Source organism: Rhipicephalus microplus, chromosome 2, assembly GCF_043290135.1.
Source record: "Rhipicephalus microplus isolate Deutch F79 chromosome 2, USDA_Rmic, whole genome shotgun sequence".
Classification (NCBI taxonomy): Eukaryota; Metazoa; Arthropoda; class Arachnida; order Ixodida; family Ixodidae; genus Rhipicephalus; species Rhipicephalus microplus.
Genome location: NC_134701.1, coordinates 33,434,785 through 33,506,873, shown reverse-complemented (window position 1 = coordinate 33,506,873; position 72,089 = coordinate 33,434,785). Strand labels below are relative to the sequence as shown.

At 46.3% G+C, this 72,089-nt stretch overlaps 1 long non-coding RNA gene across 1 annotated transcript; it reads left to right on the top strand.

Annotated features, from left to right (window-relative positions):
• The first annotated feature begins 24,577 nt into the window (after positions 1 to 24,577).
• Positions 24,578 to 34,871, top strand: LOC119169148 (uncharacterized). Its single transcript, XR_005109538.2, has 2 exons — positions 24,578 to 25,025; positions 26,544 to 34,871. It is a non-coding gene; the product is annotated as an uncharacterized LOC119169148 (long non-coding RNA).
• Positions 34,872 to 72,089: the final 37,218 nt, after the last annotated feature.

Here is a 72,089-nt window from a genome sequence, read left to right as displayed (position 1 = left end):
AGTTGGCGAAAAATAGTGAAGCAAAACTTGCGGAAAACAAAGTGCACCATGGAATGGCCAGAAACAATTATTATTTTGTCCTCGGTGGCATTAGCGGGAGAGCATCGCTACACCTTTTTCCAGAGGAATTTCTTTTTGCATTGTCTGTGTCTGGCACTTCCGCGTATGGTGCCGTAAACTCTGAATGCGTAGTCGAAGCTGGAACAAATTAATCCACAGTCGCGGATGTTTAGAAGGCTTGCACGCACCACGAAACTTGCCGAGGTTGTTATAACAAACTTTTTGCTGACCACATGATCAGCACATAATTCCATATGGTTGCCCAATGAGCTAGCTAAGCACCTGTAGCAAAGGCAGGGCGCGTTCTTGTTAAACGTTGTTAATATAAACGCTGGTTGTGCATAAGTGCAGTGACAGCTTTCCGTGGGAATTGTTCATAACCCACGTTTTCGAGCGTAGAAGCACCTCAGCGTACCTAATCAACTACCACAGCAAGTTCATAAGCAACGATCAGGTACGAAAATGTGCAGCTGTTTTCCATGTACTGAATAGTCCGTGTACAGTGCGTTGACCACCACCATTCCTTAAGCCACCTCCTATATAGACTCCCAGTCTGAACATGTGTGGGACCTTAAACAATAAGAAGCAGTGCCTCCCCCCCCGCACAAACACACATACGAAATTCCAGGGTGCACGGGCTGATACACACGCATACTTATTCACAGGCGTACACACATACTGTATACACACATGCGGCCACACACACACGCGACCGTAAACGCACGCATGCATGGGCGTACACATGTGCACAGGCAAGCTTAACACAAGCACGCACTCGCACATACACGCGCACGCACACATGCACGGGTGTACACACAATCGCGCTTACACGCACACACACCCATACTCGGGCGAACATTATTTGTGTGTATATAATCCATAGCAAACATGCAGCTTAAAACCAATGCTAAGGAAAGCTTTCGTAACATGAATTGCAGTTAATTGCCATTATAGATGAAATGCGATTTGCTTCTGCTGACATTCTGCTGTATTCGGAGAGCACCTTCACACATTATAAGTCAAATAGGCCGTCATTTAACGCAAGGTCCACATATTTGTGCAGTAGCTGCGCTGCTCGGCCGCCAATCCGAAGGTCGCGGGTTCGATGCCGGCCGTGGCAGTCGAATTAAGGCGGAGGCGAAAAGGTAGAAGCCTTTGTACTGTGAAAATCTCTGCAGCCTTCCACTACGACAATCCTCATAATCATATCAAGGTTTTTGAGACGTAAAATCCCAAATATTATAATTATGTGTTCTTCTTATGCTGCATATTCCATCTGATGAATCGGCACCTACACCCTTCTCAGGCACAAAAGACCCTTAGAGGCTATTTTAGGGTGCTATTCAGGCAAGCACCCAAACAAAGGGGTGCTTTTTTTCAATCGACCATTTATGGGTGTTAAAGGGTGTTGCAAAGGGTGCTTTCTCGTAAAAGCACCGTTTTTACACCCTTTTGTGTGCAAAAGTTTTTACTGTGTGTGTAAAATACATTATATATTCAGAAGCATCATTATATAAAGCCTAAATGGAAAAAAATGGAAAAAAAGAGTACAAATCACAGTGGTGATAAGGACAATAAAAAACATATATATAAACTCAGCAGAAGAAAAGGCACGTTAACAAAATGCAGTAGGCTCCAGGTAACAAGTGTAGGCGCGAATAACACACAAAATATTCAAGTAATTCACATAAACAACACCACCGCATAACTACATTAATCGATTGGAACTTTTAGGAACACTTTTACCGCTTTCAGAAAGGTTGATGATTCTGTTAGAGTGGCTACATCAGCTGGCAAGGAATTCCAGTTGGTTATTGACAGGGCTAAGGGCGAGTTTTGAAATGTGTTTGTTCTCGGGAAGATGGGATTATTTTTGTTAGGGTGATCAACACGGGCTGAAATGTGTGATGTCGGGAGGATATGCTTGCGCGCAAACTGGGAGTTGCTGTGGAAGAGCGAGTAAAAATTAGATAGCCTTGCAAGTTTATGGCGCGTGGCAAGGGAGGGCAGGTTAAGCGATTTCAGTATGAAACTTACGTTTTCATGCGGTGAGTATGACGACGTTATGAAGCGCGCAGCTTTTTTTTGAACTGATTCAACCAAGTAAGTTAAATTTTCAGTGTGGGGGTGCCATATTATTGAAGCATACTCCAGCGATGGTCTTATCAGGGAAACGTATGCATGCAGTCTGGTTTCTTTGTTGGCAAGGTATAATCGCCTTTTGAGGATACCAAGTTTTTTTATTGCTTTAGTAGTGATATGTTCAATGTGAGTGGTCCAGTTTAGATTGGCTGTGAAAAATACCCCAAGATATTTAAAGGATTGTACTGAATCAATTCGAATGTCATTTATGGTGTATGACTTATGCAAAGAGATTAGAGCAGAACTAAATTCTAAGTGCTTAGTTTTCCCTATATTAATTTTCATCTGCCACGTGTCGCATCACTCGGCCAGCCTATTGAGGTCAGATTGTAAAATGGTATTATCGGTAGGGCAAGTAATTTCTTTGTAAATAACGCAGTCGTCTGCAAATAACCGAATTCGCGAACTTATTTTACATGCTATGTCAATACTGTAAATTAAGAACAAGAGAGGACCAAGAACCGAGCCTTGGGGAACACCGGATAAAACGCTAGTAGGGTTCGAGATGTAGCTATTTAGCTTTACAGATTGGGAGCGGTTAGTAAGAAATTCCAGTATCCATTGTGTTGTATTGTTTTCAAGCTTCAGATTGCGAATTTTTAGTTCTAACCGTTTGTAGGGGACCCTATCAAATGCCTTTGAGAAATAAATAAATATGGCATCGACATGACGGGAAGAGTTAAGCGCAGAATAAAGGTCAGTAATTAATTTGAAAAGTTGCAATTGACATGAGAAAGTTTGACAAAAACCGTGTTGGTTGTTTAGGAGCAAGTTATTTGAATTAAGATAAGCCATTATATTTGTGAATAGGATATGTTCGAGAAGTTTGCAACATATGGACGTCAAAGAGATTGGTCTGTAGTTATTAGGCTGAGTATTATCACCTGATTTGAATATTGGGATTATGTAAGCAGATTTCCAGTCCTCTGGTAAGCAACCGGTATCTAAAGATTGTTGAAAAATTAACGCGAGCAAAGATGCTGAGAAGTGGCTGGTTAGTTTTAAAAGCTTAGCGCCAATATCATCAGGGCAGGGGCTAATTTTAAGAGCTAAACGATCTATTGCGCGAGCTACACCGTGTGCAGTAATTGTGATGGGAGAAAATTGATTAGAGATAGTTAGCTGTGGCAAATTTAGGTTGTTATCGAGCGGTCTCTCGATTGCGTGAACTTCAGAAAAAAAAGGTTAAGTTTTTCAGCACAGCCTGCTAAGCTCAGGGTGTTGCCATCCTCTCCACAGAGTGCTGGCACCCGCTCTTTTTTTGGGGGGAATTTACAGTGCTCCAGAACTTCTTAGGGTCAGTTTTGAACATGTTAGGTAGCGTGTCATTGTAGTACTTATTTTTTGCTTCAGAAATTGCGGTTACTGTTTGTTTGGAAACGTTTTTGTATTTCTGCCAGTCCTCCGACGCGTTCGTTCACGACGCTTTAGTGTACGCTCTCTTTTTTCTATTAAGCCATCTTTTAATGTCACGATTGATTGATATGTGGGGTTTAACGTCCCAAAACCACCATATGATCATGAGAGACGCAGTAGTGGAGGGCTCCGGAAATTTAGACCACCTGGGGTTCTTTAACGTGCACCCAAATCTGAGCACACGGGCCTACAACATTTTTAATGTCACGGGTGAACCAATTATCATCCGCTCTTTCAGTTATTGTAATCACCGGCACACAAAGACGTTCTATTTTTTTTTAATTTGTCACGAAATAAGCACCAGTTTTGTTCAGTAGACTGATTGGGAAACTTAGATATAAATTCATCCGAAAAAGGTTCTAGCATTATCTTAAGCTTATCAGTGTCTGCGCGTGCGTAATTAAGTATATTTTTTCGGACGTTTGTTTTCTTGGCATGCGGAAGAGGCAGAGAGCAGTGAACACTTATTTCTATGATCACTTGATCACTATGATCACTTATTTCTTCTAAGATCTTAACATTAGTGCTGTCGGGATGATTGGTTATTATAAGGTCTAAAATATTGCTTTCACGTGTTAGTTCCTGCACAATCTGTTGTAGATTGTGATAATGAAGAAGGCGCAGAAAGTTAAGCTGTTCATGGCGATTAGGATGAGCAGGAACAGATAAAGTGGCCCAGTTGATTGAAGGATAGTTAAAGCCGCCACCAAGTACTAGAAAACAATTAGAAAACTTGAGCTTGCGCGTCGGGTCCATGATGAGGGAAGTCTTTTCCGCTTTATAGAGGATTTTAACAAGTGCCACCCGTCAATAAAATTCCCGCAACAAAATTTCCAAAACTAGCATTACCTTTTTGGACGTCACTGTCACGGTCAAAAATGACCGCTTGTCAACAAACCTTTACCAAAAGCCTACAGACCGTCAAATGTACCTACATTTCAACAGCAGCCACCCAAAGCATTGCAAAACGGGTATTACATATTCTCAGGCCTACCGGCACCGAAGAATATGCACCAATATGCGGGAATTTGACAGACACGCGGAACACCTAAAGCAATCCTTATTGAAACAAAATTATCCGGAAGACATTATTGACGATGCCATACTACGTGCTCGCAACGTGAGCAGGAATGATATATTTAAGGGACCAAACAGAGTATCTAAAACGACTTCCCAAACGAACCTTGTACTAACTTACTCCTCATCAGCGCCACGAATCAACAACATGCTTTCCCGCCATTTCAACATAATCAGGCAAAGCAAACGACTAACTTCTATCTTCACGAAGCCACCTCACGTGGTGTACCGCAGGGATAAAAATCTGAAGGACATTCTTGTCAGAGCAAAAAACAAACACCCCCAAATTTCAATCAGGGTGCAATCCCTGCGGAAAAGCTCCATGCAAGGTATACCCACAGATGGTCACAACACGTAAATCCAAAGCGAACTTCTCGGATTTAAAATTCTGCATATCTGAAAGCCTTAATTGTGACTCCCGTAACGTAATATACATGCTACATTGCAACATCTGCGGACAAGAATATATCGGCCAAACAGACACGCCACTACGGCTGCGGTTCAATAATCACCGGTACCACGCCACTTCACTGCCGAAGCTACCTTTATCCAGACATCTTCGCCTGACGAACGACAGTTTTGAAGGTATCAGCGTAACTCTTTTGCAGTCTGGTTTCTCAAACAGGCGCGAGCGCGAACAGCGTGAGGCACATTTTATTTTCTAATTTCGTACATTAGTAGCCGGCATCAACGAGAACCCCGGAAGACTCTCCTGCCTCCGAGAAGTAAGCCAGGAGGAAATTTGTGACAAAGATTGATAGCTGGAGATCATGCTTGTTTTTTCTGACTGACTCGTACTTGTACACTGTCCTTTTTTTATTTTTTTTTATTTTTTTCTTTTTTTTTTGACATGCACACACAAAGTGTTTATGTTCGCCTACCACTTAAACACCATTGAAAGGAAACGGACGAAGATGAAAGGTAAGGAGCCGACCGACCCATTAAGGGGAACCCTTTCCTTACGCACGCCGTCACGGAACCCTTTCCTTACGCACCCCTCCCGCCACCGCGGCGACAATTTTGGGTGGCCCGACACACGTCGAGAACTGACCAGCACGGGTTTAAACCGCATGTGGACGTACACGGACATTTGTTTTTTGTTCTCGGTGTTAACAGTGGTTCTTCTCTTTTACTTTCTTTCTTTTTCTTTTTTATTCTCTTTTTTCTTTCTTTCTTTTTTAGTTCTCTCTCACTCTCGCAAACATCTTTCAAGGCGAGAGGGACACGGCAGCAACGAAGTTTGGAAGTTCATGTTAGTATAACTCATCCCCTGATGAAGGAAGGACCCCTCCCGAAGCTGTTGGGAAATAAATATATTTATCCTTGTTGACAACGCTGCCATTGTACCATATCTCATACCTTCACGAAGACTATCTGGCCCATTGAATTATTACTCCCATTATATATATATGTATATTTATTTATTTATACGCACTATCACTTCAAAATAAACACAGCAAACACAGCCCGTCCGCGCTACACTACAGAGAACGAACTGCCCGATATATATATATATATATATGTATATATATATATATATATATATGTATATATATATATATATACATATATTATAGTACCTTGGCCTTCCATGTATTGCCAGTGGGGGACTATTGCTCGGCTTGAAAAAACAATAAAAATTGACAACGTAACCTGAAAATTTGCGTGGACTGATTCGCGCCAACTAAGCGCACTGATAATTTAATATAGATCAATCTATTCTTCAACAACCCTCCAGTCAGAGAATACAAATTATCAGCTAGCATTCGAACATGTCAGCCGCACCAGCGTTCGCAATGCTGGCGCACGACTCTGCAAATACAAACATAGCAGTGGCGCTTATGCAGGAGAGCTGGCGAAACAGCAGCCAGGTGCCCTGCCGATGCCACCATGTAGGCTTGCCGACGGCGTCGCTAGGTTTACCAGGGGTACGGCTAAACGAACACCAGCCATCGCAACATGCGGCTCGTGTGGAATTTTCGTCGCCATTGTTTTATTGTCACAAATGAACAATAGCCCCACCATGGTGGTCTAGTGGCTAAGGTACTTGGCTGCTGACACGCAGGTGGCGGGATCGAATCCCGGCTGCGGCGGCTGCATTTTTGATGGAGGCGGAAATGTTGTAGGCCCATATGCTCAGTTTTGGGTGAATGTTAGAGAACCCCAAGTGGGCAAAAGCCCTGGAAGGTTCACCAGGGAAAGGGGCGTGCTGATGCAGAGTTGCGTCATCTGTCGCGGACGTCCCTCGAAACATCTCGCTCTTTCCCTAGCCTAGGCAGCGCATCGCGCCGACGGAAACGATGAGAATTTTCCGGAATCTAGCGCGAAGGGCATTTAACCGAGCAGCTGAGGTGGGAGATCAGGAGAAGAAGGAATTTCACGCCAGAGTGCGTAGGGTGTTCCGCCTTGTCGGCGAAGCCTTTTGTCCTCAGTGAGAAAGGAGAAGAAGAGGATTTCCACCTTAGGGGTGAAGACTCATGCTACAGGCAAGAGTGTGTGTCTACCGCCAGCGAGCGAAGACGCGTGGAAACAGCTGCGCGTGGAAAGCCGACGTGTTACCGGTGAAGAAGTTTGGTGCTTGGCGAGCGGCCAATTGAAGACGCGAAGTTTCCTGGAAGCGAAACTTCAGGGGCAGCAGAGCGACAACAGCGCTGGACTTCGAGTGAGTGATTCTCGGAAGAGTATCATTCAGACTTTTGTTTCAAGGACTTTTGCACTGAATAAGGTTTCGAACTCTTTAGTCTTCAAGTGTCTTGGTTGTTCGATGCATGCGACTGCATTGTTGTGCGTATTGTTGTTTGTGTCCGTTGTTTCGAGTGTGGCTGATTGTACTGGCTAGTACGTTGTTTGATTGGTGACATATCGTATTCATCAAATGTCGAGTGTGCATTTTTTTGTATTGATTTGATCTGCCATAATTGAGAATATAATTTTGTTCTGTTTATCAACTCTCGGCTCTGAGTAGTTCTTTGGGCCACAGCAGGCGTCCGCTGGCGCGCCAAATAGGACCACTTCTAAATTGTCCACGCTTTCGTGGTGCGTTTCGGGGGCCAATACTTCGGCCCTTGAAATAAGCCCGGTGATCGCCTCCCTAATTAACGGGACCTGTGACAATTAATCTAGCGTCCGTAACAGAACCTTTTTGGCACACAGTGCGTCCAACGTAGTGAAAAAGAGCCTCGAGTTGTTCATAGTGCTATCGGAACGATTTTGTGTGTTGCTCAGTGCTCTCGTTAACGAGTGCAGGAGAGTGTTCCAATAGACTGATTTAAGCAGATACTTTTTACACGCGGCAAGGTTTTATTTGCGAGACACCATGGATCTCGAAAAGTTAGTAGCTCTTGGTGAGAAGATGAGTCTTTCTGACGCCGAACTGCGGAAGTGGGTGAGCCAGAAGGAGAAAGAGGCGGTGGAGAGAGAGAGTTTGGCAGTTGAGAGGGCCAAGGAAGAAAAAGCAGCTGAGTTGGAACGAGAGAGGTTGGCAGCTGAGAGGGCTTATGAAGAAAAAGCAGCTGAGTTGGAGAGAGAAAGGCTGGCCGCATGAAAGGGCGAAAAAAGAAAGAGAGGCAAAGGAGCAACAACTGAAAGAAGAAAAAGAGCAGCAATTGAAGTTGGAGCTGGAGAGAGAAAGGCTGACAGCTGAGAGGGTGAAAGAAGAAAAAGAAGCGGAGATGGCTGAAAGGGAACAGCGGTGGCAGCACGAGATGGAACTTGAGCGGCTCCGTTTGCAACAGCGAAGTGAAACTCCCGTCCAAGCAAGAGTTGAAAGCAGCGAACGGGAAGATCACGGCTTCCGCATTAACCCAAGCAAATTACTCGTAGAGTTCGACGAAAAGAAGGACGACCTTGACGCGTACCTTCACAGATTTGAGACGATTGCAAGGAGCCAGAATTGGTCGGAACATCAATGGGCAACTGCTTTGAGAACCTGCTTGAGTGGCGAAGCGCTCAGTGGGTATGGTAGGCTGACGCCGACCGATGCAGCCAAATATGCAAAGGTGAAAGCTGCTTTGCTGAAGCGATTTAGATTTTCTGTGGAAGGGCTCCGGGAGAGATTTCGGACAGGAAAGCCAGCTGATGGTGAAACGGCTACGCAGTACGCCGCCCGACTTAGCCATTATTTCGACCGATGGATTGAACTTTCAGGGACCGCGCGGGAGTACGATGAGCTTAGAGAGCTCCTTATTAGAGAGCGATTTCTCACCAGTTGCCACCCAAGCCTGTCGCTGTACTTGAAAGAGAGGAGAGCTAAGTCACTTGAAGACATGCTTGATTTAGCTGATCATTTAAATGAAGTGCAAGGTGGCACTGATTTGGCCAAGGTCAAGAAGGAGTGTCCTGAAGATTGGAAGAAATCAGCTCCCGAAGAAAAGAAGCGTGCATCGGAGAGCGCTCTGCGATGTTTTCTGTGTAACCGAGTGATTCATCGCGGTAACAGCCGTCGAACTAACTTTATGAGCCCTACTGTTGTGAAATGTTTCAAGCGTGGTCAGACCGGGCACAAGGCAGACGCATGTCGTAACGGAGTGAGCCAAACTCACCAAGTAGCCTGTGTGCAGGTGGCACCAAAAGCCGATGATGACAACGTCACCGATGGATTCGTAAAGTTGAAAATTTATTTTATTTATTCATTTATTTATTTTCAAATACTGCAGCCCAATATAGGGCTATTGCAGGAGTGGGGTACATTTACATGAACAAAATACACTGATTACAAGGTTGGCATAAAAAAAAAGATTTGTGATTTATATGAAATTGGGACAGAACTTCCAGTGGTCAATGTTGTGATGTCTCCACACTCAAAACCATTAGTTAAGGGAATGCCTGTGATGGCTGGAAAAGTGGCGGGAAGGCGTGTCGACGTTTTGAAAGACACTGGGTGCTCCACTGTAATCGTACGAAGAGACCTACTCCGTGACAGCAAACTCACAGGCAAGACCAGCCTGATTTGCACTGTCGACCATTCGGTCATGAGAATGCCCGAGGCCAAGGTCAAGATTGAGATGCCCTTCTACAGTGGAACTGTTTCTGCCTTCTGCATGGATGATCCATTGTATGACGTAATCGTGGTGAACGTCGAGGGCGCCCGTTCGCCGGACCAACCCGAACCGCTGGAAGAGGACCCAGAGATCGATCCACCATCGATTGCGAACCCTCACAACCAACCAGCCACGGCCGACGAAGACGTCGTCGCAGTTGCGACACTAGCACAGACCAAAGCCCAGTCGAAGCCATTCCAGCTCCTCCCTGCACCCACTTACGAGGAGGACCCAAGCTTCAGTTATGCCAAGGAACATATCCAGGACGAGTCGTTAAAACCCTGCCTTGCGCAGATCGACAAGGATCTCAAATGCCGTAATAGTGAATGCCCGATCATGTTCAAGCAGAAACATGGACTGCTCTACAGTTACTATACGAGAGGAGTGGTCGACGGATATGACAGCTCTTGGTGCCGAAGAACCACCGAGAGGCTGTTATGAAGCTAGCCCACGATGGTATAATGACTGGGCACTTGGGAGCCGAGAAAACCAAAGACAGAATTCAGGAAGAATTCTTCTGGCCAGGGGTCACAGCCGACGCTGTAGGTTTGTGGCGTCTTGCGATATCTGTCAGAGAACTGGGCCAAAAGGAAGGGTGCCACACGTGTCACTCGACCAGTCCTCTGTCATAGACATATTCTTTAAAAGGGTAGCTATTTATATAGTGGTTCCTATGCGACCTCCATCTGGTCAAGGAAACCGCTATATCTTGACTCTCGTCGATTGCGCCACGCGCTACCCGGAGGCCATTGCACTACCTGGTATAAAGACCGAACGAGTCGCAGAAGCCCTCGTTGAGATGTTCTCCCGTTTTGGTGTACCGAGAGAAATGCTAAGTGATTGGGGCTCGAATTTTACGTCGGAGTTAATGAAGGAAGTGGCACGACTTCTATAGGTGCGCCAACTCCAACCACCCCTTACCACCTGATGGCCAACGGGATGGTGAAAAAATTTAATGGCACTTTGAAGACTATGCTTAAACGAATGTGCATGGAGAAACCAAAAAAAAACTGGGACAGACTCCTCTGTCCATTGCTGTTCGCATACAGAGAGGTTCCCCAGGCAAATCTCGGATTTTCACCGTTCGAGCTACTGTACGGCCGACATGTCCGGGGACCCCTGGCGATAAAGGAAGTCTGGACGAACCAAGAGCTGGACGATGAGCTGAAGACAACCTACCAGTACGTATTGGATCTCTGAAATTGTCTAGAAGAGATGTGCCGCCTAGCTCACGAAGAACTCCGAAGGGCAGGAGCACGCTACGCTAAACACTACGATCGAAAATCAAGGGATAGAACATTCCAACCAGGGGATAAGGTTCTCATCTTGCTCCCAACTGACAAAAATAAACTTGCTGCATTGAAAAGGGCCCTTCGAAGTGCAGGCGACAATTGGGGACTTCGATTATTCCATAAAGACGCCGAGCGGGCCGAAAATTTTTCATGCTAATTTACTGAAGAAGTATTCGGAGCGTGAAAGGAACCAAGATGCGCCAAATCAATGCCAAGTCATCGTAGGGGTTATTGACAATAAAGATGAACAGGAATCTTCGGTGCCGGAGTTCGTGCAGACAGTAGGGATCACCGACGTCAAGATCTGCCCAAGTTTGAGGGACCAACAAAACGAGATGTTGGAGAAAACTTGGTAGCGCACTCTACAATATTTTCTAATGTCCCGGGCAAGACAGATTGGGTGGAGTGCCACCTCGAGTCAACGACGGAGTCCCCAGTTAACGTCAAACAGTACCCGTTACCTTTTGCTGCGACTAAAGACATCGAGGCCAAGGTACAGCAAATGAAAACACTGGGCATAATTGAAGTCTCGAAATCGCCCTATAATTCGCTAGTGATGCTTGTGGACAAACCGAACAAAACCAAGTGGTTTGTAGTCAATTTCTGGCGCCTGAATAACGTCATAATAGCAGATGCAGAGCCCATGCCTAGAGCAGATGCCGTTTTAGCCAGTGCCACAAACAAATAATACTTCTCTAAGTTAGATTTTGTTAAAGGCTACTGGCAAATTACAGTCTCCCAGCAGTCAAAACCTAAGACTGCGTTTTCGACAAAATCCAGTCTCTACCATTTTTTCTACATGCCCTTCGGGATCAAAACGGCAACCGCCGTGTTCACCCGGCTGATGCGACTAGTCACTGACGGAAACCCGGGCATGGAACATTACTACGACGACGTACTCATAACAAGCACGACCTGTGAGGAACACCTATACACTCTCAGACAACTCTTCGCTCGAATTCAGGCTGCCGGGTTGACCGTAGACCGAGCAAGTGTGAGTTGGGAATGAATGAGATTGATTTCCTTGGTCATCACATTGGACAAAATATGCTTGCTCCACTGGGCAAAACTCTCGACAAAATCCAAGCTGCACCAGCCCCAAAGACGAAGCGACAAGTACGCGCTTTTCTCGGGTTGATCAGCGCTACTACCGGGAGTTTATTCAAAATTATGCCGAGATCAGCGCCCCTCTTAGAACTGAACAAGAAGGGCGAAAGTAACTTAGTAAACTAGACGACGACACACGAGAAAGCATTTGCGAGACTCAGGGAATGCATCTCGAACCCTCCGGTGCTCCGCCTCCTAGAGTTAACCAAGGAATTCATCCTCCGCCCCGACGCTTCCAACACCAGCCTCAGGTCTGTGCTCTTGCAGTCACACGAAGGAACCCTCCATCCTATAGCATACGCCAGTCGCAAACTACTTCCCCGGGAGGCATCCTACATCACTATCGAAAGAGAATGTCTAGCCCTAGAGTGGGGGATACAGAAGCTTAATATGTATCTCTACGGAGTGCCTTTCTTGGTTCAAACTGACCACCAGCCACTCAAATTCATGAAACAGGCTAAACTGCTCAACAGCAGAGTGCTGAGGTGGAGCTTGCTTCTGCAAGAGTATCAATTCCGAGTCGAGCACATCAAGGGAAGTGAGAACGTTGGTGCCGACTACCTTAGCCGAGTTTGAATCTTTTGGAAGGGTCTGACAGCGTTGAACGCAATAGGGTGTGTTGTTATTGTGTTATCCTGTGTCACAAGTGTCGAACTGTTTGTTGCTGTGACGTGATGTATAGGATTGCACAATTGTTGTAAAGACATACTCTTGTACATTTTTATTGTTTGAAATGCGTGATGGAGTGTTGTAATCATGTACCTGTGGTTATATTTCATGTGTTGTGAGCTTGAACTGCAACGTGCAATTGTATTTAGTGTTCTATTGTGATTGTGACGTGCCATGAGGGATGGACTATATTACAGTCTTTAAGTGTGTGGTGACTGTTCGCACTCGTTTGTGTGGTTTTGAATATTATTTGATAATATTCTTAAATTGAAGGGCAGTGTCAGAAACGAGAGCCCTGAAAAAGCGCGCGCCACCAAATTCTAGCGACAGCAACGAAAACCAAGCACAGAGAGGCGCCTCAAAGACAACTATAAAGAAGAAAATAATTATCCAAAGGCTCCCAGGGTGCGCCGTCCCTCCCCTCTCGGAAGCGTAGTCTCGCCGACTAAACTCCTCGCATCGGCGGCCGAGCAAGCCCTGGAAGGTTCTCCAGGGAAAGGGGCGTGGTGATGCCGAGTTGTGTCATCTGTCGCGGACGGCCCTCGAAACGTCTCGCTCTTTCCTCAGCCTCGGCAGTGCATAGCGCTGACGAAAACGATGAGAATTTTCTGGAATCTAGCGCGAAGGGTATTTAACCGAGCTGCAGAGATGGGAGATCAGGAGAAGAAGGAATTTCACGCCAAAGTGCGTAGGGTGTTCCGCCTTGTCGGCGAAGCCTTTTGTCCTCAGTGACAAAGGAAGAGAAGAAGAGGATTTCCACCTGAGGGGTGAAGACTCGTGGAACAGGCAAGAGTGTGTGTCTACCGCCAGCGAGCGAAGACGCATGGAAACAGCTGCGCGTGAGAAGCCGACGTGTTACCGGCGAAAAAGTTTGGTGCTTGGAGAGCGGCCAATTGAAGACGCGAGGTTTCCTGGAAGCGAAACTTCAGGGGCAGCAGAGCGACAATAGCGCTGGACTTCGAATGAGTGATTTTCGGAAGAGTATCTTTCAGACTTTTGTTCAAAGGACTTTGGACTGAATAAGTTTTCAAACTCTTTATACTTTAAGTATCTTGGTTGTTCGATGCATGCGTCCGCATTGTAGTGCGTATTGTTGTTCGTGTCTGTTTCGAGTGCGGCTGATTGTACTGGACGGTACGTTGTTTGATTGGTGACATATCGAATTCATCAATTGTCGAGTGTGCATATATTTGTATCGATTTATTCTGCCATAATTGTGAATATAATTTTGTTCTGTTTATCAACTCTCGGCTCTGACTTGTTCTTTGGGCCACAGCCGGCGTCCGCTGGCGCGCCACATAGGACCACTTCTAAATTGTCCACGCTTTCGTGGTGCGGTTCGGGAGGCCGATACTTCAGCCCTTGGAATTAGCCCGGTGATCGCCTCTCTAATTAATGGGACCTGAGACAGTCTGCATTAAGCGAACACTCGCAAACTGGCGCAATTTTTTTGTAGACTTCTATAAGGTCTTCGACCATGTGTCTCGCTCTAAACTCATCACTAAGGTCATAAAAAACTATGCAACAGTTTGATACATGAATATATTAGTGATTACCTTTCACATTGCTACCGATTCGTGCACTATAATGGGCATAATTCAAGGTCCTTTGACAAGGTCGTTCGAGCCCCGCCGCGGTGGTCTAGTGGCTAAGGCACTCGGCTGCTGACCCGCAGGTCGTGGGTTCGATTCCCGGCTGCGGCGGCTGCATTTCCGATGGAGGCGGAAATGTTGTAGGCCTGTGTACTCAGATTTGGGTGCACGTTAAAGAACCCCAGGTGGTCAAAATTTCCGGAGTCCTCCACTACGGCGTCTCTCATAATCAAATGGTGGTTTTGGGACGTTAAACCCCACAAATCAATCAACAAGGTCGTTCGAGGCGTGCCGCAGGGATCTGTTCCTCCTATTCGTAGTTGACATTGTTAAAATCAAAGACATTGCCGATCAGGTCGCCCTTAACAATTCTTTAAACAACGTAGCCCAGTGATGCCGAGACTTGCAGATGGTCATCAATTCTGAAAAAAGAAAGGTCGTGATAAACATAACCAAAAAGAAAATCGGACTATTATTTCCAGACTTCCTCGACGGTGTTGCCCTTCGCCCAGTAACTCAGTACAAATATTTTGGGCGTTTTATATCATCTGACCCTAGATGGACGGCGCCTGTACAAGAGGTGACAGAGAAGGCAATGAACAAGTTGTTTTTTCTGAAGCGGTCGTTACGTCACCATACCACCAATGCGAAACGCTTATCATACATTACTTTTAGAAGACCGATGTTGATATACGCGAATATAGTGTGGTTTCCTTCGACAAATTGTGACATAGATATGCTTGAGTACGTGCAGAGCACAAAGCGATAGAATTTATCTTTAACCACTTTAGGCGAACAGATTCCACCTCCAAACTTCTGTACAGATCAGAGCTGCTTACGCTCCGCGATGGAGCAAATATACACCAAATAAAATTTTTTACAAATTGTTGAATGGCCACTTTAACTAATGCCCCAGCCTTTGCCGTTAAAATGAAAAAGGAATGCTGCGCGAAAAACAACCCAAATGTTAATATAATGCTTTTGTATTAACAACGTTGTAGCGTTGTGGGTATATTGAGTGGGATGACCAAGATCATGCCACTGATGAAAGCAGGACTTCCATTCAGGAAACTTGAAAAAGGGATTTATTTACACTTAGAGAAAACGTTTACTGGTCCCCGTTGATCCGGCGCCCGCCATTTTGGCTTCTTCGGGCTTCTCTCGTCTCTCGTCCCCCTCCACCTTTTTTACCCCCGTTGTTTCCGCCTTTCTACCTCTCTCTCGGTACCTCGATCCATTTCACGAAAGGCAGGCGAGCTCGCAGTAAGAGAGGGGATCAAGGGGTGTGAATCGTCAACACGGAGCCCGACTCCCCCTCAGCTTGAAGGGCACGATTGCTCTGTTCTGTCAAGTCGACTCTTCCGCTTCCCGAAACAGCCACCGCATTCCGTGGGCTTAGTTATGGTGCCAACGCGCCCATATCGCGACACCATAGTCAGCTTCTAGTAACAGTCGCCGCATTCGCGGAACCGAGTTGTGGCGACAGCACGCTCGTCTCGAACACGTCACTGGCAGCGGGACGCAACAATGCCTTCCGTTTTATATGTTTCCGTGCGTAATAGGAGAATAGAATGCGCTGCATTCAAACACTGTAGCGCAGCCAACACTTCAAATATTTCTAGAAAGTATTGAAAATCTCGTGATGGCGTCTCCGAATTCTGCCTTAACTACTTGAATACGGGTAAAAGCTTCCAGGTTCCGTTTTATTGTCGTGAGTCTTAATTTGTAGGCCTTGTGTTATATATATGTTTATATGTCAAGTACATTAAATTCCCATGATACTTGAAGTAAAGATGTTACTACTGATGCGTTTGATTTTTCGATAATTTGCTCTTGTATTACCTTGCTTGTACAACGCTTGTATTTTCTACTTCTGTAAAAACATTCATGAAGAGTTGACAGTATTTTATAAACAAAAAATAAAAAATACCACGTACAAAAGAAGGAGAATGGACACATAAGAGTCCTTCTTGTCTTGCACAAGGGGGAATGTCTTTTTTAAAGAGAGCGCTGTGGGATAGTTTTTGGACTGTGGAGTATGACAGCCCACTCGTGTTGTGACCTCTCTTTGTGCACATGTCTGGAATGTTAAAAGGTGTTCTAGATGACACAGTCGCAAGATGGTAGATTAGGGCAGCGAGAAGTAACACACATGAATGGACCCAAGCAAAAGCTGTATGAGCAACCCGTTGACCTCTTCTCTTTTTGCCATTTTCCAACTGCCCATTGCTCACTCTAAATCAAAAGGGTGTGTGGTTTGTCCTTTCGGGTACTAATGGGGCTGCCACAACCACCGATTTCTTCAAGAACTAACGGCACCGGGTCTAACAGTTAGTCCTTACAGAGGAGCTTAAGGGAATAACGCATAGTCTTCACATTTACACCTTAGTGAGTAACGGTTACTCGAGCAATTCAGCTTAAAGAACTAACATTTAGTCGTCCCAGTTGCACCTTAAAGGGCAACTGTTAATCCCCACATTTACACTTTACCCAGCAAGCATTAGTCCTTAGAGTTGCACATCGCCGGATGAACGGTTGATCCACTCAAATACTCCAATCGGATGAACGTTTTATCCTCAGTTCAAACACTGTTTTTTTAGTTATTTTTCCGCCAGGCCTAATAGCCTTTTCGCCTGTTTCTCTGAGCACTGGGCAACAAATAGCCCAGAAAAAACACGCGAAAAAGTAGTTAGCCACCTATGTGCAACTGCTTCCGCAGTCATGGCAACAACGAAAGACAAAAGTGAGACATAGAGATCTTTTATACACATGATGTTTCTGCATTCTTTTAAGTGAATTTATGGTGAAGTGTACAAGTCCAGTCTCGTTGTCACATCTTGTTTACTCCTTGTGGAGCTCCTCCGACCGAAGTGATAGATGACAGGCATTGCAGGCACCAGCGCACGCATCCTTCTGGCTGTTGTGTTCCCACAGCTGTACGTACAGTAAGATTGTAAAAATAGTTAGACACACGTGGGAGAAGATGAAGATGCACGCATATGACAAGTACGTGCAATGTAGTATGAAAACATGCGTGTAAAACTTGACACACAAATAACTTTGCCTTCACATCTCATACAGTCCTTCTGAAGCTGCTCTGACGAAAGAGATGGTTGACAGGTGACACAGCCTTCAGCACGGTGTGTGCCTATGGCTGCACAATAAGTATGTAAAGTAGTGAGTCACACGTGACAGGATGAATACGAATGCATATGAGAAATACGTGCAAGGTGAAATAAAAACTTACGTGAGATATGACATGCTAATAATTTCACCGTGATGTAACACATGCTCAAAGACTCATTTCGATCCGCGTAGTCCCACAGCATAGGAGCGGTGGCCGCAGCCACAACTACCCGAAACACTGTGCCGCTAACAAGTCAGCGAGTCTTAAGCGAGCGATGTCGTTCAGCTCGAGCAAGCGAACACGAGACCAAACACGGCACTGCACGCGGAGTGTCAACCGCAAGTGAACTTCGAACAGGAGAGTGAGCGTACGCTTGGCCGCCGCAACGAACAGCGCCGAGCTGGTTTGGAGCTAGCGGCAAAGAAATCGACGGTAATGCGGCCCTTTTCCACAAACTTGAGCGAGTGCAGCGCGCAAACGCGAGTCCGACACCGCGGCCAACGGACGGTTCTGAGCGCTTGCGACCGACTGACGGGAAAGCCAACTGTAATGACGACCAGTTTTCAGTGAGTTCCAACGCTAGCGAAAGCCCTGCCAGCCCGTGCTGGTGCATTTACAGTGCGCGACATACTACAACCAAGCTCTTTACGAGAACTTGCAACGTGTTTTCGATGACTCCCAACACAGCGAAGAGATCTCAGCCCGATATCGTCAGCCCGCAGCTCATCGCGGCGGCAAAGACAGGCGAGTACTCGATGAGCGAGTGTACGGGAGGCCGACGGCAATGGCGGCCAATTTCCAGGCGGTCGCAAAGCACAGGCGAACTGCAGACGCCGAAGTTGACCTTCGTGATGCATTTTGTGCGTGCGATATACGCCTTTTCACAGGAAGGAAAAAAACACCGCCATGATGGGCTGTGCGTGGGAGTACAAAGGCTAAGGGCGCAGCATTTCCAGTGTATTTTCGAGGGGACGCGCCAATTTGCACATTCCAACGAGGGCTATGGCGGCGCCCAGAGAGGCGTTTATGAAAAGGTGAATAGGCATTGTGCAGTCGAGTTTTCCCGTGTGACTGCAGCGCCAGAACAAAGTGCCTAGCGGAGAAAAAACGCAATATTAGGTTGGGATCAGTCAAAATGGAATACCATTCCCGCGTCTCCCTGCCCACGTGAGTGAGCGGATTGCAAAAGGTATACACGGGGACGCGTGCGCATGTCCGTTTTCTGCGTGCCCCTAACGGCCAACGTTAGCAGACTTAGGATGGGCTAGTGCCAGCAACGCAGCTCCCTCTGATCAGCGCACGGTGCCTATACATTACGACTGAGCCCGTTGCCGGCAAGCGCGATCCGTATCGCACACGCGACAAGTAGAGTAGAATAAAGAAAGATGAACACCTTGCGAAAGAATCAAGCGCTGATTTCTGCCCTGAGTGTGACTGAAGTAATGTATCCGATAGGCCTGCTGTCTTCTCGGCTTCCATGTTGGCCTTCCCAGCTGTTACTGTCTTGTGTTAGTCGTGAATATCTTGAAGCCAGAGATAGGCAGTGTGGCGTGGTGACGTGTAGAGACCAGCTCCAGACCTCATGGGTGCGGGGAAACATAAAAATAGCAGCGCACGCGCACCCAAGCGTACACACAAGAACCATGTAGTAATTCCCAGATCGTTGAATCTAGACGGCCGTGGTCGAGCACTCCAAGAGCGAAGCAACGCGAACCGTCGCCAGCAAAATACAGGGAAAGGCTGAGCCTGGAGAAAAGGAGAATGGCTAGTGACCTTGACAATGGTTTGCGCACTGCTCGCAATTCCCGAGCGGTTCATTCTTTTGCAGCGTGTTTGGAGACTAAGTGGTTTGCACGCGGCACGCTTTTCTCTGTGGTTGCTCCTCAAAGGTCTATCCGTTCATCGCGCGCGCTCATTGGGCTCCGTTACTCCTTTTCGGGTGATTTCGCCTTAGAGTTCTGTCGAGTACATTTATCTCCCCCGGGAGAAAAGAAGCTCCAGTGACTTATCGGTAGCATAACAGAGGCGGATCATAGTAACGCTCTCAACGTTCGACGTGCTCAATTTCACGCTGCCGGTGGCGCTTTTCCGAAAGTGATTTTATGGGTTCAACTATATAATTCACTGGAGACGTTTGCTTTACCACACGATATGGGCCATGATATTTCAAAACAAGTTTTGGTGACAATCCGGGGTTTGTGGCACGATGCCAAAGTTATACTAGCGAGCCGGGGTCATAAGATGCATGGGCGACGGCAGGATCCTGGTGGTGGTTCTGACGTTGCTGACGTCAACATGCGGGAGAGCTTGCATCACGCTTTTGCAGGAGCAGCTTCAGGCAGGCGTGTATGTTCCGTGGCGTCAGCGCTATATGAAAGCATAGCGTTCATTGTGGACGATGGCTCATGTCTATCAAGTAGAAAAAAGGGGGAAAAGCCTGTGGTGGCCTGCGTGGCAGTAATATAGGCACATGTGACAAGTTTGAGCACATGCTCCCAATTGGTGTGGTGTGACACGACATACATGGCCAACAGGTCGCAAATAGTTCGATTGAAGCGCTCCGTCATTCCATTAGTCTGTGGGTGATATGCAGTTGTGGTACAGTGAATTACATAACATTCTTCGTCGAGAGATTGAAGGACGTCAGAGAAAAACACTCAGGCTCATTCACTTAGTAATTCCCTTTTGGCGCCATGGCGCAGGATGATGTGGCACAGGATAAATGAGGAAACGTCCCGTGCAGTAGCACTAGGTAAAGGTGAAGTTTCTGCATAACGTGTCAGATGGTTGATGGCCGCGATCACTCATCAATTGCGTTGGGGTGCTCGTTAAATAAGCATAAAGATCGATTCCTACACGATCAAATACATGGGTTGGGCAAGGCAGAGATTGTAATGAGGCAGTTGAACGGTGAGGAAGTTCCTTGCGACGTTGACACGCGAGACAGGAGCGTAAATAGTGACAGACGAAGTGGCACATACCGCGCCACTAATAGCGAAGGCATAGGTTTTTCAAAGTATTAGGTACACCTGCATGCGTGCACTGTATAGTATAGGCCATCGTGAAACGCTGCACAAATGTCCGAGCGGAGATGCCGAGGAACGACGAGCAATCATTTTGGCCGTAAGGTAATTCCGGTGGTATAAAAGTCCATCCTGGACGGAGAAGTGTTGTGCTTGGCGACGCAATGCCCAGCTGGCAGGAGGCGTTAATGGCGTTTGCAGAATGTTGAACATAGAAACAATCCATGGGTTCTTCTTCTGCTCCAGAACTATGTTGGTAGCAGATAGAAAGAACTCGGCTGGCGGAGTATTAGGTGAATTCGCCTGACCTTGTGGGGAGCGAGACAATGCATCTGCGTCAGAGTGTTTTCTGCCGGAATAGAGAGCACGCGAATGTTGTATTCTTGGAGCCGAAGCACTCATCAAGTGAGACTACTTGAAGGCTCTGAAGAAAGCCAGTATAGGGAATGGCGGTCCGTTATTACGTAGAATGGGCGGCCATAGAGGTATGGTCAGAATTTAGTTATGACCCAACCATTATCAAACATTACTTATTTGTGACAGAATAGTTTATTTCAGCCTTCGTAAGAGCGCGATGGTGAAAGCGACAACGTACTGATCGAAGACGGGCATTTGTTCAGCAAAGAAGGCACCATGGCCCACACCACTGGCGTCCATGTGTATTTCTGTCGGTGCACTTGGGTCGAAATACCGCAGGATCGGAGGAGAGGTGAGAAGAAAAAGCAGTGTTGTGAACGCGGTATCGCAATCTGGTGACCAGGTCGAAAGAATGTGGTCAGCACGAAGAAGGTGTGCCAAAGGGACTAGGATGGTGGTGAAGTGGCGTATGAAGCGTCGAAAGTATGACCATAACCCGACAAAGCGGTGGGGTTGTTTCAGGGTTTAAGTTTGTGGGAAATCAGCGAGAGCATGTAGTTTGAATCGATCAGGGAGTGCTCCGTCTTTTGTCATGGCATGGCTATACGATGACCAGCTGCCGAGCAGTAAAGTGACATTTCTTCACATTGCACTCGAGGCCGGCGTTTGCGATTCTTGTTTGGGCGCGTTCAAGTCAAAGTAGGTGAGAAAGTCTGTTGAAAAAATCACGATATCATCAGGTAACAAAGACCGGTTAGCCACTTCAGCCCCTGCAGGATGTAATCCATCATTCTTTCAAGTCTGGCAGCTGCATTGCATAGGCCGAAGGTACTGACGGTAAACTCATATAGGCCATCTGTGGTGACGAAGGTAGTCTTGGGGGGGTCTGCTTCAACAATAGGGACCTGCCAGTAGCCGGATTTTAAATCAAGAGACGATAAAAATTCTCCGCCTTGGAGGCAATCTGGTGCGTCGTCAAAACGAGTAAGCGGGTAAACATCTTTGCGGGTTATATTGTTCAGACAACTGTAGTGCACGCAAAAGCAAATGATGGCATCTTTCTTTTTTTTTTACGAACACTATACTGGAGAGGGTCAGGGACTGCCGAGGGACGAAAACAAATTCTGCGCCTTCGAGGCAGTCAGGCGCGTCCTCTATACAAGGAAGCGGGTAAACATCCTTACGGCTCTCTTTTCTACAAACGCTGCAGGAGAGGCTCAGGGATTGTACGAAGGTTGTATAACTCCTCGTTTGAGCATGTCTTCTTCGTGCTCGTCGATTACTCGGTGCTCGATTGCAGACGCTCAATGGCTGTTGACGCAATGGCGCGTGGTCTCCGGTGTAGATGTGGTGAACAACAGTGGAAGTGCGGCTTTAGTGACCTTGCGAAGGTGGAATAACGTACGAAAGCGGTCGAGGAGCGCGACTAGCTGAGTATGCCGGTTGGGTGTGAGGTTGGGGTCAATGCATCTAGAAAGGGGTAGGTCAAATGACGGCTGCGCAGTAAGAACATCAACGTCCACAGCGTCAACCTGTAGGGGAGTGGAGTCATCAGGCCCATGATAGACAAAACTTGGATCAAGGTCATCAGCATGACCAAGGCACCAAGGCATAGCGCGGGTTGACAGGGCATGGGGACATGTTGGAAACAAGAAGTGCGCTGACATCCTGTAGGGTAGTGAGGAAGGCAAAAGGAATTAGCAAGTGGTGACGGTGAGTAGCAAGCTTAGACGGCTTGAAAAGAACGGTATGTTCGGAAAACGCAGCGGAAGCGATAGAATCAGAAGTGAATGAAAAAGGTGGAATGGTAATGACCGTGGCCACCAACGCTCGACTAGAAGCGGCCGAGAAATTATCTGAAATGCTGCCTAATGGAGACAGCGAAAATTCTTCGCGGGTTCAATCGATAATGGCACGATGGGGTGACAGGAAGTCCCATCCCAATATTAGGGCATGAGAACATCGAGACAGAATTATGAACTCAGTGTGGTAAAGAATGCCGTCTATAAAAACACGAAGAAGTCGTTTTCTCAAGAGATCAATCGGCTCGGCGCTGGCGGTGCATTGCGGGACTGTTGAAAATGGCGTGGCGCATTTGCGGAGCTTAAAACGAAGCTGGTGTAAGATATCACTGATACCGCTTCCGCTGCTCCTGTATCGACAAGCGCGTGAGCAGCATTATCTTCCACACAAACTACAATTACATCCGCAAGTAATAAATTAGGTCTTGAACATTCGTAGAGAGCACAGTTCTTGCTTCTGGAAGTGCGTTGTCAGGTTTCCTCAAGGGGAGCTTCACGTCGGCGGATGAGCGGCGACGGGGAACGCCGACGAGGGGACGAAGAGCGCCGTGTGCTGAAAGTTTGGGAAGCAGCAGGCCCGGCGTCAAAGTGCTGAGAGCCAGTATCAGAGCGGCAGACATAGTCTGGACCAGAGGTTTGTCGGCACACAGAGTCGGAAGACTACCATGAACGTCGGCGGCAAAACCGTGCTACGTCACAAGCGCAGCCGCATGAGAAACAGACGGGCCGAATGTCAGGGTTGCGCCACAGGTTGAAAACAGGGGCCGCAGGCGGAGCGACATATTGGCGTACCTGAGAGGAGGCTGCGATGGCGGGCACTAGGCTCTTGGTGTGTAGTTTGCAGCCGAGGGTACAAGTGAAGGAGGGAAGGTGGTCGTAGGTGCGTGCGTATGGCACTGTCGGAGAGGTTGATCTTGGCCTAGCACCTGCGGTAGCTTGAGTGAGAGGAGCTGTCAGGGGAGCCGGTTGATAAGCAAGAGGTACACTGTAAACACAAACTAGCCAATTTGGGCATTTCAAGGGCGTGATATTACTTTAAGTCATACTTCTGCACCCATAGGGTGTAACAGAATAGCGTAATATGATTCTGCGACCTCAATTTTACTTCCTTAGGAAATAACGTGAATAAAGGGCGGATAAAGAAGGTAAATTCACAATCTGACGTCATTCGTCACGAACGAGACCACCAAAAAACTCCCATTCCACCTCCTCTCGCATGTTTTATTTAAGTTTTTTCCGGAGCTCTCTGCAATTTGTCTTCAGTGCTGGCCGGCATGCATTCTGCTGTGCAAGGGAAAAAAGTGCGTTGTCACATGAAAGTACGAAGTTGTCAGAATGGTTAACGAATTCACAACGCGCTACTCAATTATTCATTTCTTCATACCGTCGTATGATATCCGTTGTACGGAATGCTGCAGAGGGCACACTTCAGACAGTTGTGTCCGGGCTCAACCACCCCTCCTACCACAGAATAACTTCTCCTATGTTGTTTTACCATCAAATCAATGTAATGCTAAAGGAAGAGCCTCCAGACCTTCGATGCGGCTGATCGGCACCGCATACACACTCAGTTTACCCTTTTGGATAACATATCGGGCAGGCGCGGCGTGCATCAACGCACGAAATAAAACCTTGTGTTGAGGAGACCCGCAGAAAGCAAAAAAAAAACAAAAAGAGGGAACTGTTCTCAAGCAACCGCTATGAAGTGAGAAAACATGCCCTTCGACCGATCTCTGCTTCGTCTTCTCAACAGCGACGGTACTACTGTAGCGACGGCAGCGCGCGAGAGAGGAAGCGACGCACGTAGAGAAAAAAAAAGAAAAAAGAACACGCAAAAAAAAGAAGCGTTTGAGTTGCGAAATGTCAGCGGAGATTAGGAGACAGCCCAGGCGACGTGTGTGAGTGATAGCGAAGCGAAGCCGTCATGTGATAACTTTCGCCCTCTGAGCGACACATTTGAGTTGCACGGCTATGAGTCGCGGTGTTGTGCGCGTGTTTCGTGCGGCGGCGTTACTTTGTTCTCGTCGCTGGACGTGAAGTTTGGTTTGACAACATTGCAACACGCCGCAATGCGAGTGCGATGGTGTAGCAATGACCCTGTGACTCAAGCGAGCATGCCAGCATGCCGCTGTGTACAACGAAGCAGCTTATAAGTGCGCCTTGTTCGCGGCACAATCACGAACACAAATGGTAGGTGTGAACAACGAAGCAGGTCATGAGCGCGCCTTGTTCGCGGCACAATCAGGAACACAAATGGTAGGTGTGTACAACGAAGCAGCTTATGAGTGTGCCTTATTCGCAGCACAATCAGGAACACAAATGGTAGGTAATCTTATGTTTTCTATGTTCATGAATCCTTATTGTCGCTTGAGCAGCAGTAGGGGGCGTTTTGCACTTTGCGTTGCGTGAAAAGAGCAATAAAAGCAAAAAACAAAGTCAGTAAGCTCACATAACGATGGTTGGTGCGTATTTTGAAACTCGTGTGAATATCTAGGAAGCTTAGCGCAGCCAACCAATTCAAGCGTGTGCACCTTAAATGAGGCAAGTTAGTGGGACATAATTTCTTTGGTTACGATAAAGCATGAATCAAACAGTGCTTTCAGGGAGTATATACTCAAGCAAAACAAACAAACAAACAACTGCTGTTATCGTGTTGCCATGTGATGAAGTGTGCATTATGGCCATATTTGTTTTCTATTTATTCTCTCCTTATGCCCAGAATATGATCTAGTAAGAAGAATTTGCAATAACAATTTTGCATTGTTCACATGGATTGCATCGTAGAGAAAAAAAATATACATTGCATATCAAGGTACGGTAGCATCATAAGACTGCATTGATTTAGCTTGAAAGATAAATTATATTGAACAGACATAATCATGACCATATGATGTCACAGACATGTGGTTAGTGACACTCTGTTTTTGAGGAAGCACGTGCATTTCATGGTACTGTCACTTCGTTAGCCACATATTAGCACTTGAACTTGTCACGAATAATGTGAATGTTCATAGCATTTAGGAGATGTGTCACTTGTACATGGCTAATTTAATTGCATTGACAACAGTCAGTTGAATCTGTTAAACTTTGTTATTTAGTCACCTTGATCTTTCTTCTTGGTTATTTTGTTTACATCTGTTGCATAGTTATTGTGATCAATACATGGTAATCTGACTATTGAGACAATTGCTGGCAAGGTAGAAACTGTTGCTATAGTGTCAGACTCATATTTTGTCATCATTACAAGTGTGCTGTTCATTTGTTCCATGAATCAATAACGAGTCACCCAATCAGAGACCTAAACAGAATAGCAGTGGTTGTTCGACAACCTAGTGCTCCACGTGTTTCACTGCAAAAGGGTGTAATTGTTGCTGTTTAAGGTCGAAAAACCATCATATGATCATCAGTGACACTGTAGTGGGGCGGTACAAAAATTTTGACTACCTGAACCTCTATAATGTGCGCATAAATCTAAGGACAAGGGCCTGAAGCATATTTTCTTCATCGAGAATGGGTTTAATAACAACATGAATCTTACTCACATTTGCATCCCTTTATACTACAATGGTAACCACACTGAGATCAAAAACTGTTGGAGTAATAGCGCACAGGACAAGACTTCACTTGTGATGTTTTGAATTTCTTTATCATTATGTAATTTTCACCCTCCGTACTTTTAAGTGAAAAGTTTACAAGGAACTACTTAAGAGCGTCTCAATTTTGCAGTTGTTTCATGTTTTGTTAGGTAGTCTGCAATGGTACTGTCAAGTGTGAGTCAATGGTAAAACATTGATTTTTATGCATACACGAAGCCTAATGGGCTTTTTGTAACCTTTTCAGGAAGACATTCATGGGAAAGCAGCAGGAGTTGCTCAACCATCTGTTTGTGTACAAGACAGTGTATTGTGAGAATACTCCCCTGTGCCTCACTGTACACCAACTTGAACATTTTGTACATCTTACATTTTTTGATAATACTCTCACTGTGCTTTGTGATAAACACAGAGTGCTATGCATGGCACTGCATAGAACCTGTCCAATAGCGTGCCCATTTAAAAATTTCGCTTTGTTAGAAACGACACTACATGCAACCGGCTTTATACAGCAAGTTTATTCCTAGGATGGACAGTTGGGTGAGTTGATGAGTAGTAAGAGTTGAAGAAAGAGTGTAAAAGAGGCCCAAATTATAGTTAAATGAGAAAGTAATGCAGAGGACAATGCGCTACGAGAAAGGAAAGTGTGATGCCAACCACAAAAAGATACACAAACATAGTACGAAAAAAGTACAACCTAAAAGTATCATGCAATCGTAGGATGAGTACAAACCTGGCTAAAGTAAGCATACATGCAATAAGCTTCAGCTTATAGTACTGTTCTCTTCATTTCTGTTTGTATGTTGGTTTGTTGTCACACTTTTTTTTACTATGAACTGAAGTCCTAACTGCTTTATACTCTGTGTATATTTGTGGTCAAATTAGTTTCAACCTCACGCGTACCAAGCTCCAGAACAAAATATGCTAACCACCATCTGCTATATAAAGAAATTTTAAATCTTAGCCTTGTGATAGCCTAATTTCAAGTTCAATGCAGCCCAGGTACTTGGAATAATTTTAATGTGGTAAATATGCATAGGCCCATAAGTGAGGAATTAAACACGAACTTTTTAGCTTGCAGATGATGTTGGTTAGCATAGAAATATTGTAAAGATATCTGGACTAATTATGTGCAAATAAAGCATCGGTGTATTACAGCTGTGTGATAATGCCAACAAGTTCCCAAGCACAGGCAATTCCAGAAAATTACGTTATTTTCCACATATGTGTGAGTAAACGTGTGAAGCCATATACGAATGCCATGTTGTTATTTTGTTGGCATGACTGAGCATAGTTGGCACTCACGACTTGCTAGAATTCAACACTAAGAGACACACTGACGCACAATTAAGACACACACGAGCGCGAACTAACAACTGTTTTTTCGATGAAAATATGACCAACATATGTAGGGTGAAAGGGAAAGAAAAAAAGAAAGAGCGTAAGCCTGGGCCCTCCCCATCAAAAGAAAGCAACAATCTGTGCGACATGAAATCTGGCCTTGTTAACTATCTAAAATATCCATGTAAAAAGTATAGTCATCGTAGGACAAATGAATAGATGGTGCACTAACACATTTGTTTTCTCCAAGCGTGCGCATCATGAAAGCTTCAATGATTTCTCTTTCCTTTGTGTCTTTGTATTTTGACAAAATATTGGTGTTTTCGAAACTTGACTTACAATGGCACCGGGGTCACCGATGTGCTTTCAGTAGTAATCATGCTCGCCTAAACGTAAATCAAGACACCTACCAGTTTTCTCAACGTACCAGTTTTCGCATGGCAAAGAAATACCATATACACCATTTTTTTTTCACATGGTACAAACTTGCTGACATGTTTGACAGAACATGTGTGGTTGTTCTTCAGGTTGTTGCCGTTTACTTGGTGACAAAGTGAAATTGACTTGTGAGGTGCTGTGAAGTCACGGGTATGCCATGCCTACTTGCAATTTTTTTCAGTCCGTGCGAAATGCTGTGTACGTAGGGCATAACAATAGGCCTCTCTTTTGACTTCTTTTTTAATGCTACGTTCGTTTCTTACGTGTTGCCGACGGTTTTTAAGAGCCTCTCGGCCAAAGCATGAAGGCATCAGGGTAATCGCTGTTCCAGGGTTCATCAACTTGCTTCATCAAATTTCGTGCCACCATGTGGTCACACAATTTTTGGCAGCTATTAAATATGGATGCATACGCGACGTTTAAGTGTGTCTTTTAGTATTCAATTTGAGGGCGCCCTGAGTGTCAACCATGCACAAACTAGCCCCTACTCTCGCCCTTATGGATCAACACTTTTATAAATTTTGGTAAGTGGATGTACAACAAGCTCAACAGGTCTCAATTGAACTTTTCTGTAAAAAACTGGACTTTTGATCATATCACACAAGTTTTTATGCCATAGGTCAAGCTAATGCAATAAAAAACTTCATATCTACCTGGATGGTTGCATATTTCATAAAAGTACCGCTAGTCTTATTGTACTAATTTGCTAACCAGCATGTGTAGACTGACACCAATTTTCTTGTACATCCCATTTCTTTAGATTATGCTTATATTCTTTAAATTGTGCACTGTGAAGTGCACATGTCAGTGTGTGTATGATGAGATTTTTCGCTCTAGTTTCGTCGTGCTATACTACGGTGAATAATAAATGGTGCTTGGGCTGCGCCATGTATGTTTCTATTGTTTTGTTTTTGGTATAGGTATTGTATACAAATATGTAAATATACATGTGCTTACACTGACACGACAACTGATGCTGTTATGGTTCGAATAAAATATTTCAAACACTGTATCGTTTGAGGTGTGCAATAGGAATTGATGAAATGGCTGGTGGCTCAACATTATGGCTTGTGCTTTTATTACCAAGCAAGCAGAGCCAATGTTTTACTCTTCAGAATTATTGTGGAAAATAAATAGGTGACAGGCAAGCAGGCAGAACGTTTTCGCTCTGTTTATGCATACATTGGAGGTTCTTCTTCAATCGCAACATAACTGAAGTGGCATGTTCCATGAGTGAAGTTTAACGTAATATGTATCTAACGACACAGTGGTACAATAAGTAGCATTTTCTCGTTTTTTGTCTATTTGCTACCCTCATCGGGGTTTCTGTAATATGGCTACGAAATTCTGAATGGCGAAGAAGCTAATCTGTCTTCTTCTGTGCGTTTGGTATACTACCAATTGAAAAACAATTGTTTAATGAAAAGCAGCTCTTTCGCTGAGAAAGACTGTAACGCTGCGTTTGTTTTTATTTCGTGCTACTACATCTGTGCGACAGGAGTGCCAAGTACACGTGGTTGTTCACAAGGGTGAAGTTCTTGTGAAATAACTTCATTTTTTATCGGGAGACTTGTCAACTGCTAATTTGTGGTAGTTGTGCAGATATTGGGGCATGCCTTAGGCGTTGCTTTTAATTCATTTGTCTAATATTCAAAAATAAAGGTTTATTGGTAAAATTCTGCGTGGTTAACTAGTACTAAATCAACTGAATATTGAGTTTGGGTTAGAGAAGCATTTTGTGGCGAGATGAAATACTAGTTGCGAATAAGTGCTAATTGCGGATATAGATTATCGTTCAGCTGCTCATAAGGCGGTGCTGCCGCTGCGTTTGACTTCCGACAGCACGCGTGCAGTAAAGGCATAGGTTTAGGCGTGTTACAGAGTCCTTGTAACTTTGGCACCTGCATGTGCGTCCACACAAGGGGGGGGAGGGGGCACCATCCCACGCAATCGCCTAGAGAGGGAGTCTGAAGTCCGCTTCGTACATTGACTTAGTAGAGAGAAGAGATGCTGCGAAAAACCATCGCCCCTCCCCTCTCTCGCTGCATAAAAATCCTGTGCACGCTTATGAGCATCTCCTTGTCTAACTTTCATTTTTTATATGCTATGAGAAACGGCGGCGTTGGTGAAAGTGCTGGTGGCAGACGAGAACGACAAACGATGGCACGCTCACTCTCAGCGGCTGCTCATAGTCAGTCGCGTCAGAATCTTGAAATGATAGAGATGTTGCTCAGTGTTTCATTCTCGTCGTTGAAGATTCTGTGCAGTGGCAGTACCAGACATCTATCTACATTGCGAATCTAGGCGGTCTCGAACAACTTAGAACACGCCGCTGCCATGGGACGCATGCAGGTAGAGGCACAAATACCAAAAATAGCTGTACAGCATATGCCCATGGAAGGCACATTTGTTCAGCCATCTGTAGATAACTTTTGTCCGGGAGAATTCACAAATTTCGGGCGAGTGAAGCACTGTCGGTGTATGGAGAAGTGCCCAAGTGAGCACACGTTTACCATTTTTCTAGCGGCACGAAACGACAATCTGAATAGTTCGAAGCCGAAGGCGTTTAGCATGGCCGGCATGGCACCCTTCAGTTTAGGCAGTGGACTTGCACAAGCACTGACCACATTCCGCTGCTACAAGAACGAAAGTTTGAAATATCGCAGACGTGTTGGTAGCCGATTTGTACATAGAAATCTCCGTGATAAACCAGACAAGGTAGTGGTGGTGCTGTGGTATAAACGTTATCGTGTTTGCTTTCAGTGCGTGTGGTCACGAGTTTGATTCCTGTGTCGTGCGTACTTGTATGCAAATGTCATGTTTGTGCTTGAATGCTTAGATGTACGTTTTCTGGTGTGTCCCTGCGATGAATATTAGCAATAAATGTCTCCAAAACTGTAATTTCGTGCCTGTCATAGTTTTTTCTTGGTCGCGTGTAATGGGTGTTTTTAGGGCTCTTAAAAGAAGCAGAAAACTTCCGCTGCGCTCCATTCAAGCTCCCAAATTGAATTCGAAAGGACTGAAGTTACCTCCTAAATTGTCTCTTTCGACCCCATTTACTTCGTAATTAAACCTTGTTAGGCCTTCTGCCAACACAATTTGGCCGTGTATATCAAACATGGAGCTATTTTGTCGGTGATACACAGCAAGCGAAGCTTTATCAATTCATTCTAAATCAAATACGAGCAATATCTGTCTATGAATGAGTTTAATTGATTGATATGTGGGGTTTAACGTCCCAAACCACCATATGAATATGACAGACATCGTAGTGGAGGGCTCCGGAAATTTTGACCACGTGGGGTTCTTTAACCTGCACCCAAATATGAGCACACGGGTCAACAATATTTCCGCCTCTATCGGAAATGCAGCCGCCTTAGCTGGGATGCGAACCCGCAACCTGCGGGTCAGCAGCCGAGTACCTTAGCCACTAGACCACCGTGGTGGGGCAATGAATGAGTTTAAGAAAGCAGGCTGACCGCTAAACACATTCGAAGTGAAAGGCTTTCTCATAAATAGGCGTCACCATCTTGTTCTACGTATCCCCTTAGCTCGGTGGTGTCCAAGCGAGGAAAACAAAACTCTCCTGATACCCTGCAAAAACACCGCAGACAAGGGGGTTAGTGAGTGAAAATCTTATTTTGAAAAGCGTTTCACTTATTACCCTTGGAGTTCACGCTGGAACACGAGCCAAAAACACCCCAAAAGGCTAAAACGTGTTTACAGGGTACGTCATCTGCCACTTGCTTCTGTATTACCTGCCGGATGTCATGAGTCAAGAGCGACTCAGACGCTTGGGTGACTGGCAGAAGGAACAGCTGACCTGTGACTTCTTCTTGTACAAATTGCTTGACTTGGTGGAGGAGTGAATAGGGGGGGGGGGGCAGCCTTGAAACCGTTAGCGCCGAGAACATACCATTTGATATGAGATCTCGGTGCATATAAAAGTGTAGCTTACACAGTTCCTCTTAGGTTTGGCAAAGAGTTTCTACATAGTTCACCTTTTGAGGGTTCTTCACTAAGAGGATTTGGAAGACGCTTTCCTCTATGCCCTTCATACTGATCTTTATCTTCTCCTCTTCGATCATGTTAGAATTGATGCGACCAAAAAGGTCCACTACATCTTCAATGTAGCTGGTGACGTTTTCATTTCTCTGTTGAGCACGGGTGCGAAGCTGACGCTCTGCCCGAAGCTTGCGAACGGCAGAGCGTGCGAATACATCTTTAAGTCTAGTCTTGAGTGCCGCCCAGGTAGAAAACATCGATTCATGATTGTGGAACCATGTATTGGCGACTCCAGAGAGATAGAAGCTGACGTAGCAGAGCTTATCTAGCGAAGCGTACCTGAACAGTAGACCACAAGCTTTGCATGGACAGTGTTTTTCGGCCCAGAGTTTTCAGGCATGGTAGGTGCGGAGGGAAGTGTCATGGCTTCGGAGTTCGAGGACTGGAAATACCCAGCAGCTACACTAAATGTCAAGAGGCATTCTAGCTCACAGAGTCGTCCGATGGTAAAGTACGGCAGTGAGAAGTAACGCACAGGAAGGCACGTGAACAGAAGCTTTATCAGCAACTCGTTGGCCTCTTCTTTTTAAGCCACAACCCCACTGCCCTTTTCTGTCCAGTACAGGAAATACAAGTGCTTGGGCTATGTCCGCAAATTATCTATATGAAATTCTGGCACCACATTTTTCTTGTGTTTATTGTTCCTTGTTTTAGTTACACCATATTTATTTCGTTGAGATATTTATCTGTCACCCCGCTGCAGTGGTCTACTGGCTAAGGTACTCGGCTGCTGACCCGCAAGTTGCGGGGTCCAATCTCGGCTGCGGTGGCTGCAACTTCGATAGAGGCGAAACTGCTGTAGGCCCGTGTGGTTAGGTTTCGGCGCACGTCAACCGCTGGCGGTTGCAATTTACGGAGCCTTGCACTACGGCGTTTCTCATAATCTTATCGTGGTTTTGGGACGTTGAACGCAACATATCAATCAAAATATTTACCTGTCACATTTGCTGATTCTCACAGAAGAAAGCGCTGCGGGTATTCCGCTTACGCCACCCTGCGCGGGATCTCATGAAGCCAAGCCCCAGAGCTCAACATCACCTCAAGGGAGACGTCGCAGTGGTCAAAAACGTACACCGATGGAGTTCGTGCTCTAGTTTATTCAAAACAGCTTTCATCTGGACTTCTAATCTTCACCCAGCCTTGTTATACTTTGGTTCATTGCTCCAGCGATGAATGCATTGTCGTCAAGGATTGCCCAATGAACACTTCTCATTACTTAAATGTAATTTTAGCCCATATTGGGCTGTTGGCTTTGTTGCAGTAGTTATTAGTATTTTTCATACGCCGTCACAACTCGCATAGAGCATACCTTTTGAGGCTCAATAAGTGCACTTCGGATTCACCAGTTTTTGATATTTGCAATATGGTGCGCATAATTCTTGGTCAGTGACCACGTTTCACTTCAGCATAAAAATAACAATAATGGAACTTTCAGTGTGTAAGTTCATTTCAGAAAATAAATATCTGATACGTGTACAGTAAGGCAAGTTGGTGAGAAACATTTCAACTTCTTTGGCACAAATTCACGTCGGCGCGAAGACTACGTGTGCTTCTTGGCGAACATTTCTAGCATGCGTCAAGCGGTTTCCTTAAAACTTGCTAAGGTTAAAGCTTGGGCGAGTTGGTTCAAATACATGATTAAAAACACAGCGCAAACAACGGCAGGAAGAAAGGAAGAGACAGGACAGAGCGCTGACTTACAACTGATCTTTATTAGGCATTTCCAGCCACTTGTTTTGACGCATGAATTACCAGTGGGGCAGGTCATTAGGTTTCTTGATCTAAAGCTTAAATTTGAAACAGATCACATTTGCTGGGAGTATGAGCCACGAGCCAGTAAACCATTGCTACCTTTTGATTCCTGCCATTCTAAATTGGTAAAGAGGTCTATTGCCACTACGTACTTTACTAATGCCCTAAAGAAGTCTTGTCGCCACTTAATTTCAGAGAGCTTCAGTAAACAACTTGAACGCCTTAAGGCAGCAGCTTATCCATCACATCTGTTAATTTCTGTCGCAGAATCTATTTTAAAAAAGCTAAAGCATACCCAGGGCCGGCTATCGTTATCGGAGTGCAACAGAAATAAAAAGTGTACCGTTGTGCCGTATATGCATGGGATCGCACACAATTTGAAAAAGATAGGGAAGCATGCCAACGTCAGAGTGCTGTTCTCTGCGCCGATAAAGCTGTTGTCCATATGTGCGCAAGTGAATAAACCCGCAAGAGTGCCGCAGCTCTGCGCAGTAAATCATAAATTTAGCTACATACTTTGCGCGGAAAATGTAGTTTATTCGATCCCGCTGTCCTGTGGAAGGATATACGTGGGCCAAACAGGAAGGTGCGTAAACACAAGATTGAAGGAGCACGAGTACAACGTGAAAAATACTATTAGCGGCCACCTTGGCATCCATTGTAGGGATTGTGGGTGCACACCGCAGTTTCGCGACACTAAAATCCTAGCCAGGCACAAAGAAAGAAAAACTAGGGAGATAATGGAAGCGGCTGAAATTGCACGTCTGAAAGATCAATGTGTAAGTAGGGCATCTGTAACCCTCTCTCAAAAAGAGATGGACTTCTTATCTGTAGGATGAACACGTGTGCGGTGAGACAGTAGCGATATGGTGATGGTGACGCTTGTGCGAATTTTTTGATATTGTGGTGGACACGTGTTATTTGCCTGCCATGATATATATTTGTTCGCATTTCCTAATAAAGATCAGTTGTAAGTCAGCGCTCTGTCCTGTCTCTTCCTTTCTTCCTGCCGTTGTTTGCGCTGTGTTTTTAATCAGGTTTCCTTAAAACTGAATTATGTATTCAATGAAAAGCAATAATAGATTGGGAGCAGCTAGAGTGACAATGCATAAAATAGACCCGAAAAATACCCCACCTTCACAAAGGGTGCGAATGCGAATGAATTGCGTAGCGTCCACGATGGCGCTTCGCATGGGAGAACCCAACGTTAAAAGAATAACGTTTTCGTTTTGTTGAACACTTTGTAGCCAATAGCACCGAACGCCGCACATGGCGCTTTTCTGCCGCGAGAAACGTCGTATTCGTTTTCAGCTCTAGTAGCAAGTGTGCACAGCACACGGCCCCGCAGCTGTTGCTATGGAAGATGGAGTGAGAGCGGAGAGATAACATCTGCCGGCACGCGGACACCACCGCGGACAACAACGGATGACTTACATACTCAACTAAGTATTGCATGCGCATTTAAAAATGCGGCATATTTTCAACTTGACTGGTTTGGCGGGACAGCGCGCAACTCGGAACTGCTGCTATAAATATGCTGCGCGTATCCCTGTTGGAAATCCTGGGTTGATGGATGCTGGAATCGTTGGTTCATATGGTGGAAAAAATGGCGGCTATGGTAGAAATATTCGTGGATATGGTGGACACAGTAGTGGGCATAATGGATGATGACGGCGAGAGTGGTAAAAATGATGGCAGATGGTGGTGGTGGTGGCGAGTCAATGGTGGTGATGGTGGAAAAGGCCGGCTGATGACGGCTACAGTGTAAAAAATGGTGGCAGATGATGGTGGAGGTGGTAGTGAGCCAATGGTGGTGACGGTAAAAAGTGCCGGTTGATGGTGGCGAGGAAAAACGTGTTTGGTGGAGGACTTGGTGAGCAAGGTGGATGACGGTTTTGTGATGGAAGGTTAGTGGATGATGGTGGCATGATGAAAAAGCACATTACAGTATGTGAAATCACTTATTTGTAGTGTTTCGTTCTTGAATGCGCATAGATATATCTTTGCGGCAAAAAAAAAACCAACGCTGCTGATTACACTTTCTAGCACGTTTTTTTTAATTTGTGTGGTGTCAACAACGCTTCAATTTTCGTGGAGCGTAGAATACGCGGCCGTGAGTTAGTTTACATTTTGCGCACGTACTTACTTCAGTTTCACATGCACGATGTGTTTCTTTGTTGTAATGTTTAGAAGACTAAACGTGTCACTGCGAACAGTGACAATAAATATCTAACATCGGCATGCAGTTGTCGAGGAATAAATGAGCTCCGATTCGCAATTGCCCGTTTCAATGGAAGAGCAGAACGCAACTGTCACTTGATGGGGCCACGCTAGAAATGCAAGTCTGGCAATTCTTGCACACTCTATTGCTTGAGCAGTACCTTTAGGTTAACAAAGTGCCTGCGAATATGCTTAAACGTTCACTTTCGACATGCTTTGAGACGAGCCCCAGTCAATTTGACTTTCAACCTTCTGTTATACCACCATGATTTCCACCAAAGTTTAGTCCTACCAACCGTGCTCGTACAAGTGTTTTCGGCGCTTCTGGATTTTAGATTACAAAATTTTGACGAGTAAAAATGACAATAAAACACAGCTGAGGTATCACTTAACCTAAATGAAGCCTCTTTTAGTGTGTACGGTGTCCGCGCAAGAAGCTACAAACATCGATGCGACGCGCTTGTAGCACTTCAACCAAATGTACGCCTCCCCTCACCGACAATTGCCGTTTGCACTTGCCAAGCACTTCACTGGCTCTTATGCGAGAACGCAGACCCGTCAATTCGTATGCTTACTGAACCAATATGATAGCAAAATGTTTCTGGCGCACTGCAATCGTTTTGGCCAAGCCGTTATGTAGTTGTACCTAACGACAGAGCAACAACGGTGCACTGGCACGACTGCACTGTGCGTTGCGTGAAAAACGTCACAATCAACGGTGTGGGCAGTTCTATCAAACGAGCATAGAAGCGTCATAATGCCTGAACAGATATCGCCCTTTTGAAGGAGCGAGAAACGAATATTAAACTTGGCAGTAACCGCAGATAAACTCTATCTGTTTCTCAGTCCACTGAGATGTTTTTTTTTCTTGCGGTTGTATATTGTAACAAAAACAAAGTGCTCTTGCCATTATGGCAGGGGAGATTGTTCGTGTTTATAAATTGGCAGCAGTTGTTCGTGCTTATAAATTGTTTAAATTTTAGTAGCCGGTGCAGATCCCGTGCATCTCGAGTAAACGACAAATAGAACTTAAGTTAAACAGTGAGTTTGTCAGTTGACTATTTCTATAACACCGATGTTGCCACATGTCGGCGTCGTGCTGTGGTTAGTGTGCTAAGTTGGAAATACAAATGTAGCAGGTTCGATTCCGCGCTGATGCACCTTTTTATACGGGTGCTTTTAACATTGTTTTTTATACAATGGTTTCCACTATTTCTTTAGTGGCTGTTCGTCACGGTTCTGACGCTGCTTTGCGCTCAAACTTTCTCGGCTGGAGCGCATCATCCACCATTCGGTTCACCATATGACACCATACATCATGTGCCACCAACATTTCCACACTATAATCCACCATTTCTATGGTGGACGTTTTTTTTTCAATAGGGATAGCTTACATTACAACACTTTCCCTCTGATACCGAAAAGACTGCTTCTACAACTGCTTGTGGTTTCACGGAAATGTTCAGCACACTCATAAATCAGAAAGCGCTTAGAAAGCTTGACGTCGGGGAATCAGTGATGTTCTCTGCTGGGAAAAGTTTTCCTTTTTCGGGGAATTTTCCGCAATTGTTTTAGTGAAAAGAAAATGTTTGTGATAATGCAGAGCATTTTGTAAATTGTTACATTCGCCAATGAAGACCAATGTATTGGAGTCAGATTGTGCCTTCGGCCTCTGCAATTGGTTCAGCCGCATGCAGCATTCAAGCATAGCCCTTGGAATTAGTCTGATAATTATTTGATGCATCTTCTAGTGTACTCAATACTGGTGTGGACTCTGAGTATTATTTGCAATTTAGTACTTACAAAACATGAATTAAGGAAATCCTGCTTTTGTTGTTGTCCAGGGGTACAGGTACTAGTCTTCATTTCAATAGTTGCAAACACGTCACGCACATACATCTGTGTGTGTGTGCATGCGTGTGTTTGTTGGGCGCTCGCGTATTACAAAAACTGTGCAGGGAAATATTCTGGGAATTCTGTCAACGTATGCTGAGAAAAATGCCCAGAATAGGAAAATTTTATTTCTCGCAATGGGTGTTCTTCGGCTTAGTACGGAACATCACTGCGGAGGATCGGAGTGGGTGGGGCTGTGTAAGCAAGCCCTAAGTCTTCGTCGTCTTCTCCCACAATTCCTCTATCTCACACCAGAGGTGCCATTGCATTTCGCCTCACGTCGATAAAAAATCCTCGATGGGCGAAACGAAAAAAAAAGCGGTGAAGCAATTTATAATTTCTGAATAATTTTCTGGAACACCAACATAAAAGAAACGTAGTAAATCGAATCCACCCTCGGCCGTACGTTTCCGTTTATATGAATAAAATAAATACACGCATTGCATTTTGCCTCGCGTTGATAAAACTACCTGGATGGACAAAACAAGAAAAAGCGCTAGATAGGCAAAACAAGAAAAAGCGCTGAAGCAATTTATAATTCCTGATTCATTTTCTTGAACACAAACATAAAATGAATGCAGTAAATTGACTCCATCCTCAGTAGTACGTTTCCGTTTACATGAAACAAAAAAGCGTTCTTCCGAGGTTAGACTAGAAGGAAATCATTTGTCGTTTTTCTAGTATTTTGCAATATGGGTTCATTGAACACTTGCAGAAATTGGTCTTTTGTTGTGCTGGAAAGTATACGCACTGTCATTTGTGGGCGTCAACCTTAACTTATACACAACTGGTGTGTGGGCAAAATTACATATGTCTTAAATATGTCAACTTTTCCCCGAGTTTTTGCTTAGTTGAAGTGAACAGAACGAATAATGCTTCATTTATGTAACACTGCACGATAAGCTAATTGATGTCTTGAATAAAAATGGTTGCAGACTCTCCGGAGCGAGAGCAAATCATACGTGGCTGGAATCGTGGGCAGCTTCTCGGTCTTGTTCATACTATACTCCGGCAGCTTCATCATGGGTATGTTCTATTACAACGAAGGAGTGGCGCCAACAAAAAGAAGGTAAACAATACGGCATGTTTAGTCAGTGGCCACGACAAAAGGCACTTCTTGTTTTCTTGCATGCTTGCGGTAAACACCGATATCACATTTGCTTTACATGAGATACCATCTCACAAATTCTGACAATGACTAGGATAAACAGTTTTTTCTTCAAATGTTCATATTCCTAATTCTTTGAGATAATTGCAAAAAGCAAACTGTACATGCCACGCCGCACTAATCTAGTGGCTAAGGTACTCGGCTACTGACCCACAAGTAGCGGGTTTGAATCCCGGCTGCGGCGGCTGCATTTCCGATGGAGGTGGAAATGTTGTAGGCCCGTGTCCTCAGATTTGGGTGCACGTTAAAGAACCCCAGGTGGTCGAAATTTCCATAGCCCTCCACTACGGCGTCTCTCATAATCATATGGTGGTTTTGGGACGTTAAACCCCTCATATCAATCAAACTGTACATGGTCCTGTCTAGGAGAGTAACAGAAAGGCCCGAATGTCTGACTGATAGTCACAGCCTTTTCTAGACGCACGTAACTCAAACATCAGAAATCAGTACATCAGATGAGATTCATACTTACACCTGATTACATAGACTATACTCATTTTGAATAACTCACAAAAAAACTGTTTGTACTACATGCTGTTTATAATTATATTCGTTGTTGTTCACCATACAAGCAGACAGTAATGAAAGTGCGAATGAGTTAGTGCATAGAACGTGTCGCTGGCGTTAGACCACTGCGGCAAAAGTGGTTTTACCCTGCATATTGCCAAGTTCTTTTCGTCAATTTTTGTTATTACCCCGCTACACTACGCTCAGTGAAAACCCCACCTACGATGTTAGAGAAGCTTCGAGGCTTCAGTAGATCGTTTTGTTAAAATTACGCCTACTTCGCCAAATGTCACAGATTATTCGGGAACCTACGTCGCCGCTAGCCAGAAAGCTAGGATATTCGCTGGGAAGGGTATAAATGTCGACATGCTACGCCACTTGTCAATTGATCGATGGCCGACGCTCCGTTCGCCGCTATCAGTGCAAGGCTGCTACTATAATCCGTCTTTCCGTTTACTGGGCACAGGTTCGCCCAAATAACCAGTTCATTATTCGAATGGCAGTGTGCTCCATTCGTCCTCATCACAACCTCGTGACAACCGGTGGAGGCGCTGTTTCTTCCATGTACCGGACGCCCCCGTCAAGCCATGCACCCAGCCAACGCCACGAAAAAGACACCGGCGCCAGCAACGAGCAGTGAGTTCACCGCATGCAACAAGGTCTGGCACCGGAGTATGGGCCTTTACCGGAAAAACTCGAAAGACCATGACATAGGCCGCGGCAACGATGACAACCGCTGCGTCATAGCCCGCGATCGTGATGCAGCAGCCAAGGGAACCACCGATTTTCTGTGGGTCATCATTTGAAGACCCGGAGACCTTTCTGGAGACCTTCGACCGGGTGGCCGTCCTGAACCACTGGGACACAGAAGAAAAGCTACGCCACGTCTACTTTTAATTGGAGGATGAGGCTAGGACCTGGTTCGAGAATCAGGAATCTGCCCTTCAAACATGGGATCTTTTCCGCGGCACATACTTTGATAAGTTCAGGAGCATCGCCCGCAAGGAAAGAGCCACGACGCTTCTGGAAACGAGGGTACAACTCCCGAATAAAAATGTAACAATCTCTGGGGAAGAAATGACACGACGTTTCTACCACTCTGACCCCGAAATGGTCGAGGAGAAAAAATTTGCTTTCTCATGCGAGGGGACAAGCAAGAACTTTTCGCTGCACTGATTCAATAACCCCCAAAGACTGTCCAAGAATTTCTGTCGGAAGCAAGATGAATTGAGAAGACGCTGGATATTTGAACCCGCCAATACAATCGACGAACGATGGAAGACAACCCAGCTCATCATGTCCTCGCCTCTGACGACCTTTGCGGAATGATATGTGCGATCTTTCGGGAAGAGCTGCGTAAATTGTGGCCGGCCCCACAGCATTCGTTCACCCGATCGCCGATGGTGTACACCGGGAAGTCCAGCAGTTTATTTGGACACGTTGACCAGCGCAACCTGAGGCACAAACTATGAGCTATGCCGCTGCAACCCACCATCACACGCTTCCTCCACGCCCACACCAAAACGCCCCCTCACCGCACTTCCATCACCAGATGCCACCGCCACCACCACCACCACCGACGTCCTACCGTTCGCCATCGGGCCAGCGCAGTGGGCCGAGTAAAACCGACGTTTGGCGGGCACCTGACAACCGCCCGCTAAGCTACTACTGTGGCGAAGCCGGGCACATCTATCGCTGTTGCGAATACTGAGAGATGGGTCTACGGGGCTTCGACATCAATGCGCCGTGGCCACAAAGGGGTGAAAAACCGCATTACATCGCCGACTACTTCGCGGGAGTGCAGTCGCTACCCCGAAGACCTTATCGTTCACCGTCGCCTGGCCGTTACGCCTCGCCACATCACGAGCAGTACACCGGCCCTGTTCGAGGCCGATCTCCGATCCGAGCTCTTACTCGGAAAACTAAGGGCAGCAACCGATGATGGTGTGGTTGCTGTACGACGAACTACCGAAGATTCTCCGCCGCCGACGGAGGAAATCAAAATCAAAAGCACCCGTCGAAAGGCAAAAAGGGTCTAGACGTCGAAATTTGGCAGCCTGCAGAAAACGTCACGCTGCAATGTGGAAGCAGCAAAGCAAATAGACATAGCCGTGACCAGAGGCCGCGACCCAAACGCAACGCACGACGACGAACCAGCGACCTCAACGTGATATTCGACAGCCACCTCGTCACTGCTCTCGTCGATACTGGAGCCGACTATACCATCTCTTGGAGTTTAAGGTCATGCCATTTGGTCTTTGCTCGGCGCCTGCGACGTTATTGACCCCGTGCTGGCTGGATTGAAATGGAAGACTTGCCTCGTCTACTTGAATGACGTCATCGTGTTTTCCTCACGCTTCAATGAGCATCTCCAGCGTTTGAAGTGGTACTTCAATTTGTCAACACCTCTGGACAAACCCTGAAGCCAGAAAAGTGCCGCTTCGCGTACGAAGAGCTGTTGTTCCTGGGACACGCGATTAGCAAGTCTGGAGTCTGTCCCGACCCACGGAAAACATTTACAATCGCTGAGTTCTCGCAACCCACTGACAAGGAGGCTCTACGCAGATTCCTCAGATTGTGTGCCTATTACAGACGTTTCGTCAAACGTTCTCACAGATCACCGACCCGCCAACTCACCACACGAAAAGCAATGGCGAATTAGAATGGGAAGTGACACAAGAGGAAGCATTTCAGGCACCTAAATTACGCCTCCAAACACCACCAATACTTGCGAATTTCGACAAATATGCCGAAACAGGAATGCGCACCGACGCAAGCAGCGTAGGACTTGGCACCGTTTTTGTGGCAAATATTGTGTGAAGGACGAAGATAGTCGCTATCATTCGAAGATTACACCAGTATTCGGAAGAAAAAAGAGGTGGACGGGTGGGCTTCGCCATGGCATGGTGGCTCGTTCCTTTCCTGAACATTTTGGTGCCGTAAAGTGCGGCAGGAAGGACTCTCGGAGGTGAAACAGAGTGGACTTCACGAATTTCGACCACAGTCGTAGCGTCGAGGACTTTTGTGAAGCCACCATAGCTAAAGCTTATGGGTGAGGTCTAACCACCGTGTGACCTGATAGCACGGCTCCGGTTGCGACTAAGACTACTAGTAGCACCCACGGACTGACATGAGTGCAAGCATCGTATGGAGGTTCCCGAGACGGGAGCCCTCACGTGTACTTCGGCTCCGTCCTGACTTTGTCCTTCACGAAGACGGCCCGATATGCACAAGATCGTGAAGAACGACAGCCTCACAAGCGACGGATATTTGTTGTGCCAACTTTATGCGATGGATGCCGTGTTGACTCCGACTCCAACTGGACACGGCCGGTCAGCGACTTCTCACGTTTCCGACACTGACTAGATCATGGAAGCCCTCTACAAATGGTGGAGTCAAAAACGCAAGGCTGTCAGGCAGGTCATCGCAGACGTCGAACGTATTCGGCCTTCGGATTGCTCACCAATCTATGAGTTACGACGTATTCACCCAGCTTTATTTGAGCAGTAAAAGGAAATCAAAATAGTTGACCAAGAAATGAAGGATGCTGTTGACATCAATAATTTGGAAGCTGAGATTGAGGAGGCGGAAGTTCATGAGCGCCAGATCATTCTAGCGAAAGTCAGAACCGAATATAATATCACCGACGCATTGAAGGCACGGCAATCTTGTTTGGAGACATCAAGATTACAGATTAAAATGGTAGCAGAAAGAAAGGCAATCTCTGCGTCTGCGTCACCGCCATCTAGCCGAGGCCTATTGTACAAGAATCTTGTAGCACAGATGCCAGTCGAGTGAGCCTCCGGACATATTCTTGAGCGTGGTGGAAGCCGATCGATCAGGGCCTTGACTGAAGTAGCGATCATCGAAGGAGCCTGCGCAGAACAACCGCTACTTAAAAGGACCTGGTCCACCCCAGCAGAATTGTCGTCAGCGTGCAATACCTATAAACCTGTTGTGAAGACATCTACAACTCCGGTGTTTGAGGTAGAAGGCATTCCCATGATTGAAAAGGAGGAAAATTGTAAACCTAGAGGGCTGCCCACTAGATGTTGAGGGTGCGTCCAGGCCAAGGCTGGCAGACTCAAACGCTACAAAGTCCTCATCGGCCTGCGTCCAAGTGCCCAATGGAGGAAAATCAAGGCCAATTCTCAAAGCGACAAAAAACAGAAGAAAGAAACAAAAGGCCACGACGACAAAAAAAAGCCAGCCTCTTGCGCTGCTGAAAGCTTAGGTTCTTCGAGAAAGCTACAGAAGTTAATATTGAAGAGAGTGTGCACGGCACATCTTATTTCTGCAAAATTGATAAATTCTGACTCAGCGCAACAGCGGTGAATGAGAGAGACCAAAGGAAGGTGGAAGCAGCAGGATTACTAGGTAAACGCAGCAGTGAGCAGAAAGCAAAGGAAAAGGTTACTCAAGTATCGCTACACGAGATCTTTTTTTTCCAGAGTCTTATCTGCGAATTGACATGCCAAGGAAACTCCCTCAGCGACAATTCAGGTTTATCAAAGTCAACGCGTTCAGAAGCACTAGTGTGGAACAAGCGCCGAAAGCACAGCTTGAAAAGCAGATGCGGTTAGATATCACGAATTTCCCACCTGGACTGACCTGCACTTATACAAGTGTTCTTGAACAGCGTGTGCTTCGAACTTGGTGTGTGTTAGTGTTCTTAATCAACAACTGTTTATTCAAGAACGCGGAGAATGTTAAATTTTGTGTGAATGATCAAGATAGTCGCTATCATTGTTGCGAGATTATACCAGTATTGGGAAGAAAGAAGAGGTCTACGGGTGGGCTTCGCCATGGGCATGGCGGCTCGTTCCTTTCCTCAACACCTTGTGCAAAGGACTTGCGGCGTGGAAAAGGTCATCAGTTATGCTAGGCAGTAGCCACCTAAGGATGAGGACAATTATTCTACAACAGAAAAGGAGTGCCTTGCCATCATCTGGACAGTGTCAAAGTTTCGCCCCTGCTTCTATGGCCGTTCTTTCAAAGTTGTGAGTGACCACCACGCCTTGTTTCGGCTACCTAACTTGAAAGATCTTTCGGGGGATTCCCGCCGCAGTGGTCTAGTGGCTAAGGTACTCGGCTGCTGACCTGCAGGGCGCGGGTTCGAATCCCGGCTGCAGCGGCTGCATTTCCGATGGAGGCGGAAATGTTGTAGGCCCGTGTACTCAGATTTGGGTGCACGTTAAAGAACCCCAGGTGGTCTAAATTTCCGAAGCCCTCCACTACGGCGTCTCTCATAATCATATAGTGGTTTTGGGACGTTAAACCCCACATATCAATCAAGATCTTTCGGGTCGCCTCACACGGGTGAGCCTCAGACATCAAAACTGGACGTTACCGTCATTTACAAGTCTGAAAAAAAACACTCCAACGCCGACTGCTTGTCTCGTGCCCTCGTCGAATTACCGCTGTCTGACGGCCTGGATGAGGACAGCTTCTTAGGAACAATAAGACAGCTCTGTTTCGCAAGAAAAACGATGCCAGTTGTCGGCAGTTAAAGATTATCTTCTCGACTTTTCGAGCCGATGACGTTCTCGTGGTTCCTTCAACAGTGAGCCCAGAAATACTCGAGGACCTACACGATGACCCGATGGCTGGCCACCTCAGTGTTTTCCGTACGCTCGAAAGAATACAAGAAAAAAAACTACTGGCTGTGAATTCTCCTGACGTCACTCGCTACGTCAGGACCTGCCGCGACTGTCAACGATGAAGGACAACAAAGACTAGGCCAGCCGGACATCACCAGCCACTCTAGCCACCTCACCGGTCGTTCCAGCAAATCGGCATGGACTTCCTAGGGCCGCTTCTGACATCTAATTCCGAAAACAAATGTATCGTCGTAGCTATCGACTACTTCACACGCTAAGCCGAAGCAAACGCCCTTCCCAAACACAGTGCTTCCGAGGTAGCAAGGTTCTTCGTGAAGAACATTGTTCTGCGTCATTGAGCTCCACAGGTTCTCATTACTGATAGACGTACAGCCCTTACGGCAGACCTAACTCAGGCGATCCTGACGTACAGCCAGACAAGTCACCGCCGCACCACCACCTACCATCTAAAGAACAACGGCTTATTCGAACGTCTTAATGATATGCTGGCTACGTACGTTGACGTAAAGCACCCGACGTGGGATGAAATTCTTCCATACGTGACGGTACGGGGTTCACCCCTGTTGCGAGTCCGCTGTGCGCAATACCTTTGTGATGATGTACGCGCACTTGAAGGAGATGGTGTACTGTGGGGGGGGGCGTAGAGGAAGGATAGGCCCCCAGGTCAGACATGCATGGCCGGGCCATCACGACCATGGGTGAAACTGACAAATCAGACTGTTCGGGCTCAACTTCAGTAAGGGAGGTTTTGTCGCCAGGACTATGCCTGGTTGGCGTCCTGTTCGGGAAGCTCCGTCGTGGCGTCACCATCGTCAGAATATCTTCGGTAGTTCGTCGCACAGCAATCACACCTCCATCGGTTGCTGCCCATAGTTTGCCGGATATGGGCTAGGAGACCGGCCCCGGATTTGGCCAGAGTACTGCCGGTGGTGCGGTGACATGCGGCGGCTGGGCAACGGTGAACGGGAAGTACTTCGTGATGTCCATTGCGTTCCTGCCAGGTATTCGGTGATGTCACGTAGCCGTCCCCTGGCTGTGGTCGTGGTGCATTGATGGTGAAGCCACGCCATTCCATTGGTCGTTACTTGCAGCGGCGGTAAATGTGCCCAGCTTCCCCGCAGTGGCAGCAGAGTGGGCGGTGATTGAGGGCGCGCCATACGTCTGTTTTCCTTGGTTCGTTGCGCCGGCCTGCAAGTGGGTGGTATGGCTTGGTGGTGGTGGCGGTGGTGTCTAGTGGTGGAACTGCATTGGTACAGCGTCTTGACGGGGGCATAGGAGGGGGGGGGGGCTACGACGCACTACAGCAGTGTAGTTCATAGCCTCCGGATAAAACTGCTCTGAATGTTCGGGAATTCCCAGCGCTTGCTGGACTTCTTCACGAACAATGTCAGTGAGCGAATTCACTCAAGGCTGTGATTCCAGAAGCATCTTACGCAACTCTTTACGCACAACCGCACAGATGGTCTCGTGCAGATCATTAGCTGTGTGGCCTTGAACGTCGGCGTAGTTCATTGTCCTTCAGTGGCGGTCGTACTGCCTTATCCACAACTCAAGCGCCTTTTCTATAGTTGTAGCTTCTGCGAGGAATTCAACGACCACCATAGGTGGGTTGCGGACAAGTGCTGCGAGGAGCTCCTGTTTAACACCCCAGATAAGCAGCCGATTTTTTTTGTCTTCGACCATGTCAGCATCGGCAAGTCGGCATAGTCGGGTTATCTTTTCCGTAAAAATGGCGACTTTTTTATTTAAGAGTTTCGCCTGGGTTTTCAGCGAGGAAGCCGCCATCCTCTTGCTGATACTAGCAAAGGTGTAGGAATGCACTGCGGAATTTTTCCCAAGTTTGGAATTAAGAATCTCGGATTTTAAATCATGTTTTTGCCGAGTCTTCCAAGTGAAAGAAGACATGTCCCAGCTTGTCCTCGGTGCTCCAGTTGTTAAACGCAGCGACATGGTCGTATATCTCAAGCCAATTTTTCAGGTCTTCGAGAGATGTACCGCAGAAAGTTGGTGGCTTCTTGGCTTGTCGGAGCAAAATCGGTGCAGTTTGCACAGCAGTTGTCATTGTCGCCGTGTCTGAGCTCGGCGACGTGGTTTGTCGGGTCTTTACTGGTAGAAGCTCATACTCTGGTGGCAAACTCAGTTTCTGGCGGATTGTTCATTGCTTGAGGCTGGCACCGATGTCCCCTTTCCGGTTTGGGCTGGGTTTCGGCTGGGTTCACGGCTTGACAGGAGCGTCCGTTACATTGAAAGAGGCAACACCTCCACCACATGTCACGGCGTCATGACGTTGACGAAGGAAGCAGACTTGACGAAGGAAGCAGTCGAAAACGAAAGTGTTTAGTCGGGCTGAACTTGTGGCCACACAAAAAGAAAGTCAAATTACAGCAGTACACTGGCACTGATAGCGGCGAACAAAGCATCGGCCGCCGATCAACTGACAAGCGGCGAAGCGTGTTTGCATTCATACCTTTGCGATTGAATATTCTAGCGTTACCGCTAGCGGGGACGTCGGTTACAGAAAAATCTGTAATGCGCACGAAGTGGGCGTAATCTTAACAAAACAATCTACTACAGCCTTGAAGCTTCTCGAACGTTTAGGCGCGGTTCCCGCTGAACGTAGTGTAACGGCGCTATAACAAAGCTTCAGAAAGAAACGTAGCAATATGTTATATTCCCATCTATAATTTTGAAAACGCTGACTTGCTCCGTTTGCGGTAACAGGCCTTTTAGAGTTTTTCAGGATTGTTCTGGATCATTGCGAATGTTTTCAAACTTGTCTTTTTAATAACAAACTTTGGCTTTTTTCACATGGGCTAGTTTTTCTTAATTTTTCCTACTATCGAGCTTTATGGAAACGACAGAAAAGTCTCACTTGATTCATCAGTCGCATTAGTTAAGTAATGGTAATCCTAGGCTTTCTACTTTTCTTGTTTGATTCCCTAGCTGTTACAGGAAATCCTTCATTATCAAGTTCTTTATGCTAATGCATAAAATAGTTGTAAGCTGCTACAGAATTCATTACCTGACAAATTATCACACTATGCAGTATTACTAACAATTGCTTCAAAATCAGCAATAGTGCTTTTATATTAATCCTTCGAAATCTTATATTTTGATTGCCATTTTTCTTATGTTTCAATGAAGGTGGAGAAGAAAAGGGCTTGTGGTTACTGTCGTAAAATATTAGAACACCAGCTTCTGTGACATTCACCTGTGCGATAAATCAAGAGCCATATGTAAATGACATCTTCACAAATAGCACTTACTCCTATTGATGCAGTATTAATTGAATAACCGCGGAGCCGAACCACGAGACTGAAGTAACTAGAAGAATAAGAATGCGGTGGAGCACAATTGTCAAGCACTCTCAAATCATGACAGGTAGATTACCACTATCTCTCAAGAGAAAGGTATATAATAGCTGCAATTCGCCGGTACTTAGCTACGGAGCAGAAACCTAGGGAGTTACAAAGAGGGATCAGCTTAAATTGAGGACGATGCAGTGAGCGATGGAAACAAAATTGGTAGGTGTAACCTTAAGAGACAAGAAGATAACAGAGTGGATTAGGAAAAAACTCAGGGTTAGAAGTATCATAAATGAAATCAAGAAGTGAAAATGGACAAAGGCCGGGCATGTAGTACTTAGACAAGATAACCACTGGTCAATACAGGTAACTAACTGGATTTCCAGAGAAGTCCAGCGGGTTAGGGGGAGACAGAAGATTAGGTGGGCAGATGAGATTAAGAAGTTTGCGGGTATAAATTGGCAGCAGCAAGCACAGGACCGCGTTAACTGGTGGAACATGGGAGAGGCCTTTGTCCTGCAGTGGACGTAGTCAGGCTGATGATGATGATGATGATGATGATGATGACGAATAAATAATTTTCCAGGCCATGAAAAACAGGTCCAGAAGAACTTGTTTGTTGCGTTCTTGTAGCAGCATACGTGATATAAACACATATTTATGTTAAAGTCACTTGTAGTAACGATAGGCTCACCGAGTTCGGAGCAGAGATCTAGCATATGTTCTAGAAGGATTAAATATCTTTCTATGGAAGCTGAAAGCAACATGTAAACTATCACAATTGCGGTGTTGTGGCATGTCAGCTTGAGTGGTTCGTAGTATAGACTGACCACTGAAAACTGTGTCACAGTTTCAGGTGCTAATTGTTTTTTATGTAAAACAATCCCACCTCTCGTTGTTTATCTTTTCTGTATACGGGAATAATACTGTACCCTGGAAGTTGTACTTCATATTTATCTGTGAACCATGTTTCAGAGAACGCCAAAACGTTGAACTGTTTTTTTCTAAATCAAGAAGCATGCAATTGAGTTTTTCGTCACTTCTTAAGCTTGGCGCGTATAAATGCAAAATAAATGGCAGAATAGACAAATTGTTTTTAAAGTATGATGTGGTGGAAGCCCCACGAACGTCCTTATTATAATATGTATTGAACCTTGCCTATTTTTACGTCACGTGGAGTGACAAGTAGCCTAATTTAGAGTCCTATTTTCTCTTGTCAAGGCCATCCATAGTAATAATTCTGAGAACACGGACATGTTGGCTTTTGATAAACAAATAGTTCATTATAATCATTTAATTACGTTTAGAAGTCTTTGTTGGGGTATTACATTAAGGAGGAGCGTTCTTAAAAGAAATGGAACATTCCAACAGTCATTAATAAAGTAAGAGAAGAACGAATAAAGAAAGGTGAAATTCCAAACAGCCAAAGGGGACGTGAAATACATTGCGCTGAAAAAGAAGAAAACACAAACAAAAAGTTTACCGCTATCATGCCATACAAACTAGTGTCCTCTTTTAAGTGATCTTCTTTTCATTTTCAAAAAAAAACTATTTGGTTTGCAGTGTTAGGTTTCGATGAGAAAGATTCTTTAACTGGCTTTTGTCAGTTCACTTTTTTTTCGATAGGCAGCTGTGCGGAAGTTTTCTGAAACGAATCAAACCAAAATTAGTAGAACCATTTCTATTTCGCTTGCATTGTCGGTTTGGCTTCTAGATAGAAGCCGGTGAACGGCTTTGACATCTTGGTTAGAAAGATGTTTCTCTCCTCGAAACAACTTTGAAGGAGCTTATTCGCTGCCCAAAGCTGCCGCAGAGGTCATCGTTAGCGTGCCGAAGCAATGGCGGGCTGTGACACCAGCCATTGTGAAGGTATTTTCTGTGCTTTTGATGTGCTGTATTATGAGACGCGATGCCGTACACATGTTGCGCGCCGGCAGGTGGTTCTGTTAGCAGCGGTATATCCAAAACGCGTCGTTTGGTTCACCGAGTGACAAGGGGCAACGCGAGAAATGGAGGCGTATAGCACTGCTAGGCAGTGGGAATTAGAACTTAGAAATGAAGTGTGCGCGTGTGTCGGCGAGGCCCTTTCATGCCTCGTATATCGTCACTGCCTGCGATTCCTGTTTCAGTGAGGACGTCCTTGGAACTTGTGAATCCAACCATCACGTATGGTAATTATTTGTGCTACGCCTATCAGTGTCATTCATTTCATGAAGCATATTCGTTACCGCATGCCTTCTATTTTACGACTTCCTGCTTGTTGCAGACTGTTTTCGCTGCTGCAATTTCTAATAATTCAATGATAAGCCTATTATGTTCTTATTCTATTTCGCTAAGAAAAATATGACCGTAAAATTTTCATCCTTCGTAAAGTGTTGATATTGTAACCTATTGTACAATAGAATCCAAAGTACCTAGACTCATTTTATCTGCGTCAGAACTACAAGGGCAATGAATAAAGGTTGCTTTACCCACGCTTTCATCAAGCAGAGCTTGCTGGTAATAACATCCCAGGTTTTACGGCCTATTATTACAGTGCACGGAGGCCCTGGAGAAGAATCACCTGGTGTTGTATAGTGTGCACTTATGTCGTGCAGTGCAGGGGCTTCTAGTACTGCACCCGCGTCAAGGTGCGACTACCGGCACCGCGTTTTTTTGGGTCAGCAGCCGAGCACCGTAGGCACCCCGACACGACTTCCGGAGATAAATTCGCAATACAGCTTCAGCTGCGCGGTTAATAAACTCTCAGTTATTTTAAACATATGCTGATGTTTGCAACAGTAGCTTTTTCTCTCACATTTTTTGTTACTAAATCTCATTCAGAAGTGACATTGCTTCACCAAAACAGTTCCGCTTGCGACTCAGCACTTGAATTCACTGGTAATGAAAGAAAGTTATTTTGCCAAAGCATCAATCGCAGTAACAATTTCGTTCATTTTTGTTGCTTCTCAAATTATTGTCACAGTTGACATTCGCACTGCTGTAATGGGCACACAATACGGTGATCTGAGCAACCAATATTAGGCGTTTTCTTACTGATAGAGTGTCCAGATATTTTCTGTGAGTAGGTGACCCTCAGCTTCAAGGAAATAACAAACGGTCGAGATTATTCCAGCGTTCAGACTAACAACACTCGCTAGGCCATTACAGCTGCATTTCGCTTGGTGTGGAAAAGAATGTACGGGCACTAGCATTTCGTTAATTGGCCTCAAATGAGAAATCTGTCGCTGGACTTAACAACTCCGGCGATGACGGTTATGGGGCATAAAACAATAAATTTTCAGGTCTTTTATAAAAAAAAATCTCCCGGGGGTGCCCATTTTGAGTGGCTATCGTTTGCTCTAGTGCTCACTTCAAGACTTATGACGCGCTCAGGCACTTGTTTACGCAAACAAAGCGTAAGAAGTAGATGCGCTCAAGCAGAGTGACTATTGCAGATGTTTCTTCAGGTATAATATCGACGCTGATCCACACAGAACCGATGAGATAGTGGCACTCACACACCCTCTCATGCACAGTGCCGCTTCTAGCACTGCGCGATGGCTCCTTAGGAAAATGAGCTGGGAGTTTCTCGACGAAAAAGCGTTGAAGTACTCTAGTAATACTTCAATAAGTTGTGGTATTAAGCTACCGTGTTCAGTGTTATCAATTTGTCAGAGCTGAAAGGTGCCGAGTTTATGTTTAACGAGTTTTCTCTACGAAAACAGCACCGTTAACTTGTAGAAGAGAAGCAGCGTTACCATTGAATTGAAGTGTTTGAATTGTATGATAAGACGTGCATGCGCAAAATGCGCCACGCCCTGCACAGTAATTTTTTACACCCTTAAGGGTGTAAACTGGCTTGTCGCCAGAGCAACACCCCATGGGTGTTTTGAGATACACCCTACTGAAAGGGTGTTAGCTGAACACCCTACACGAAGGGTGTTCAGCAAAATGTTAGGGTGTTCAACACCCTTCTAAGAGGGTGTTGAAAGGGTTTGCGACCTTTGAGTAACGCGTTATTCGAAGGTCTCAGGTTCGGTTCCTGTCCATGGCAAGTTATCTTTTCACCCACATTTCTCTCTTCACATTTACATTACAATTTGGACTTATAACTTCCCCTGTACTTTCCTTGGCAATATTGTCTGTTTGATCTCACTATATATATATATATATATATATATATATATATATATATATATATATTGTTAAGCGGTTTATTGACGGACACTCAGCGATGATTCACGACAGCGACAGTCAATGCGGGGATCGACTCTCTGCACGAGCTGCTCTTCTTCTTAAGAAGAAGGGCGACCCACTAGAAGGCGCTGAAGAGGATGACCCACTGTTCAAAGGCTTTACCACAACTACCCCGGGTACGAAAAGGGAGCCGCCTGGCGACCTAACAGCTGGTTACAATGAGCGGGTCATGGTAGGCCTTGAGGCGCTCCACGTTAACAATGTCGCGTCCTCGACGACGCATGTCCGAAGATTGTTCGATGGGTTCAATCAAGTAGTTGACTGGGGAAGTGCATTTGACGACACGGTAGGGGCCTTCGTATTTAGGCAATAGTTTTGAAGATAGGCCAGTTGCAGTAGTAGGGATCGAGAGCCAGACGAGCGCTCCAGGGAGGAATGTGGGTGCAGTAGTACTGGCGTCAGCGCGAATGCTTTTTTGCCGCTCTTGATCATGCGCAGTAAAGGTCTTTGCAAGCTCTCGACATTCTTCAGCAAGCTTGGCTGTAGCAGAAATAGGTGCCCACTCAGACGGATCTGGCCTGTACGGAAGTATCGTGTCGATGGTGTGTGACGGGTGCCTTCCATATAATAAAAAGAAAGGTGAAAAGCCAGTAGTGCTCTGAGGGGCGGTATTATATGCGTAGGTGACGAAGGGTAGAATGGAATCCCAATTTGTGTGATCGGCGGCGACGTATTTGGAGAGCATGTCGCCCAGGGTACGGTTGAAGCGTTCTGTGAGGCCATTCGTCTGCGGGTGGTAAGCAGCAGTTTTGCGGTGAACAACGTTGCACTCTTTGAGAATGGCTTGAACGACTTCAGACAGGAAGACACGGCCTCGGTCACTGAGAAGTTCCTGGGGTGGGCCGTGTCGCAGAATGAATCGTTGGAGCAGAAAGGAAGCCACATCACTCGCTGTAGCCGCGGGAAGAGCGGCCGTTTCGGCGTATCGCGTGAGGTGGTCCACAGCAACAATGGCCCAGCGGTTACCAGCCGACGTTAGTGAAAGTGGCCCATACAAATCGATGCCAACGCGCCCAAACGGCCTTGCAGGGCAAGGTAGAGGTTGCAGACCTACCGGCGACAGGTGCGTTGAAGTTTTGCGGCGCTGACATTCTATGCAGGAGCGAACAAATTTCTGCACGTAGCGGTACATGCCGCGCCAAAAGTACCGTTGGCGAATGCGGTGGTAAGTCTTCGATACCCCGGAGTGCGCACACTGCGGATCAGAATGAAATAATTCGCATATGTCAGAGCGCAGACTGCGAGGTATGACTAGTAGCCACTGGCGGCCGTCACCGTTGTAATTGCGTCGATGGAGGAGGTCGTCGCGAACGGCGAAATGGTGGGCTTGACGACGCAACGCGCGAGTGGATGGAGTGGATGGATCAGTCAGCAAGTCTATCAGTGAGGCAATCCATTGATCCTTGCGCTGTTCAGTAGCAATAGCATGAATGCTAATCGAAGAAATGGCAAGGTGAGACACTGAGTTGTTGGCACTGTCGTCAGGCAAGGGAGAGCGCGACAGGGCGTCGGCGTCAGCATGTTGCCTTCCATTGCGGTACAGCACGCGGATGTCATAGTCTTGCAGGCGAAGTGCCCACCGGGTGAGACGGCCTGAGGGATCTTTCAATGACGACAACCAGCATAGTGCGTGGTGGTCGGTGACGACATCAAATGGGCGACCATACAAATAAGGTCGGAACTTTGCAAGGGCCCAGACGATTGCCAAACATTCTTTCTCGGTGACTGTGTAATTAGTCTCGGCTTTAGTAAGCGTACGGCTCGCGTACGCCACGACATATTCCGGGAACCCTGGTTTGCGCTGCGCAAGGACAGCGCCGAGGCCGACACCACTGGCATCCGTGTGTACCTCTGTAGGGGCCGTAGGGTCGTAGTGGCGGAGTATGGGAGGCGACGTCAACAAACGACGAAGTGTTCTGAAAGCGTCGTCGCACTGTGATGACCACGAATGGAGAGGCCCGTTACTTCCGAGAAGCTTCGTCAGCGGCGATATGATAGTCGCGAAGTTTCGAATGAAGCGCCGAAAGTAGGAACACAGTCCTACGAAACTGCGCAGTTCCTTCACGGATGTCGGCTTGGGGAACTCGGTCACGGCCCGAAGCTTGGTTGGATCAGGGAGAATTCCGTCCTTGGACACGATGTAGCCGAGTATTGTCAGCTGCCGAGCTGCAAATTGGCACTTCTTTAGGTTCAGTTGCAGACTGGCGTTTCTCAGACGCGTTAAAACATGCCGAAGGCGTTGAAGGTGCGTCGAGAAGTCAGGAGCGAAAACGACGACGTCATCGAGGTAGCACAGGCACGTGTGCCATTTCAGGTCAAGCAGAACTGTATCCATCATGCGCTCAAAGGTGGCGGGCGCATTGCACAGCCCAAACGGCATAACGTTAAACTCGTACAAGCCGTCGGGGGTGACAAAAGCGGTCTTTGGTCGAGCGTCCTCAGCCATAGGTACTTGCCAGTACCCTGAGCGCAAATCGAGGGATGAAAAGAATTCTGCTCCTTGCAGGCTGTCAATCGCGTCATCTACCCGCGGTAGTGGATACACGTCCTTACGAGTGATCTTGTTGAGGCGTCGGTAGTCCACACAGAACCGCACAGAACCGTCCTTCTTCGTGACGAGAACGACAGGAGATGCCCAGGGGCTGCTAGAGGGGCGAATAACATCGCGGCGAAGCATGTCGTCGACTTGCTCGTTGATTACACGGCGTTCTGTGGGCGATACGCGATATGGACGTTGCCGCAGCGGTGGCTGTGCGCCTGTGTCGATGCGATGCGTAACGGTGGATGTGCGGCCGAGAGAAGGTTGAGCGACATCGAAACAAGAGCGGAATTCTTCCAACAGGCCCAAAAGCTGGGAACGCTGGCCCTGCGTAAGGTCGTCGGGTATGCAGGGACCGAATATATCATCGGATGATGAAGCAGATGTCGAAACAGCACCAAGCGTACAGGAACTTAGGTAGTGCATGTCATCGGGTTGATCCATAACTTGCGCGTCTTCGATGGGTTCCACGCTGCCGAGACATTCTCCTCGCACCAACATAACGCTGTACGGAGATGAGTTCACAACAAAAATAGTGGTGCTGCCGTGAGTGAGTTGCACGGTCGCGAAAGGAACCAGCAAGCTTTTTCTTATGAAAACACGATGAGATGGCGAGAGGAGTGCAGTGGTGTCAGAAAGGCTTGCGCAGTAGACCGACACCGCAACGGACGAGTTTGCAGGCACTTGAGTGTCGTCTCTGACGAGTAACTTGCTTGCAGCGGATGGACTGTCGGCCGGCGTCAAAGAAGAGAATGGCGCGAGTTCTATTTCTGCTGGTGCGCAATGAATGACGGCGTCGTGGCGGGAGAGAAAATCCCATCCTAGGATGACGTCGTGAGAGCATGAAGAAATTATGATGAATTCGACCGCATACATCACGTCCTGAATCATAAGGCGGGCTGTGCACATCGCTGTAGGGTGAATGCTTTGGGCGCTGGCTGTACGGAGGGAGAGCCCGCAAAGCGGCGTGGTCACTTTGTGCAGTAATCGGCAAAGTTTTTCGTCCATCACGGATACGGCGGCTCCAGTATCTACAAGGGCAGATGCACGAACGCCATCCACAAGCACGTCTATCACGTTCGACGGGCTTTCCTGAGGGCTTCCGCAGTTCGACAGCGTCGCAGCCCTTGCCTCGTTGACTGCGACGACTAGTTTTCCTGGTCGCCCTCGAGTGGACGTGGCCGCATCGGTGACAGTGAGCGACGTCGTGGAGATGGTGAACGGCGGGTAGACGGAACGGGGCGGGACGACGGTGACATAGGCGGCGGTCGGTCATAAGAGCGGCTTGACTGGCTGGGAAAGTTGGAGGCGACCTGCGGTTGCTGCACACGATTGCAATATCGTGCCACATGACCGACGCAACCGCAAGCAAAACAGATGGGGCGATTATCAGCAGTGCGCCATTGGTTTGCTGGTCGCATCCATGTCGCAGAACGCGATTGGCGAGCCGGCTGCTGATATGAGTGCATGGTAGGCGGCACTCGGGGCACGTGGGTGACGCCGGCGTATGTAGGCGAGACAGGTTCTCCAAAGGCCTGGGGCCTCGCGACGGTTTCGGTGTAATTTAGCGGAACAGTGACAGAAATCGGTGGGGGCGGCCTGGCAACAACTTGGGCGTAGCTGAGTGGCACAGATGCAGGAGGTGGCTGGTGGTATTCAGGGACGACCTCCGCGATTTCCTGCTGAATGGCTCGGCGGAGTGGAGGTAGAAGTGAACTTGATGGCTGTTGAGCTTGTTGTGGGGAAGCAAAAGCCAGTAGAGAGACCTGGCGGGCAACTTCCTCACGCACGAACGACTTGATTTCGGCGAGCAAGGTTGCGTGGTCTGGAACTGCTGACAAGGCCGAGAGATCAGCATCACGTGGTGGCGGACGACGGGTCATCAAGCGCTGCCGCCGCAGCTCGTCCTAACTTTGGCATAACATGATGACTTCTGCCACAGTGCGGGGGTTCTTTGCCAGGAGCATGGTGAAGGCATCGTCGGCGATGCCTTTTAGAACATGGGTGATTTTGTCAGCCTCTGACATGTTCAGGTCGACTTTCTTGCACAAGTCAAGGATGTCCTCGATATAACTTGTGAAGGACTCACCGGTCTGCTGGGCTCGTTCACGTAAACGCTGTTCAGCTTGCAGCTTACGAACAGCAGGGCGGCCGAACACGTCGACGACAGCGGTTTCAAAAGCGGACCAAGTCGGGAAATCAGATGCGTGGTTATTGTACCACATTCCGGCCACACCCGCAAGGTAGAAGAACAGGTTGCCGAGTTTAGCTGCCTCATCCCAATGATTGGGGACGCTCACACGTTCGTACATGGCAAGCCAGTCCTCGACGTCGGTGCCATCCACGCCGGTGAAAACAGGAGGGTCGCGGATGCGGGGGACACCGGGACATGGCGGCGACGTAGGAGGAAGCGTTTGCTGGGCGGCGTCTTGGTACATGGTTGGAGGCACGGTACGGGATCGAAGCTCCAAGGGCATCGAATGCTGACCGAAGGTGTTTGAAGGGCACAGCACTCTCAGCACTCTCCACCAAATTGTTAAGCGGTTTATTGACGGACACTCAGCGATGATTCACGACAGCGACAGTCAATGCGGGGATCGACTCTCTGCACGAGCTGCTCTTCTTCTTAAGAAGAAGGGCGACCCACTAGAAGGCGCTGAAGAGGATGACCCACTGTTCAAAGGCTTTACCACAATATATATATATATATATATATATATGTTTGTGTGAGTGTGTGTGTATAAGCAACCTTACTGAAATGCAATGATATTCCTCAAAGCCTTCTTTGTAAAGCCGACTATAGAAATTTAGACTGCCTTTTAAGTGATACAATTAAATACAAATATTTAGTGTTAAATAGCATAAACATCTCGGGTATATCAATTGGTGGCTCAGTGAGTCGATACAGCAAGGGTGCTTGGTATGCAAACATTTGTGTAGACACACAAACACATTATATTAAAAACATTATTACCCGTAACAGTGCACACGTCTCATGCAGGATGCAGACATATACATATTTCAGCAACTTAATTTGCAGTTGCACTTGGTATTGCAAAACCATGCGAGTTCAGCCTCACCTAGTTCATTTCAAACTTTCTGATTATACAAAAATAACAGAGCTGCTTTGGTAGACATCATTTCCACTTATTGATAAATATCTTTTTCCACTTCCTAAAAGTAGACATATATTGGCGTAAGATAAATATCAAGTACATGTACCACAACACAGGTTTCCTCTCAACTGAAAGCAAACACATTTATTATATTTCATACATACTACAGTTAGAGCAGTTTGCCGCCAATATTCGAACAGGTAAGATCAGTGGCTGAAGAAAGATGATTAACAGATCAGCCCTCACCCCATGAGGCTTCACCACATATTAAAATTCAAGTTTTATTTTTCAGCATCTTTCTAGGTAATAAAGACTCAAAAACACACTCTTCTCAAACTCTTCTAAAAAAACACACTCTTCATAACAAAATCAAAATGAGAGCCGACAGGTGGAAATGCCTCAGATGGGCTGACCAAAGTTTGGATAGGAGAACCTATCTTCGTCAAAGGTGCCTAGCCTTCTCATCCTTGGCATATTAGTTTCAAGGGGGTTAGTAAAGACGTCATCTCCTGGTGGTGGCATGTGTCCCTGTTGGCAATCGTATCCTGAAAAAAAAACTATAAAACAGAGGAGTGCAGTCCTTGCTTTATTTCAAGTTGGGTGGTAGTGATTCAGAATGTTCTCAGAGAGTGGAGAAAAGAAAAGAAAAAAAGGAAACACCCAAAGTAGGAGCGGTGTGCTGCCAATGGGTGGCCGCTACAGACACGAAAAAAGCAAAGAGCTTGAAAGTTCGAAGCCAGCAGACGGTCCCCGCGTTTGGCCATCACGAAGGGTTGCTGACGATATTGGCCTATACTGTTCTCGAACATCTATGAATGGGACTCAGAAGAAAGAGGTTACAAAAAGGCGCAAGAGAGAAGCAGGTGGCTACTTTTAAATGCCAAGATTTCAAAGGTAAGCGACACCAGATGCGTTTGGAAGACCACGTGTTTACTGGGGAAGGTCATTGGTTAAAATATGCTTTCACTATCCCCATAGGTGTCCCGCTCAACGGAATTGCCTCAAGAATTTGGCGGCATGTTGGCAGAGAAATAGGCAAGTTCGGAATGCAAAGGGGAATAAGCAACTACGAGAGAAACACAAAAGAAAAGAAAAAATGAAAAAAAAAGGCGGATTGGTGGTAGGCGACACGCTAGCGTTAACAAACGAGGAAAGGAAAAAGAGACGCAGAGAAATTTGTGGCTTGGCAATGACCTAATGGTGCACAGTAGGAGTGTTTTTTGAAGCGACAAAAGAAGAAGAAAGCTGTGGTTGAAAGTTTCAGGAAAATAAAAACTTCGTAGTTGTGTGTATATAGACACATGTATATCTATATTTAAAGTTTTAAAAATTTAGAGTGAATATTATTATTACAATATGTAGGTTAGGAGTGATTCCATGTAATACCAGTTATGTCTATTTGAAGGTTGAACGTTTCTAGTCCCTAAATATGGCCGCAATTATGCAATGGCTTTCAGCAATTCCAAATTACCACGTGCAACAATGATTCCTGATGGGTGTAGGGACATAAGTTTGTGTATAAATTACGATTTCATGTATTTATTCTCTCGTGATGACTAGCAATTATTTTGTAGAACATAAAGCTTTGCTTTTTAAAAAGTCTGGTCCTGTTGGTAGAAGTGACCGGCTACTACTTTCGGTAAATTGTGCGTTGTGTCCGCACGGTGGCCGTTCAGTCTTACGTGAATTGGCGGCCCGCTTTCGCCTATATATTGTTTTCTACAGCTGGCACACTCAGAAAAATATATTAGGTTGTTTAAAAGTGCAGGTGAAGCTCTATGTACCTTGTGAATGTAGTCAGATGCTGTGCTTTTTATGTTGGTAGCCGGCTGTATATATTTGCAGAGTGAGCACCTGGGCCGGCCACAGGGATCAGACGCCCTAGTCTAAGTTTGCGTGAACAAGCATGTCTTTAAGTTAGCGTTGCAAATGCCACGTGCCACGCATTGCTAATTCCCGCAAAACTTAAAGCAAACACTAGGACGTCTGGTCCCCGTGGCTGGCCCAGATGCTCCACCTGTAAAAATATATAGCTGGCTGACAACTTAAAAAGCACAGAATTTGACTACATTCACAAGGTCCCATCGATCTTCATCTGCACTTCGAACAACCTAATATACTGTCTTAAGTGCGCCACCTGCAGACAATATATAGGCAAAACTGGGCAGCCAATTCACGTAAGACTGAAGGGCCACTGTGCAGACACAAAACACAATTTACCAAAAGCAGTAGCCAGTCACTTCAACCAACAGGGCCACAATTCCGAGCAAGCAAAGCTTTATGTTCTACAAATTTCTGCTCACCATGAGAGAGGAAATACATGGAATGATATTTGATACACAAATGTAAGCCCCTACACCGATCACGAATCAATGTAGCTTGTCGCCATACGGAATCGCTGAAAGCCATAGCATAATTACGACAGCATTTAGAAATGAGAAAGGTTCAACCTTCAAATAGACATAACCGGTATTACATGGAATCGCTCCTAGACTACAAGTTGTACTATTGATGTTCTCTCAAAATTTTTTAAATTATAAATTTAGATATACATGTGTCTATATACACTCAACTACGAAGTTTTTATTTGCCAGAACCTTTCAACCACAGCTCTCTTTCTTCTTTTGTCGCTTCAAAAAACACTACTACCGTGCACCATTAAGTCATTGCCAAGCCACAAATTTCTCTGTGTCTCTTTTTTCCTTTCCTCGTCTGTTAACGCTAGCGTGTCATCTACCTACAACCCGCCTTTTTAAATTTTTTCCTTTCTTTCTGCGTTTCTCTCGTTAATGCTTATTTCCTTTGCATTCTGAATTTCTCTATTTCTCTGCCAACATGCCGCCAAATTCTTGAGGCAATTCTGTTGAGCGGGCCACCTACGGGGATAGTGAAAGCATATTTTAACCAATGACTTTCCCTATTAAACACATTCTCTTCCGAACACATCTGGTGTCGCTTACCTTTGAAATCTTACATTTAAAGGTAGCCGCCTGCTTCTCTCTCGCGCCTTTTCGTAACCGCTTTCTTACGAGTCCCATTCATAGATGTTCGAGAACAGCATAGGCCTTTATCGTCGGCAACCCTTTGTGATGGCCAAACGCGGGGACTGTCTGCTGGCTTCGAACTTTCAAGCTCTTTGCTTTTTTCGCGTCTGTAGCGGCAGCACACCGCTCCTACTTTGTGTGTTTCCTCTTTTTTGCTTCCATTTTTTCTCTACCCTCCGAGAACATTGTGAATTGCTACCAGTCAACTTGAAATGAAGTGAGGACTGCGCTTGTTTGCTTTGTAGTTTTTTTTTTCTTTTCTGGCGGCAATTGCCAACAAAGACATGCACTACCACCAAGAGATGACATCTCTACTAACCCTCTAAAGCTAACATGCCAAGGATGAGAAGAAAAGGCACTTTTGACGAACATAAGTCCTCCTATCGAAACATCAGCCAGCCTATCTGAGGAACTTCCACTGTTTGCCCAGACTATCTCACTCTTCACAACAGTTTTTTCTGATCCTAAGGCAGTTTTCAAGGCATTCAAATCACTATGGGCTGTTTATATAAGCTCTGCACACACAACTTAGCCATCTGATGTACAATATGCAAAGTATATCAGAGTGACTTGTTGGGCTTTACGCTCTTACAGAGTATAAAAGAAGGAAAATTCGTAACTTCATATCTAACTCTGAATACATGCAACAATCATTACCTCTTGCAAAAAAATAGGAATATAATAAGCACCAGCACACACTTCGGAGAGCTGCTCAGAAATGCATCCTGATAAAATAGTTAAATATTGCAGTAAATTATGAATGCAAAAACACAACACCAGTGCACCAGTAGAGATGCCTGGTTGGCACCAAACTGCTGTACTTAAGATGCATCATGGAAGCAAAACCACAGCCCACAACTAATATACGCTTCAAGTAACCCTTGACTGCTAAACTAAAGGCCACAAAATCAAACCATGGCTGTGGTGGCTGCAATTTCGATTAAGAAGGAAATGCATGGCACCTGTCTGCTTAGACATGGATGCATTTAAAGAACCCAAGGTGGTCAATATATCTGAAACCCTCTACTCCAGTGTCCCTGATAATTATATCGTGGTTTTAACACGTTAACCTCGGTAAATATTATTCTCATTACACTTGACATGAAATAAAGCAAGCAGATATTACTATGTAGTGGAAAAAATTCACCATTCAACCCCCCGATCCAAGGACTCGCGTTACAATATTCTAGTATGCCTTCTATCAGTTATCATTAACAATGGTAAACATGAGTGTGTATCACTGTAAAATATCCGACATGGTTTGGTATTGGCAAAGTTAGGTATGATGAAGTATGACAGTGGGAAAACACTTGATTGTACTCATGAATTGAACTTCCCAAAGGCAATGAAATAACTACAGTGACAAAAATATATTAAAATAGAATATTCAGTGAAGGTTACACTAAAGATAAAATCATTAATGTGCTACTTTTTATCACAACACAAAAAGTGTTTTTAACTGGCCAATTGCACATAAGGCATCAATTACCATGACATGCAAGTCTGGCGAGCAACACACTCAGTAGATCTTGGAAAAAACAAAATATCCAATAAACAGCTCAGTAAGCAGCACTGACACATTCTTAAATGCACTGCCTAGTTACATTGAATTTTAGCCTTAAGAACAGAAAAACACCTTGGCAGATTGTGTCCAGGGGGACACAAAGTAATAAAATAATGCTGTCATCTGGCCTATCAACCAAAAATATTGAAATTCTAGTAACGCAAATAAGCAGGTATGTTTGCATTAAAAAGTTGGAGGCAGTCGTGTTTCTACACAGTCCCACTTGGAAAACTTTTTTGATTATGTTTATGCTCCTAGATATCCCGTTTGAAAGTTTAATTTTGCTTTTCATGATTACGCACGCAAGGCAGTGAGGTTCAGCAAAATATCACTCCATAGCGGAACGAGCAGTCGGTTCTTGCTATCGCCAGCGAATAGCAAAAGTAACCATTTTAATGTTTGACCATGCCTTCCACCGACGGTCAGATTAATTGCATGAAATCAGAGTCTGTGCTAGTGCTCACTGTCCTGCACACATAATAATGCAAGCCGCAACTAAATTTCCAGCAGGATATTTGAGCATAGGCATGCTAGAATTCTTACAAGTGATAATATGTAGAAATGTGACTGGCTCAAATATTTAACACATACATGATCTCCTGCTGTGGTCACTATCAAGTTGATTAATAAAACTTAATGGCACCGCTGACAGTGATAATTATTGTCTCACATTGCATCCTCCTGGATACATAGCTATCAGCTGAGGTGGCTTTACATACATAACTTACAGCGCTGACTTCTCTTTTAAGGAAAAACAAAAGGGTTAACTTTGAACACCCTGAACCTTTGTGCTCCTTGAATACAGCTACCAGGTGGCTTTCTGTAGCTCGCTTTTCAGAGGAAACAGAAGCCATGCGCCACCGATGTGCACCAGCAGTCAAACTTTCCACGAGCCAGCCTTGATGATGGGCTAGTCCAGACGTCTCCCACACTTTCTTCCTACGACGAGCATGTATAGACTACGAGAGAAACAAAAAAACAATTTACTGATGTGTCTGTTAGCGAAGGAGATTTTGGAACTCAATTTAGGAAGATCTGGAACGTTGTGTTTTAAAAGAGTAGGATGTACGAAAACTAGACATGCTACAACAAAAACATCCTCAATGTTTTTGGCGAACATCGCTGCAACCTTACGAAAGAATATGCATTTTTCACATAACAGATGTGTCTCAAAATATACTTGAATAGCGCTCTGGCATAGTGCGTATAGATGCCAATTCATTAATAGGGCAGTGCGTGCATGACGGTATGCGCTTTGGTCAAGTATCAATTGGAGGTAACACATAAAGTTATATTACAAATTTTAGTTTGAACACAACTAATGTAACTTTCTTTCGGCTGCCTACATTAGGACGATTATGCCGATAACATAGAAAATTGATTTCACTAAATTACTATTGTCAACTGCTAAATTATGGCTGTTAATTCAATGATTCCAGGCGGTTAAAAAGGCAGTTGCCCTCACTCATCCCTAACATACGCCTCATTACAGGCTGTCTAATAAATAATGGGAAAAAATGTGGAAATGCTAATACAACGCACCCATCCTGAGCTAAATACCATCCCAATAAAGCATGCAAGCTTCCGCAACGATCTCTAGTAACAAGAATACTGGAAGGCATTGGTCACGATTTAGCAATACACAATAAACGTTTGACAAGACTGATTTCTGAAGTTGTGTAATTGCGTCAATGCCAACAGCTTGGAAACATGCAGTCTTTATTCATGATTGTCAGATGAACATACTGTCCAATTTTCCATTTTCACAGCAACACGTGCATGCCTTATGTATGCATACTATGATGTATAACATTATTGCAAGTTTTGAGCGTTAAATGATATATTCGTTTCTCCAAACACCACAGATCCCTTCTATAACTGTAGTGCATGCCTATAGAATTTACTGAAGCTTGTCATCTGATGTGAAGGCAAAACAACATGCTGACCCTAATTGAAAGCATGACGTTTTGCCCCCCCCCCACAAAAGCCCTATTCACAAGTGACAAAGACTGTGCTTTTATTCGTGGCCAGTGTGTGGTTTTTTCAATGTTTTCATGTGTGTTTCTGACCAGATCGGCATAAGCTTGTAATCTTTTATTAAATGCCATTGGAGGTGATGGTCTAAACTGTTCTTACTGTTCGTACAAGTAAAATTGCTTAGCCCCGCCACGGTGGTCTAGTGGCTAAGGTACTCGGCTGCTAACCCGCAGGTCGCGGGTTCGAATCCCGGCTGTGGCGGCTGCATTTTCGATGGAGGCGGAAATGTTGTAGGCCCGTGTGCTCAGATTTCGGTGCACGTTAAAGAACCCCAGGTGGTCGAAATTTCCGGAGCCCTCCACTACGGCGTCTCTCATAATCATATGGTGGTTTTGGGACGTTAAACCCCACATATCAATCAGTGAAATAGCTTAGCAAAGTTTGAACACAAAGTTTGGGCGAGGCACATAAAATATTTAATAAACCACCGCAAAATATTGAAATCGAAGCATAGCGAAAACAAGCTGAATAAAATAAAATGTGCTCTACCGCATGAACTACTGATCGAATTAGAGCTCGCAAAGTTAAGCTACAGTTATTCGGCCCCAATAAGCCATGAAAATTTTGTTCGGAAATACAGTTCAAGTTTAACGAACGGCTCAAAATTCATGGGTTTCGAACGCATCAGACAACCTATGTTGCGAGTGTATAACGTAAGCTCAGATTTGACTAAACGGGCTGCGTAAACACCTAAGCGTACATACGTGCAAGCCTTGCGAGCCGTACCTAAGACGAGGCAGCATGCTGCACGCGAACTCGAATAACACGGTAGTTCAAAGATGCGTGCCGGCGTGGATGCATACACCGGCATACGTTCGGCTACCCGCAGCAATTTCTGATAGCAGTTTAAAAAAAGGGCGTACAACATATGAAACTTTTCAAACTGCTTTGGACGTACAACATATGAAACGTACAACATATGAACCCGTTGACTCCTGTAGCACACAATATGAACAGGCATGCAAAAAAAAATCCTCAAGTTAAGAGATCCAAACATACGCGCCCTAGGCGTAATCAACGCTTACAGCTAACAAACGCCGTCTTCGCCCAACAATTATTTAACCAAAATATTGGTCCATCGCGAGCAGGGCTCTCTGCCAACACCACTGCCGACAGAGACGAGCGCCGTCACAACTCGCACAAATCCGCCGCCAAATTTCCACTGCGCACGCACGCGCCATGTGCTTCACACACCGAAGCATGCTTGAATTGAAAGGAAAAGCTCGCCCACGCTTGACTTCCCAGAAAAACGCCTTCATCCTTATGAAACGACACACACAAACACGTTCGCTACGTTAAAAAACTTCACTTATCGCCCACATGTAACGAAAAAGGTAGCATGGCGTCGTTACCACGCTCTCGGTGTTGACAAAGCGCCGACAGCAGGAATGTGGCGCGTACCTGGCGAGTGTTCCAAAATGCGACGCCACACGTCCTCGCTTGAGAAGAGTTCATCTTCGTAATAGACAGCACCGGCAGAACACAAAACACGAACGCAGCGCGCAAGCACACCTCAAAAAACGAGAAAAAACGATGCAGAACCGACAAGCTGCAGCGCCCGACCAGCGAGCAAGCACGCCTAAACATGTATTACAGCTCCGGTTACAGCTCCGCAGACATACAATGGCGCAATAAAATGTTTTAGTAATGCGTTTGTGTATGAAAGGTTAACGGAAATATATGTAACATAAAAACGAAGAAGGCAAAATAATTTTATCTTTACAAAAAAACGAAATTAACGTATCACTTTAGCGCGCAAAGTTTGAAACGCTTGCAGGTACAATGCATTTTTAACAAATAAACAACAGCGGTAATAATCACCTAAAACACTCATGTTCTTGAATTCAAAATGTACTATTGTTGACGCACACATTTACACACAAAATTTTATTGCAGTGATTGATGGTGCCTATGCATAGGCGTGCCCACCACGGGGGAAGGGGGGCGGGGGCGGCCCTTGGTCACTTAGGGGGCAATGTAAATACCTATAGGTACATAGAGAAATAGAGAGGGCGCACTGTAACTCGACCTAAGTTTTTTAACTCGACGGGGGTTGCAGTGCCCCCGCTGATCATCTCATACCCCCCCCTCCGAGGGGATGTCAAACAGAATAGATAGCAAATACAAATTTTACGGTGTGGTTCGCAGTGTCCCACAACACACACACGCACACACACATATATATATATATATATATATATATATATATAAATAAGTGTGTGTGTGATATATATATATATATTGACACACCTCGATGGGCGCATGAAGAGGAAGAGGTGGAAGCGGTCTGGCTCACGAGCAGCTCGGTCGCCGGTTTCCTGGCTCTGAGCTGTACCGATCTCAACCATTTCCTGTAAATAAACGCGTTCCTTCGTCACAGTTGTGGTGGAAGGTGCTGGGTAAGCCAGCTACTGTCAAGCGAGACCGGAGAGCAGCCGTCTACTAACGACGGAACCGCAAGAGCACGAGCTTCGCCGCAGCCGTCGACTAGCGGGCTTGCCACCACTACCTCACGATATGAACTTGGACGGAGACATCCAGCAGCCGGTCGCGAGGGCGCCGTCTTTCCACTACCGAGAGCCACGCACATTTACAGGAAAACCTGGCGATGACGTTGAAGAATGGCTCAGCCACTATCAACGGGTGAGCCGAGCCAATGGCTGGAATGCGGCCAGCCAGTTGTCCCACGTGGGTCTATTTCTCGATGGCAGTGCTTTAGTGTGGTTCGAGAATCACGAAGACACCTTGACAACATGGGACCAGTTTATGGAGGAGATCAAGAAGTGCTTTGGCGACCCTGCGACGAAGAAGAAACGTGCAGAGCAAATGTTGTCGCAGAGAGCTCAAGCTTGTGGTGAGACATGCAGAACCTACATTGAGGAGGTACTGAAACTGTGCAAATGTGTGGACACCAACATGACGGAAGAGGACAAGGTGGGCCACATTCTCAAAGGAATTGCGGAAGACGTCTACCACTTCCTTATCGGCAAGGAGAGTCTTGAGTCTGTGGCCGATGTGATTGGGCACTGCCGAACGTTTGAGGCCCTGAAGACTCGCCGCATCACTACGAAGTTCGGACGCCTTGCCAATGTTACGACCGTCGCCACTGTCGATGTGTGCCAAGACTCCGTGCCTACCGACCTTTCGTCAACGATTCGCCTCATTGTACGTGAGGAACTTCGTCGTCACCTTTACGCGCCCTTGAACGCCCGAGAACCACCGTGCGATACACCGTCCACAAGTATCAATGCTACGAGTTTCGAGGAGCGCAGCTATTCCAACCGCGGCCCTCAGCTAAGGGCTCCACCACCGGCGTCTTCTTATGTAGAGCCGCCTTATGCTCCCCACAGTCGTTACGGCTACAACAGCCATCCACCTCCTTTTGCGTCTCAGTGGGAACAGAGCGCCGCGTACCCTCAACATCCAGCGACGTTCCCTATGCCCCGTGAACGGCCCGTCTGCTACCAGTGCGGTGTTCGTGGACATATCGCCCGATTTTGCCCAATGCGACGTAATCCACGTTCGACATTCCCTCAGAGATCCGCGACGTTTGCACAACGAAGCCAACGGCCTGACTACACCTACTGGCCCCCCAACCCAACTGACGAGCGGCACGCCTACCAGCCGATCAACCGGAGTGATTCGCCCGGATCTGTGCGCAGCTTAACGCCGCCCACCACCCGTCCACCTCGGTCACCATCTCCACGGCGCCGGTCACGAATGTCGTCTCCGCCACCGGGAAACTAGCCAGCGCGGCCGACGGAGGTGAGGTCGCTGGACGTACCGATTTTCATCAAAGAATGCCTCCACCAGTTTCTATGCTTCAGAATAAGGTTCAGGTACTTGTTGACGACGTTCCCACGATGGCATTGATAGACACTGGCGCAAGTGTTTCCGTGATGAGTTTAGTTTTTAAGCAACGACTAGGCCGTAAGGTTATGTTTCACTGGGACAAACCTGCCACATTTCGGGCAGTGAGCGGCGCATTCTTGCGTCCTGTCGGCGTCTGCACTGCGTCTGTTAGTGTTGCCGGTAAAACGTTCAAGGCGGAATTCACAGTACTGGCTCAATCAACGCATGACGTTATACTTGGCATAGACTTTTTGCGAGAGTGTCGTGCGACCGTGGATTGTGGAGCAGGTGAGGTTCTGTTGTCTACTCTCGCCCAGCAGCCTGATTGTGAGAAAGGTAACCTCACTGTAGCTAAAGATGTACTTCTGCCAGCGTGGTCCACGGCCAGCGTACAAGTGACCACTTCGGAAACCAACTCGAGTTTGAATTCACGTGACATAGTGATTGAGCCGTTGCCTGTAGCTTGTCTCAAGAAAAACATCTTTGTACCACGATGCATTGTATCTCTCGCAGACGAGACGGCTCAATTATGGGTGATAAACAGCTCACCCGAGTCGGTTGTACTACCGGCTGGTATGCGCCTTGCCCTGTTCGAAAAGCAGAGCAGCACCTGCATTGGAGCTTTAAGCGATCTTGAAAGGGCGGGTCCGGAAACTTCTGGTATGGAAGCTGAATTTTCAAAAATGGTTAGCAAGTCCATTTCCTCACAGAAGCGCAAAGACCTGGTTGCACTGCTGGCGAGACATGCTAAAGTATTTGATTTTGCACGGAAGGTGCCTAGGGCTCAGATACCGACCACGCGCGCTCGTCACAAGATCGATACTGGCTCTGCTCATCCTCTCCGACAAAAGCCCTATCGCGTGTCCGTGTCCGAACGCAAAGTTATTGCTGAACAAGTTGGCGAGATGCTAGCCACTGGTGTAATTCAAGAATCGTCAAGTCCGTGGGCTGCGCCTGTTATTTTGGTAAAGAAAAAAGACGGGTCCTGGAGGTTCTGTGTTGATTATCGGCGTCTCAATTCTATAACCAAGAAGGACGTGTACCCCCTCCCCCGCATTGATGACGTAATTGACTGCCTTCATTCAGCTTCCTACTTTTCTTCGGTAGACTTGCGATCCGGGTATTGGCAGATTCCCATGGATCCAGTTGATAAAGAGAAGACGGCTTTTGTAACGCCAGACGGTCTATTTGAATTTAATGTTATGCCGTTCGGCTTGTGTAATGCTCCGGCAACATTTGAACGCTATATGGATACCGTCTTGAGAGGCCTTAAATGGGAAATTTGTTTATGTTACCTGGACGATGTGGTTATTTTTGGACGAACTTTTGAAGAACATAATCATCGCCTTGACGTTGTTCTAACATGTTTGGAGAAAGCCGCCTTGACACTGAACTCAAAAAAATGTCGTTTCGGTGAACGGCAAACACTGGTTTTAGGACACCTTGTGGACAAAGCTGGTGTTAGACCGGACCCGCAGAAAGTGGACGCCGTCAGCAAGTTTAAGCAGCCACAGTCTATCCGCGAGCTACGAAGCTTTCTGGGCCTATGCTCTTATTTTCGCCGCTTTGTACCTAATTTTGCTGAAAAGGCCCAGCCACTGACTGACTTGCTGCGCAAGGACGTCCCTTTCCACTGGACACCAAATTGTGAGTCAGCGTTTAAGCAACTAAAGTTCGCTCTCACTTCCGGGCCAATACTATGCCACTTCGATCCCTCTGCTTCCACGGAAATCCACACCGATGCCAGTGGAGTTGGTCTCGGCGCGGTGCTTATTCAACGACACAACAATGCTGAACACGTCGTCGCCTATGCAAGCCGGTCCCTGAGCAAGGCAGAGCGTAATTATACGGTTACCGAATTGGAGTGCCTCGCCGTCGTTTTCGCCGTACACAAGTTTCGCCCCTACATCTACGGTCGTCGTTTCTCAGTTATCACAGATCATCACTCTCTTTGCTGGTTGGTGAGCCTACGTGATCCATCTGGTCGACTTGCGCGATGGGCCATACGGTTACAAGAATTTGACTTCACGGTCCGCTACAAGAGCGGTAATCGCCACGCAGACGCTGACTGCCTGTCACGGCTTCCTCTACCAACGACCGAGTGTGAAGCTGATAATTTTGACGATTTTATCACAGCTATTGACTCTCATTTTCCTGACATCGCGGCTTTCCGGACAGCACAGCACGAGGATCATTGCTTAGATCACCTGTTTGCCTCCGCGAATGACCCGGCCAGTTCAAGCTCTTTTGTAGTCCATGACGCCGTCCTTTACAAGAAGAATTATTCTGGCCAAGGCGCCCGTCTGCTTCTGGTAGTTCCACGCACTCTACGTCCCCAAATTTTTCGGTTCTGCCATGACAACGCAACCAGTGGGCACATGGGCTTCGCCAGAACGTTTCATCGCATCCAGCAAAGGTTTTACTGGCCCAAGATGCGACGCGACACAGAAAAATACGTAGCGGGTTGCGAACAATGTCAACGTCACAAGCGTCCCACGACTACATCACCCGGACTTCTCCATCCCGTACCACCTCCTAGCTCTCCCTTCGAGATTGTTGGTGTCGACCTTCTAGGTCCGTTTCCGCGTTCAGCCAGTGCCAATCGATGGGTCATCGTGTGCGTCGACCACCTGACGCGCTACGCAGAAACTGCGGCTATACCTACTGCAACAGCCTTTCACGTGTCGCAGTTTATGCTTCGGCATATCATTCTCCGTCATGGCCCTCCACGAGTCGTCATTAGCGACCGGGGACGTCAGTTCGTCGCTGACGTCGTTGAAGAGATCCTACGCCTGTCTGCCAGCCAATTCCGCCACGCAACCCCGTATCACCCCCAGACGAATGGCCTCGTAGAGCGGACCAACAAGACGCTAACGAACATGTTGTCAATTTATGTTGATGCCAAGCACAAAAACTGGGACGAAGTACTGCCCTATATCACATACGCCTACAACACCGCGAAACACGAGACAACAGGGTACGCGCCCTTTTTCCTGCTCTACGCCCGCTCCCCCCGCAGTTGCCTCGACACCATTCTGCCTTTTACGTTAGATGTGGAAACATCGGTTGCCGAGTCACTATGCCGCGCTGAA